This window comes from Empidonax traillii, unplaced genomic scaffold, assembly GCF_003031625.1.
Source record: "Empidonax traillii isolate 1590-97213 ecotype Southwest subspecies unplaced genomic scaffold, ASM303162v1 scaffold401:size1000279, whole genome shotgun sequence".
Lineage (NCBI taxonomy): Eukaryota > Metazoa > Chordata > Aves > Passeriformes > Tyrannidae > Empidonax > Empidonax traillii.
Genome location: NW_020955594.1, coordinates 640,386 through 712,474, shown reverse-complemented (window position 1 = coordinate 712,474; position 72,089 = coordinate 640,386). Strand labels below are relative to the sequence as shown.

At 38.8% G+C, this 72,089-nt stretch overlaps 2 protein-coding genes across 6 annotated transcripts in view; both read left to right on the top strand.

Annotated features, from left to right (window-relative positions):
• MET (MET proto-oncogene, receptor tyrosine kinase) overlaps positions 1 to 6,468 on the top strand; it is a 93,680-nt gene extending 87,212 nt beyond the window's left edge. For all 4 annotated transcript variants that reach the window (XM_027893678.1, XM_027893679.1, XM_027893677.1 and 1 more), the window contains exons 18-21: positions 268 to 377; positions 2,906 to 3,071; positions 3,965 to 4,101; positions 4,246 to 6,468. In XM_027893678.1, coding sequence (XP_027749479.1) covers positions 268 to 377; positions 2,906 to 3,071; positions 3,965 to 4,101; positions 4,246 to 4,456 — 624 coding nt within the window. In that variant the 3' untranslated portion in view covers positions 4,457 to 6,468. The remainder of the gene's footprint in view (positions 1 to 267; positions 378 to 2,905; positions 3,072 to 3,964; positions 4,102 to 4,245) is intronic.
• A 24,441-nt stretch (positions 6,469 to 30,909) lies between these two features.
• Positions 30,910 to 63,549, top strand: CAPZA2 (capping actin protein of muscle Z-line subunit alpha 2). Of its 2 annotated transcripts, XM_027893671.1 has the most exons (10): positions 30,910 to 31,015; positions 45,907 to 45,970; positions 47,940 to 47,991; positions 48,664 to 48,727; positions 49,272 to 49,478; positions 50,698 to 50,777; positions 53,337 to 53,415; positions 56,920 to 56,991; positions 59,885 to 59,947; positions 60,845 to 63,549. In XM_027893671.1, exons 1-10 carry the CDS (start codon positions 30,977 to 30,979, stop codon positions 60,983 to 60,985), a joined length of 861 nt encoding a protein of 286 aa, XP_027749472.1. In that variant the 5' UTR covers positions 30,910 to 30,976; the 3' UTR covers positions 60,986 to 63,549. The 2 variants fall into 2 exon arrangements, with proteins under 2 accessions (XP_027749472.1, XP_027749471.1); XM_027893670.1 differs by lacking the exon at positions 30,910 to 31,015 and having other exon boundaries at positions 45,862 to 45,970.
• Positions 63,550 to 72,089: the final 8,540 nt, after the last annotated feature.

The window sequence follows — 72,089 nt, the reverse complement described above, 5'->3', positions numbered from 1 at the left end:
GACTGTTCCACTTCCCAGTTATGCTGCTTATGCTGCAAACTCCACTCTTCTGGAGACTGTCAGCTTTTTTGTTGTCTTATAGTGTGTCTTCTCACTGGAGGTAAGAACCTGACCTAAACTTAAACCAGTTTCATTACAAGCACCAACCTGTCTTGATCATTCTGGTGGCAGGACAGGTGGGGTGTAAAACCTGAAGAGTCACAGCAAAAAGCAGTTTGCTCCTTAAGTTTATGCAATCATTGTATCACGAATGTTTGTATTTTACAGAATCCAACAGTAAAAGATTTAATTGGATTTGGCCTTCAGGTCGCAAAAGGAATGAAATACCTTGCAAGCAAAAAGTTCGTCCATAGAGATTTGGCAGCAAGAAACTGTATGTAAGTACAAACATCTTCTTCCAGTCACGTTATCACACTCTTCTGTGTAAGACAGTGAGATGAGATAAATAAAAGTTTCCAAGATTCTGCTTTTTTTCAGTCAAAATAGGGTGTTTTTTTTCATTGCTCTGTAATTATACTGATGTTTGTCTTGCATACTGATGAGCTACTCATCTTGCTACCGGCTCATTTCTTACACATAAGCTTTTTTTGAGTGTGAGAAATAAGAAAGCTGAGGTGAAAGTATAGCATCTCAAAATCATTGGTTAGAGAGTTTAAAAGGCATTTCCTAAGGGGAGTTAAACTGCTGTTGCCTCAACTTGCTGTGCTTCCACCCAACTTCTTCAGAAGCAGCATGTCTCTGCTGCCACACCTAACAGGAGGGAGAGGAACACACAAAACTTTGTGAGAAAAACAGGAACACAAAGAAACACCAGTGAGACCTCTTGACAGTAGTCTTTCATTACTGAGTATGAGCTTACTTTGACTCAACTACGCACACAAATTAACATTCAAAGAATCTTACTAGTGTCTGGGTAGCCAGACAGTTAAGTTCACGCAAAGACTAACTGATACAGGAGCTGCCGATACGATTATGCTGATTTATCACCAATGTTGTGAATTAATAAGGTACAAGATTAAACATTAGAGTTTATTTTTAGTGTGTCATAAACTGGAACTCTGGCTGCAAAAAGGTCATTAACCTGTGACATCAGATTTTTTTATTCTTTTTCGAAAGGATGCACACTTGTGCAGCTGAACAGCCTCTGAAACAGAACATTTTCATACAAGTGCTGCTTTTTTAAGGGAGGAAAAAAGCCACAAGCAACATAATTTGTATGTTTCCTAAGAACAGATTATTTGAATTACTGGACAAAAGTCCTACTTCATCTAATCAAAGTCCAAAGAGGGGCAACAGGACATTCCCTCTGGCCTGTGTCTCTTCCTTGGGTGAGGAGGGAACAGCTTCAGGGTGTCTCACATGACCACTGAATGGCTGCTTTTTTACTTCTGTGTGGCTTGGCACTTCAGAGCCTGGAAAGCTGCTGCCACAAGAGAACACCCCTTTCCCCGGTGACCATCCATCACTCAGAAGCACAGGACCTGCCACAGTAGTGATGTCTATCAGAAAGGAAGCCAGGATGCAAATATAGTCCCTGGGGACTATTAACTCTATTCCACTGCCCTGGAAGAAGTGCAGGAACCTGCTATGGCATAAACTGTGTCCTGTTAACCCATCAAAGTTCTGTCCCACTCCCTTTTCTGGATTTAGTTATAACATCAATAAATGCAGCAGACGGTTTTGTCCCATTCAGAGGGACTTCAACAGACCAGAGTTGTCCAGACAGAAACCTCATAAATTTAAGACAGGAGAATGCCTCGTGTAGACACTGAGAGATGGGAACATTTAGCATAGAGAAAATTCAGAGGGATCTTATCCATATGTATAAATACCTGATATGGTAGGCCGAAGAAGATCTAAGTGGTGCCCAGGGATAGACCAAGAGGCAGCAGGCACAAATCAAAACAGAGAAAATTGCATTTAAACATAGGAAGAAATGCTTTTATTGCAAGGATGACTGAACACTGGCACAGGTTGCCCAGAGAGGTTGTGGAGTCTTAATCTGAGCAGATATTCAAAATCCAACTGGTCGTGGTCTTGAGCAACCTGCAGTCCCTGATCCTGTTTTGAGCAGGGAAGGTCATGGTGAAGTAGATGATCTTCAGAGACCCGTTCCAACCTCACCCATTCTCTGATTGTGTGATTCTGTAAAGAAGCCCAAAAGCAAGTGTTTGCTGTGGCTAGGTCTGCACATGTAATAAAGGATAGCACATGCAATAAAGGATAGAGCATGCCAACACCCATGCTCTGTCCGGTTTTTGACAGTGATACTACTTACCAGGACAAACACCAACCGTAGGAGAAGAAAAACTAAGGATATCTTCTGGTAGGGCTGAGGTGTAACCCCAGCTGAACTTTTGTTATGCCATCACTTTCTCCCAGAACAGACACCAAACACATTTTTAGTTACAGGACTACATTATTGTATAGAGGCAGTTACTGAGATAATGATGGACCCCTCCTTATCAAAACTGAGAGTAAGCAGGAAAGGACATGCCTTGGCTTGGAAATAAAAATTAGCCAGTTTTAAGGATACAGAAGAAGAAACGGCTGTGGAAGAAATTATGTAGCACTCAATTAGGATATATAGGCTATTAGCCAAAATCTTTTTATACACAGCAATTGTTTTAAAATAATTGTAATTCAAATTGTATTATGAAAACAATATCAGTAATTTCCCAGGTTCATTCACTGTGTTAAATGGATGTTAAATATACTTTGCTGCACTTTTTTTTTCACTGTTACATTGGTTAATAGATCCAAAATAAAGTACTGCCTTTTAAAGTCAATGCAAGTCACTCAGTATAATCCACCATTTCAAAAACGCAAGTCACTCATTATAATCCACCATCTCTGTAAATCTTGCATGCTTAGTCCCAAATAATACCTTTTGTCATTTCTCTAGGTTGGATGAAAAATTCACTGTCAAGGTTGCTGATTTTGGTCTTGCTAGAGATGTCTATGATAAAGAATACTACAGTGTGCACAATAAAACAGGAGCTAAACTGCCAGTGAAATGGATGGCTTTAGAAAGTTTACAAACTCAAAAGTTCACAACAAAGTCAGATGTGGTAATGTACAAACATATTTGTATCACCTATTTGTTTCTTTTATATTGCCTGAGACATCTTTCTAGTGGAATGGACTAATTCCAAATCAAAACTTATATTTGAATCTAACTTTAATTCACATAATAATAAAAGACTGTGTACGTCCAGAAAGTGTATTTGTCCCAATCACAAAACAACAAGTTGCTGACCTGATTTTGTCTTACTGCTCAAGAAAGAATTAGTTTAACCTCGTTCCAAGGGAAACTAAGGACTTTCCAGGAAGCCAAGTTGGAACTGAACCCTGCTATAGGAGGGGCTCTGGAAAGCTTGACAAAACAGGTTAACTTTGAGACTCATAAAATTTACTAGTTCTCAAAAATACTTTATTTGCTTTATAAATATTTACTGACTGCTTTGAGCAATCTCAAGTATTACCTGGACATTTATGAAGAAAAAATTGTTAAGATGAAGTCATTAGTTGGGAGGATCACTTTTTATTTTAGCTCTCCTTTCAATCCAGATTCAGATTAGCCTGTGATGCACAGAATTTTTACCACATACACCGTCTTCAGTATGTGTTTACACAGAGTTAGTCAGATCATCAGCTCATGTAAACTGCCAGAGTTCCATTAACCTCAAAAGAGGCCTGCCAATTTATATCAGTAAAGTAGCAGGCCTATGGGCTTTTATTTTTTTTTCATTTACTTAGTTGAGATTCTCTAGTTCTTATTTAAGTGGCTCCTCAAGTCCTTACAGCATTTATTAGTGCACTTAAAGAAAGCCGAATGCAGTAAAATAACTTTTCAAATGGAAAATCCATGCATTTGAATGCTTAAATCTGTCAAACCATCTTAAAACTGGAAAGTAAAGCCCTCAAACCCTATAACTTACTATTTATTTCTTTGTTTTCTTAGTGGTCCTTTGGTGTGTTGTTATGGGAACTTATGACACGAGGGGCACCGCCTTATCCTGATGTAAATTCTTTTGATATAACTGTTTACTTATTACAAGGCAGAAGGCTGCTACAACCTGAATACTGCCCTGATCCACTGTAAGTAAATAGCTTGCAAAGTCTTCTGCAAATGCTGCTGATTCTGATATTGTAGTAATTGAGGCTGTGGGAGGAAAGAGAAGGTTGGGCTTTTTCCTTTTTACATGATTTCTTAATTGAACACTTCTTTTATTTGAATGGCAGGTACGAAGTCATGCTGAAGTGCTGGCATCCAAAACCTGAGATGCGTCCAGCATTTTCTGAACTTGTGTCAAATATATCAACAATCTTCTCCACTTTTGTTGGGGAACACTACGTCCATGTCAATGCTACTTATGTCAACGTGAAGTGCGTTGCTCCCTATCCTTCTCTTTTATCATCACAAGACAACACAGATATGGATGTTGACACATGACGGGAATGTCTGACATAGAGGAAAATCCATTCTTAGTTGTATGAACAAAAAGCAAAACATTTTGTCCACTAGTTTTTACTGCCCGGTCTTTGTGAGAACACTGTTGCACATGTTTATGTTGTTGCCCAAGTTGCACTAGTACAAGGACACAATATCATATTGTTTAAGGCTATGGGATTCTGTAAACCATCACAGTAATTCCCAAGTATTTGGACAACTGCATCAATTTACCAAATGGAAATGTGGTGTGCTACCACACAGAGCTAGTCCCCACAAACTGTCATTAATGTGCTCAGACCCAAGAAAAAAAATTCGTCATTAATGCCATGAAGGAGAAAGTAGAATATCAATCATTATGGCTGGAAGGACTATTACTGTGCATGTACTTTAGAATAATGAGAAGTGCAGAAATGGTTTTCACACAAAAGGCTAAGGCAAACAATGAGAGTTACAAGAGTTTAAAATGTATTTTCCTCCTACATGGTGCAAACTTTGGATTTTTGCACTACATCAACAAGGTTTTTAAGAACCTAGGCAGCCGAGAGAGCCAGCCTCGTGGTAAGTGTCTTAACAGAAATCAAAATCAAGAAATGGTGTGCAGTAAAATAAGTATAGAAAAGTACAACTGTGTAGGGAGTGGGTGAGGAAGGCCAAGGCAAAACTGGAACTAAACCTGGCAAGGGAGGCAAAGAATAACAGGAAGGGCTTCTACAGGTATGTTAATCAGAAACAGAAGGTCAAAGAAGGTGCAACCCTCCTGATAAACAACACTGGAGAGCAGGTGACAATGGGTGAGGAGAAGGCTGAGGTACTTAACTTTTCTGCCTCAGTCTTCAATGGCAACCTCTCTTTCCACACCTCTTGAGCAGATGGAAGACAGAATGAGGACAGGGAGGGCAAAGCCACCCCACTGTAACTGAAGATCAGGTTCATGACCACCTGGGGAACCTAAATGTGCACAAGTCTATGGGGATGCATCCCAAAGTACTGAAGGAATTGGCTGATGCAGTTGCCAAGCCACTCTCCACGATAATCAGAAAATCATGGCAGTCAGGTGAAGTCCCAGGTGCCTGCGAAAAGAGAAACACTCTACCTATCTTTGAAAAGGAAAGAAAGGACAACCCTGGGAACCACCAACCTATCAGCTTCCCCTCTGTGCCTGGGAAGATCATGGAACAGATCCTCCTAGAAGCTATGTTAAGGCACATGAAGGACAGGGAGGTGATTTGAGACAGCCAGCATGGCTTCATCAAGGGAAAATCCTGCCTGACAAACTGAGTGGCCTTCTAAGATGGAACAACTGCATCAGCGGACAAGGACTACAGATGTCATTTATCTGGAATTCTGCAAAGCCTTTGACACAGTCCCCCACAACTTCCTTCTCTCTCAAGGGGAGAGAGGCGGATTCGATGCGTGGTCTGTTAGATGGAGACGAAGTTGGGTGAACAGTCACATCCAGAGGCAACGATCAGTGGCTCAGAGTCCTGAGGGACATCAGTGCTGAGTGCTGTCCCTCAGGGGTGTGTGCTGGGACCAGTGCTATTTCTTATCTTCACTAATGATACAGACGAAGGGATCGAGTGCACCCTCAGCAAATTTGCAGCTGACACCAAGCTGAGGGGGGTGGTTGACACACCTGATGCCATCCAGAGGGACCTGGTCAAGCTCCAGTAGTGGGCCCACGGCAACCTCAGGAGGTTTAACAAGAGCAAGTGCAAGATGCTGCACGTGGCTCAGGGCAGCCCCCTGTATCAATACAGGCTGGGGGATGAACAGAGGGAGAGCAGCCCTGCCCAGAAGCACTCGGGGTGGAGCAGAGGCTGGACGTGACCCGGCAAGGTGTGCTCGCAGCCCAGAAAGCCAATTGGACCCTGGGCTGCATCAAAGGCCGTGTGGCCAGCAGGTCAAGGGAGGGCATTCTGCCTCTCTACTCTGCCCTTGTGAAATCCCACTTGGAATGCTGCATCCAGCTCTGGGGTCCTCAGCACAGCAAAGACATTGACCAAATGTAGAGAAGAACCACCTCTTCTGTGAAGAAGGCTGAGAGAATTTGGATTGTCCGGAAAAGAGAAGAGTGACCTAATTGTAGTGTTCCACTTCCTAAAGGGAACTTACAGGAAAGATGGAGCAAGACTATTTACCAGGGCATGTACCGACAGGACAAGGGGGAATGGGTTTAAATTGAAAGAGACTAGGTTTAGATTTGATATTAGGAAAAAATCCTTTACTGTGAGGGTGGTGAGGCACTGGAACAGGTTGTCCAGGGAATTTGTGAATGCCCCATCATGTTCCATGCCAGGTTGAAGGCATGAGGCGCTGAGGAATTTGGTCTAGTTGAAGGTGCCCACAGCAGGGGGTTTGGAACTAGGTGATCTTCAACGGCCCATTCCAACACAAACCATTCTATTATTTTTTTATCAGTCTCACCAGCCCTCTGGTGTAGTCAGACGGTACATAAAACAAAGGGACCATCATGTAGCTTAAAGCATTCCTAGTGTCATTGTATCCCAACGTTCAACTATTTCATTGAGTCAAACAGCCTGTATCAGCAGATCTCTTTCTGAAAAATGCAATGCCTCCATTTCTTTCAATAAAGAATGAATCACTCTGAGACTAAAAACTTGAAGGCTGCTGTCTGGTGAGTCATTTGGCAAGCAGATGAAGCTCTGCCACCTAACCTTGGGTGGAGCCACAGGTAAGTAAAGAGTGGAGGTGTTGCCACAACCGTGACCTAAAAAGACACTGCCATAGTAGGTGTATTGATAACTTCTTCATGCCATCCCTGAAGAGCGGAGATGACTGATCAAAAGAAATTACTTTAGGCCCCATTTACCCTCTTCTTGAATCACACAACCCAGTGAATTATGATACCTACTTTTAATTCTAAATTTTGACCAGAGAAACAGTTTTTAAAAGAGAGAGTAAATAAAACCTTCATTCATTAGGGAAGAATATTATAGCTTTAGGGCAAGCATCACATGTCATTTCTGTTCCTGTGGAATTCTGTGCATACTACTGTATAGCTTGTTTAGAATAGGATAGAACTGGGTTTGTTGGTGTAAACACATAAAGTATTCTATTTTTATATTAAAAAAAAAGTTTATTTTTAATGACATTTACAAAGTTTGGTTAGGCCACAAAATACTGCACTGTGAACATTTCAGAAAATGTAAGTCAATGTACATGATTCATAAATTGTAGCAACCTTAAAAAAATACTATGTAAATATTAAAAAGGAAAAGAACTGACTGTAAACACACTCCACCCTAAGTACAATATCTCCGTTGCTGCAAGCCAACCATTTTAAGACTTTCAAAGAGAGGTAGTTCAGATAAAAAACCGATATAAGGGAGATATATTGTTCTTGGGAGACAGTGTTATAACTGAAAGATTTATAATGAGGGCAGAGTGTGTAGGCAACCTATGAGCAGATAATATTGTATTGTGTTTCATCACCACTTTCATTCCAGAAATGAACTTTCATGTCTGCTGAGAGAGATACTAATTGTAGATTGCTCAAGGACAAAAGGCTTTGCTGCAGGCAAAAAAAATCATCTCTATGGTTGTTGAAACAGCTAAGGAAGTTTATGACACATAGATTTGGAGAAGTTACTCCAGACTTGTATGTACATGCTTGAGGAACGCTGCAATGTGAAACAGAGGACATTTTTACTATTTATGAATTTTTGATTAATAAAGTTAATGTTGTGTCTGGGACACCTGTAAGAATACGTGATTCTGGTAAAGATTTGATGTTAGTAAGTTCATATATCTGCAAAGAGCTGAATGGTACTTATGTTTATAGTTGTTGTTACAACCTAATAAACGTTATTAAAATGAATTATTGTAATACTTTATGCTCTGAGTGCTGTAATTACTGTTCATGTTGACTGTTAAGCTTACATGTCTGTATGCTTTTTCGGACTAACATGAGAAGAGTAACCTGTGGAACTGTGGGGGAGAGGAGAAACATAAAAATACAGATGCACCAATAAATCAAACACACAGTTCATGAGCCTCCTACCCATTGATAGGTCAGAGAAAGATGCAGAATATTTGTCATCAACAGCTATGGCATAGTCTGAATAGGAAGCCTCTTGCCTAACCACAGGCTGCACCCATGCAGAGGCTTAAAATTCTTGATGCACTTAAGAGTTGGGGTGACATTTGAAGCTCAGAATTTAGGTATCATAAGGAGTATGTGTGTGGCCCAGCAAAGATGCCAGCACTTGTGTTTAGCATCCCAGTCCCTAATCAGTCATGATCCACAAGAAGTTTCAGGGACCTGAACTTATGTCCCTCATGGTCATCCATCTCGTGTTTCATCTCTGCAAGGTGCTTTGTATCTGTGACACCTGGAAAGAGAAGGCATTGCAGTCCCCAGAGACCTTGGTTCTTTTAGAGTAAGAGGAGCTAGCCCCACCTTTCTCCCATGCATTTCCTCCCACTTAGGTGTCTCCTGCTGAATTCACAAGTTAACTTCTGTGAAGAGTATTTAAAGTGGGTACCCCACAAACACTGCAACACACGCTGTCCTGTGCCACTTTTAACTTAGATGATACTACAAGCTTGTTTCTCCAGTGTCTTATCTCAGTGGAACTTTCGTACTTAACTGACTCAGAAATATTTCATTGCACAGTGTCTCAGCTGATTAAAAATTGCATTTATATGCTGCTGTCATTTCAAAATATCATGCAAACCCAACATCAAAACACATTTTCTCCATGCATGTTTACTTCTTAGCAAAAAAAAAAATGTATATGCTCAGTTTCAACTCAAAGTATATTTTTTGGGGAAAAAGTTTGGACTGGATGATTTCCAGAGGTCCCTTCCAAGTCTAACTATTCTGTGATTCTGTGAAAAAAGGCACTGAAAATAGCAGTTAAGGATGAAAACATTCTGCTGTGTCACAAGCCTAATCCATTTTTTATTGTAATTATTTACATCTAATTTACTTTCCAATACATTTTCAGGATTTCCCTGACAAGTCAGTAAAAAAATCTCCAAGGTTTTACCACAGTCCGCTAATCATACCAGGGTCTTCAGTCTAAACCAGCATAACACTCAGTCAAATGATGGCCTGAACTTAAATACCAGATTTGTAACACATTCCTCTGATTACTTCTCATGATTTCTCAGGGACAGTATATATTGCATTTTTTAAAGGGTCAACAGAATCACAAGCTTCCCATGCTCAATTTTTCATCCTAGTAATTTTGTTTATATCAGGTACACACTGCAGCAGATCTGCAGCTGACTTAAACTGGTATCCTTCCCCTCACAGGAGTATTAACAGTGGATGTGGCCAGTGCTCAAAACATTGCATAACAGATACTCTACACGAAAGCCAAGAGATTAAAAAATAGGGAGGGATATCCTCATCCCACAGAAATTTTCCTACTGAATTCACACCTACTTTTTTAATGCGCTATTACCCACTGAGAATAATTTTTAAAGAAGATTTTTAATATATCCAACAACATTAAAAGTTTCCAAAATCAAGGAAAATGGTACACTGTGCCTCTGGATTGCTAAGTCTTTGCACATTGCTAATTTTCTGTCTCTGGTGTTAAATTCAGTCATGAAGAAGAGACCTACACGCTTTATGTAAATAAGTGATGAGGCTGCAATGTGGGTTACAGTGGCAGAAGCAGTACAGGTGAGCAACTGCCAAAGGACTTAAAAATAATTTTAATCCTAAACATGAAACTCTTCCTTCAGAAATTTCATTTCTGGGATTCAGTTATAACGTTATATCACAGAAAAAGGTCACAATAGATAAATGAAATAGAGATCCTAATGGGTTTTTTATTCACTAAGTCAAACATCTATTCCTGAAAATTCCAATTCCCATTATTTTTAACAAACAGGTCATGAACTGAGTATTCCGAGCATTGAAGAAAGACACAGGAAATCTTAGGATTATGCCAGACCGATTAGGGAAAACATTTACAAGAAATTGTGATCTCATAGACAGCAGGGAGAGTTCAGAACAACTTTATTGACTCAACGGACAGCAACCAGTGGAAATCAGCCTCTCACCCTGAAACTGTGTGCTCTGACACTGAACCTCAATTTGCCTTTTTCAGTCCCCATCCTGCTAACCCTCCAGGTGTAATCACTTCCAATGAGGATGCCAAAAGACTCTTTTGACTTTTAATCTTAAGCACTTGCAGCCATTCCACAACCTCTGCGGGACAGAAGAAAACAGATTTCTGTTTTGTAAGGAATGCTGCTTCCCTGGCTGCTGTTACTAATTTTGGTGCTTTTCTTTCCAGAGTCAGCAGCCTCCTCACAACATACCATGCCCAGGGAGAGACCTTCAGCAGAAGGTAAATCCTTGCCATAGCTAGCCCGGGGAGACCTCTGGTTTCCATGTGCTTTTCTGGTTCTGTAGTAAGTACTTTGCCACAGGCCAGTGCCATCAGGAGGTTCATTAGTATCTGCCGATGTTTTGTCACGTTCACCGTGACAATTTAGCAGGGAAATCATCCTTGCTCGGGCCTCCGAGGCTCTCTGCATTTCTACAAATGCTATGAATTAACACTTGCCAGAGTTCTAATTATCAAGCACACATGGAGACCCTCTCTGGCACAAATGACAGCTGAATATCCTCCTTTAGGATGTGAAAAGTTATTGCCAAAAACTTCAGGGTGCATGACCAAACATGGACACCTCAGCTGCCATGAGGTTGGAGCTCACTGGGGCAGTTGGCATGCTTTGCAAGTGTGACAAAACTGAAAACAAATGCTAAAAATAGAGTTTGAAATTTAATTAAGAAGGAAAAAAGGCCCTCAGATGACAGTGGTATATTCTCTATCATTTGTGTGGCTCAATAAAAAATAAAGGGAATTTAAGAAAAACAGTGGAGCTGCAGCCTGTTGGAGCTCATGGTACAGAATTGATGGCAAACACATATGACAATACACACACCCTCATAAGCAAGTAGGACATAACAAGGAGTGAGTCACATCCAACTCCAATTGCATGTTATTGGTTTACTTAAGCAAACCTTAGAACCTTAGTTACTGCTACAAGAAGGACAACCATCATCAGAAGTTAAAAACACTCTCACCATGTAAATTCTGCATTTTGTAGAGAAATGTAATTATCTGAATAGCTTCTTCATTCACTGTCAGTTGGAAATGGAAAATGTATCTATTGAAATTACCCAGTCTATTAAATCACTATATGTGATACATCTGCCACTTGGCCACAAGAACAGTAGCAATATTGAAGTATTTCCTTCAAAGATCAACAACTCAATAATTGTAAAAGTGCTCCAGCACTGCTTGTGTCCTCTATACACCCCTGAGCATAAAATTGTTGCTGCTATTGGCAGAACTTTTGAACAGAAGATCTGAATCAGATGGAAAGAGGGTAAAAGTTTGTCAGACCCAGGCAGTTCCCATGAATCATGTCACTGAAGTGATGAAAACACCTCACTGACAAGTGTAACATGGGCTGCTGCATGAAATGCAAGTAAATAAAGAGCATCTATGTCAGGACTATTTCTACTTCTTTTTGTGAATATTAAGTTTACTCAAAAATACCCTGAAAAAATATCTGTGCATCTGCAACAACAATAATAAAATATATTTGCTAGGCATCTTGATTTATTTATAGCAGCAGGGTTTTCTTGAGACCATCACAAAAATACAAAGTAAATTATTTTAAAATGTGTTTATATCTATGTCTAGGAGAGTGAGTTGCTTCAAAATGTATCTGCCAGCCCATTTGGATAAATAAAGAGAATTTTCTATTAAGCATTCTGGGCATCTTAAAATGAGTTTTGTTTCTTCTGAAAGCTGAGTTTGAGTCCAGGGAAACTGATTTTGGATTATTTGGCTGAAACTAGATTTCTCTGCAGTACTTGAGGGTTCTTTTGTCTGCCAAGGCTGGTTTACCAAGTACTTCATTCTTTTTCTTGTCTTTAGTATCTTCACATTACCAGAAGGCATCACGATATGGAGGTTCTGTGTGCAAGTATCTACCCAATATTAGTTTCTGCAGACAATCCTTAAGAGGAGATAAAGTCTGGGTGGTGATGAACAATATAAACAAATATTATTACTGTGCTGAATAAATCATTAACACAGCACTTTTCTCATGACACTCTTCCACAGCCCTTATAGTACTTACCATGACCGTATTAAAATTTATATAGTTGTATATTTTACTGCATAAAACCTTGAATGGTGTTAAAACAGTAACTTCGTTACAGAGAAAGTGGTGTTCATGAAGGTTAATGGTCCATACTGAAAGCCAATAACAAATGTCTTTCCTTAATGAAATGCTTGGTTTAGATCATATTTGTCATACTGTGCTTATGCACTAGTCTGCCAAGCAGATTGCATAAAACAGACTCACGACCCATTCATAAAATAAAACATAGAGGAGCAAATACACTCTGATATTTTCAACCTGAATTTAAACTAATAAGGTCTCATTTCAGTCAAAAAACCCAACCCAACCTCCCCCCCCCAAAAAAAAACCCAAACAAAAAACCACCAAAAATCTTAAAACCCCCAACCCATCAATCTTCTTTTCCCACCTGAATGAGAATATAGAAACTTTGTCTACCATTTATACATTCAGCCTCAATCAGGAAATTAGAGACTGCACATAGATCAAAAGATTTTACTGTTCAAGGTACCCAACACTGTTTTCTACAAGTTTCATGTCATCCCTCTTACTGAGTTATATACTACCCCTAACGGCTAGGTCTAATTTTATGAGGAGCATTTCCGAAAGCTGGAAGAGCTTTCTCTGGAAAGAAGCCATCTGTTTGAAGTGCTCAACTCCAAGATCTGAAATGCTTCCCAGTGTTTTTTCGCTTCCCAGATGTAGTGCAAGCTCCAAATATCTAAAGCAGAAAGTGACAGACTTGCACAGTTGCAAGGGAACTTCTGTTCAGTAGTAAAGCAGAAACTGGGCAGGAAGCTGTGTCAGTCAGATACAGGGGATCTGAATGAGGAGGGCTGCTGCGTCGACCTATCTATGTTTTGTAATGCCAGTGTTGTATTCTTCATGTATGTGAAAGTTATCCTCAACTTCAGACACTTATGCTAGGGAGTGGGTTTTCTTTAGATACAAATTGTGGATATAATACATCTTCCCACACAGCCAAATTACACTTACAGAGTATAATATATGTCCCTCAGCCTACAATTACTCATGCTTCAAGGCAAGGAAAAAGTGATAAAAGGCTGTTGAAAGAGTGGCAAATCCATCCTACCTCTGTAATAGCTGAGGTAACACCAGCCCATGGTCCAATATGAAGGTATTATCCAGTAGCCCAGACCACAGAATACAGCTCAAAAATCAATCTCTCTGAGGAAGACTGGCTAAGAAAATTAATACCAAAATTACTTGTGATTAAGAAGTACTGAAACATTGTAGAAATGTCATTGTACAAGCCTCCTTGTTTCCTTTTTTGATGTTTCTAATCATACACTCTGTTTAAACATCTAGTGACAATTTCAGCCTGCTATGATAATGCCCAGTGCCAAGGCTTGAGAAGGAAAGCTGACCAGAGAACTAGCAGAAAGAACCAATTTTGGAGTTATGACTTTTCCTTTATAATTATGCCAAGAAGTACTATAATGAATACTACTACCCATTTTGGAGAGTTTTTTACCCAGAAATATAGGGCCGGAAGACATATCAAGAGATTGTTTGGTCCGTCCCATGTCACTAAGATAGGGTGAGCACACCTAAGCTGCCTTGGTAAACATTTGTCTATGTTTTCTTAAAAAAACCAAACCAAACCAAAACAAAACAAAAAACCAAACCACAACCTCTAAAAGCTACAAGAATTTCAGGGTTTCATTATTTGTATAGTGCAAAAATTCTCCTGAATTTCTTTTGTAAATCCTTCTTGCTCAGCATGAGACCCACCACTTTCTTTTTGCCCCACCACGGATTATAAATGACAGTCAGGTTATCTATGGAAAAATTTTAAGCAAAGATGTCCCATCTTAATCTCATCTTTTCTAAGATAAAAAGTTTTTTTCAACCTTTAGTCATGGCCTTTATTTTCTAAACTTCTTAACTTTCTTCTTGCTCGTTCTTCCTAGTCTATCTTTATTTCTGTAGTGTGCTGCCAAGGATGAACTTGGTAGTCTCCAAATGTACCACTTTGTAGAGTGATTAGGTCAGCGTCTCTGTTGCTCATGGCTAAATAAAGACATCAATAATAAAACTTGTCTGGAAAAACAAGGTGCTACAGCACATTATGTGCTTAGAGGTTTTGTCCACAAACAGATTGAGAACTGTGGCTCTAGGTGCTAACAAGGCAAATTAATAACTTGCTTGAGGATCCTTCTGGTCGTACAAGTTAGATGGGTCTGCAGTTCTCTGAGTCCTCTTTTTTTTTTTCATAAGTATATATCCTACATTTGTCTAGCGACAATGTCCCCTCCCTAACTCATTCTTTTGTGATTACCTTAGCTGAACCACTGCAGTCAGGAAAACTGCCTCACGAGGAGGACAACTTTCAACAAAAGAGCTACAGCAAAGCCACAAGCATGAACTCAAGTTGATTGGAACCCTAATCCTTCAATCTCTTAGCAAGCATTATTCAAAGAAATTAACTTTAAATAATATTACATGAATTTTACATAATATATTTTAAAAAAAATGTATATGTATTCAGTGGTTTCACACTTCCTTTGTCCCTATTTTAACTAACCTTGATTCATTAACTTTTAATAACTTGCATAATCCAGCCAGGCAGTGCCAGAGAAGGAGAGATCTCTGGCTTCTAAAAAGAGTGATGCAAATCAAAGAATTTCTTGAGCACATATTCATGAGATGGGGCAGGCAAAAAACAAGCCAAAACCAGGGATCAGAGCAAAGTTAAGAGCTAAGAGCACAAAAGAGATATTGTTTGCAGTGTAATAGGAAGTTATGATAATTGCAAAGATGGAAACATCAGATTTGGGCAGGTAAGGGCTGAGGCTGTTTGCAATGTTATACATCACTACTGCCAGTCTCTGCCTCATGTTAAACCAGATGCCCAGGGGCTCCAGGCCTTCTTCTAACAAGTCCTCTCTGAGGCCACATACCCTCCTAGAGAGCTCCATCAGACTGCAGCCAGTGGGCAAGGGATGCAGAGGTATCCCACTCAAAGCCCCGAGAGAAGATGGTATTTCTTTAGCAGTGGTCACACTCGGGTAAATGGCACGAACTGTACAAAGACTGGCACAGCAGTAAAAGCTGACAGGCGCATGCACTGAACATCAGCTCCCTCTGCTGTAAATACATCGGGATATGTTACTCTGCCTCCCCACTGCCTCCCAAAACGGTCTGATTAGATAAAAGTACTACTCTGAAGCACTGTGACTAAGATCACTGAAAAGATGTACCCTGTAGAACTGACAGACAGGAAGACAGTGTGGATTTTTCTTTCCAGTTCTTGTGGTTTTGATAATTGGGTTTTCAATCTTCTTGTATGCTGCAAATATCCATCTCTAGTTTGTCTCAAAACTGGAATAAATTTCATGATCTTAATCTAATATCTTACAAACAACTGTAGACTACAGTCTACAGAACAGTCTGCTGCAGTAACTGCAGTCTTGCCTTTATTAGTCACAACATTAATTTCTGACAGAATACATAATGGCATGTACCTTAACCTCTGCTGATCATTATCCTACTGATGATGTTTTGTCTTCCTGAAAAGGTTAAAAATCTGACAAGTCTCAATAGCTGATGGCTGTGCCAATCTATACTGAGGGCTATTCTTGGTTCCAACAGAAATCAGAGACTTTTGCGGCACAGCTCAGTAACATAGTCCCATTAATTGATAAGATTTACTCAAAAGTATGACTCACAAGGACAGAAATTTTTGCTCAGGCCAGACTGAATTCAATTAATAGTTTAAATATAATAATGGTTTAAATATAAAAATACAACAGACTTTCTTCAGAGAAAGGAAATATTTTTTGTTTTGAAATTGACCTTATTTTTTTTATGTTAGACTAAAAAAAAGGTTAATTTCAAATTAAGCCAGTGCTCCTTGTTCTACTCAGCACGAAATCCAATTAAATGATCAAAGTATCAAAAGTTGGCCAAGAGATCAACGAAGATGAGGACAGCAGAGAGGCTCTGCAACTTGCCCAAGAATGGATAGTCAGAGCCTGTAGTGAAATTTTTATGTAATGGAAAGCAAAGACACAGCAAAGAAACCAGACCCCTGGAGAAGTGATCAATAGCCTATCCATGAAAATGGCCCATTTATTGATTGTAAAAAAGAAGCAGGAGGAAGATCTTAAAGTTGTAAGACAGGGATGGAGAGCTGAGCACTGAAATTCTACTTTGCTTGAATGTGGAAGTACAGAGGCAAGGAAGAAGATGAAAGAGAGAGAATGGATGAAAATGTGATCAAGAAAGGTTAACTCAGACGACAAGGAAGCATCAAGGGGATGGGCTGAAAGCACTGGAAGTATTGAGCTAGAAAATGTCTCAGAGTAAGGAACCTGAGAGATAGGCAGAGCTGCCCTGGACAGCAGGAGAAAGGGACAGGAGGCCAGGACACCACAAGCAGGGGTTAGATAGATTTCAAAATCCTCTAGCTTCTTACACTATCCTTCCTTTTGTGCTGCTGTATGGAGGGTCATATCTCATCTTTATCCATGGGCCTCTAGAGTCCCCAAAGGCAGATAATGAGAGAAAAGGGATAAAAAGCAGAAAGTTAGTTTGATCAACTTAATACTGACTTTGTACCATTCCTTTGATAGGAAGGGAATAGTCAAAGCAAATAAAGCTGCTTTGAAAGATGAATTTACAGGACAAAATGTAGCAAGTAAATGAGAGGAACTTCATCAGAATTATGCCACAACTCATTAATCTGTATCACAGGAATTGTGGTTCTTTAAAGTTTACACCAGTATTTCAAAGTGAAAGGTCTTCTGAATCTCTAGCAACTCACTGCAAACCCTTTACAGCTAATCAGTATCATTGCTTCAAAGGAAATTAAACTGTCTCCACCCAGTAACTCTACTGGCATTTGATCTACAATTGGCTTGAAGTTAAAAATTAATTACCCTTCCAACATATTGATTACATGACTATAAACATAAAAGCAGCAGCCCAGAACAATGTACACTGACCCTTTGTTGAAACAGCATGTTTGTTTTCAAAAGGAAGCTAATTAAGACAAGTTCCCCAGAAGAGGAAGGCAGCAGTAAAACTAAAACCAACAGTGCCATCTAGTGCACCGCTGTGGTCAAGGAGCATCACACGGGATCACACAGTTCTTTATTTCAGCTATTTCCTAATGCTAAACGGAAAAGGTCAGAAAAACTAGTGTCACGCTCCATATGCCTGAAGTCCTGAGTCTTTCCATCGAGGAGTACATGACTTCTAGGCAAAGAAAGTTTTACATGATATTTACATTTGTATTATCAATAGCACCTTCAAGTTAAATCTACTCAAATAGTAAACACTGACTGTAAATTGTACTGACTGAAATAAATGAAGTCTTAAATTGACAGTAATTCTCTGGTTTCTAAATTGGTTTTGTCTTTCAAAACAACTATATTGAAACATCTCTGTTGTCTTTAGATGGTATCTAGGCTGAGAGAGTGGAGACTGTTCAGGCTGGAGAAGAGAAGGCTTTGGGGAGACCTCATTGTGACCTTCCAGTATCTAAAGGTCCTACCAGAAAGCTGGAGAGGAACTTTTTACAAGGGCGTGAAGTTACAGGACAAGGGGTAATGCCTTCCAGCTGAAAGAAGAAAGGTTTAGACTAAATATTAGGAATAAATTCTTTACCATGAAGGTAGTGAGACACTGGAACAGTTTGCCCAGAGAAGTGGTGGATGCCCCATCCTGGAAGAGTTCAAGGGCTCTGAGCAACCTGGTCTGATGGAAGGTATCCCTGCCCATGGCAGAGGGATTGGAACTAGATGATATTTAAGGTCTTTTCCAACCCAAACCATTCTATGATTCTATATTCTTTATAACAGAAACTAAAATAGATAAAAATCTCTACATATCTCTCACGGTTTTTTATTAGAATTGTGAAATATCCTGAGATGGGAAGGCACCCACAAGGATCATGGAAGTCCAACTCCTGGCCCTGTACAGGTTTCTGTGGTTGGCTTCCTACTGCTGGCCAAGGCCGAGTCAATCAGTAGTGATAGTAATGCCTCTGTGATAACATATTTAAGAACAGAAGGTTGTTGTGCAGAAAGAATTCCAGCCAGGGAAGAGCAGAGTGAGAACACAGGAACAACAATGCAGACACCAAGGTCAGTGCAAAAGGAGGGGGAGGAGGTTCTCAGGCACCGGAGCTGAGGACCTGCAGTTCGTGGTGCAGACCATGGTGGGGCAGCTGTGCCCCTGTAGCCCATGGAGGGACATTGGGGTGCAGAGACCCCCCTGCAGCTCATGGAGGGGCCCATGCTGGAGCAGGTGGGTATCTAAAGGAGGCTGTGACCCCATGGGAGGCCCAAGATAGAGCAGGGTCCTGTCAGAGACCTGCAGCCTGTGGAGAGGGAAGCCCATGCTGGAGTAGGTTTTTCCCAGGTAGGACTTGTGGCCTCTGAGGGAGACCCATGTTGGTACAGCTCATTTGTGAAGGACTGCAACTCATGGAGAAGTGACCCATGGGACAGCAGTTTGGGAAGAACTGTTGCCTGTGGGATGGACTCACGCTGGAGAGATCCATCAAGGACTGTCTCCTGTGGGAGGGACCCCATGGGAGCAGGGGAAGGACTCCTCTCCCTGAGCAGCAGAAACAACTGACCATAACACCCATTCCCCATCCCCCTGCACTGCTGGGGGAGAGGAGGGAGAACATGGAAGGAAGGAGGGATGGGGGCAAGGTGGTTTCAAGATTATTTTTTTTCTGTCTTTTGCTCTTATCCTGTTAGTAATAAATTTAAGTAAAATCCCCACTTTGAGTCTGTTTTGCCTATGAAGGTAATCAGTAAGTGACCTTTCACAGCTCTTATCTAAACTCATGAACCCTTAACTGTTGGTGTTTTTTTTCTCTCCTCTGTCCAGCTGCAAAAGGGGAGTGAGAGAGTGGCTTTAGGGGGTACCTGACATCTGGCTAGGGTCAACCCACTACAACAGGACAACCCCAAGAATGACACCATGTAGCTGGAAGTATTGTCCAAACACATCTTGAACTGTGGCAGCCTTGATGCTCTGACTGCTTCCCAAGGAAACCTGTTCCAGTGCCCAACCACCCTCTGGGTAAAGAACATTTTCCTCATATCTAACCTAAGCCTCCCCTGACTCAGCTTTGTGACATTCCTTTGAGTCTTCTCACTGGTCACCACAGAGAAGAGATTGGCACCTGCTCCTCATCAAGTCTCCCCTTCAATCTCCTCTTCTCCAGGCTAAACAAGCCAGATTACCTCAGTCGCTCCTCATATGGCTTCCCCTCAAGGCCCTTTGCCATCTTTGTATCTCCTTTGGATGCTAATAGCTTTAAACCTTTCTTACATTGTGGTGCCCAAAACTGCACACAGCACTTAAGGTGAGGCCGTCCCAGTGCAGAGCAGAGCGGGACAGTCCCCTCCCTTGACCAGCTGGTGATGCTTTGCCCGATGCCCCCCAGGACACAGTTGGCCCTCCCGGCTGCCAGGGCACTGCTGATTCATATTCAACTTGCCCTCAACCAGGATCCCTCAGTCCCTTTCCATGGCACTGCTCTCCAGCATCTTGTTCCCCTGTTTGTACAAACATCCAGGGTTGTCCCATCCCAGGTGCAGAATCCAGCACTTGTCTTTGTTAAACTTATTACAGTTGGTGATTGCCCAGTCCTCTAATTTGCCAAGGTTTCTCTTTAGGCCCCTCTGCCTTCCAGGGAGCCAACAGCTCCTCCCAGTTTAGCATCACTGGAAAACTTACTTAGTATCCCTTTCAGTCCTGCGTTCACGTCGTTAATGAAGATGTTGAAGAGCACAGGGCCTAAGATGTAATCCTGTGAACCCCACTAGTGACAGGTTGTCAGTCTAGCGTTACCCCATTCACTATTACCCTCTGTGCTCAACTCATGACCCAATTGCCCACCCGTCAAAGGATGTGTTTATCCAGCTGTGTGCTGGACAATTTGTCCAGAAGGGTACTGTGAGAGACAGTATCAAAAGCTTTACTTAAATCCAAAAAGATTACATCAACTGGCTCCTCTGATCAACTGGGTGAGTTCCCTTGTCATAAAAGGAAATTAGATTTGAAAGCAGGACTTTTCCCTCATGAAGCTATGCTGCCTCTGATCTAAATGTATACATAACAGTAAGCAATTACAGAGAGCAAAAAGAGGTAGTACCATTTTATTTTTTGTAGTGTAGTATCTGCATAGGATCTGCTAAATGTAACCCTTGCCAATGGACACCAATTATTTTTACTAGAAAGATGTAAGCCATTAACTTTTTTTTCCCATACACCACTAACAAAGCAGGGAGACTTGCTTCTAAACCCTCTTCCCTAGAAGAGTTAGTCCAACCCATATGAGGAGCCCTCACAGAGGTCATAATTCCACAGAATTCCTCTCCTATTTTGTTGCCATAGAATTTTATGCTTCTGTCTGTCTGCTTTAATGTTCCCAATTATTAAGTGTTCCCTTTCAGGTGCACTGAATATTGGCTTTCTTTTCCCAAGACCCTATAGAGCCCTCCCCCCATATCTAGCATTATACTTGGCCCTCTACACTAGATAAACGTACATTCATTGTCAGCTTTTAACACTGATAGCCTTAAACTACAAAAGAGAGCCTAAAATTAAAGCTGTATATCCTGCAGAAGGAAAAGAAAGATTACAATCAATTGCCTCAGATTCCCTCCTACCACAAGGACTCGTACTTCATGGAGTTTTTTTGCCCCATAGCCTGGTATTAGTAATCTTTAATCCATACAGTATAGTGTCAGGCACATCTCAGATGACATTGGGCACACAGATGTGTGCAGCATGAAGAGAAGTCAAGCATACATCCTTCAGATTTTGCAGCTTTCTTCATCAGCTGACATCAGGGGAACTAGTCCATCAACACCCACTGAAACCACTGTTTGTTTTGGTTTCCCTTTTGTTTTGTTTTGCTTGGCTAACAGAAATTCCTGTAAATATTAAAACATAATACCCTTGGTGCGACATAGGCCTGGCCTGTTTTAGTCCATTCCCCTCCACCTCCTGCCATGGGCAGGAACAGCCCTTTGCCACTGTCCCTCCTGGCCTCAGCCACGTGCAGGGCTGGTTGCCAGCAGGTCCTCCACTGTACATGTGACAAAACCCCAACTTTGGCAGGTTTAAAGAGCTGCAACAGACTTTCATGAGTCAATGAAGGGTTGATTAACAGACCAAGTGAAAAATCCTTCCCTGGAATACAATCCACAAGAGGCAGGCTGTATTGCACAGAAACTGTGAAGGGCAGTATGCTGTAAGGAAAAAACATGACATGAGATGTGTTTCCCCTTCCTCCCTGTCCTCCCGTTTTCCCACTACTTTCCTAGGTCTTCTCTTTCTTTCCTGGCTCACAGAAGTCCCAGCATATGAGGCAAGAAGCAGTGATGGCAGCAACAACCTGATACAACTCAGAGCAAAGAAAAGATTGTGACTAAAAGAAATGTCAAGCCAAACCCAGAAACAAGTAACTAGCAATGAAGAGCTAAAAACTAGCAGAAATCAACACACAGAGGTCCAATCATCATGTGTTACACAAGAGAAAAGCCAGAAAACAATGTGTGAGGACACAGGTTGCATGAGGAAGGTGGACTCGTTACAGCAGGTCTGTAAATAAGCTCAACTAGGTTTCAAAACAGCTTTTCATTCATCATGCCAGAAAGCAGCAGACAAAAACAGTGGTTCACCTGAGTCTCACCACCTCCTGCTTAGTATCGTTCTTTCTAGTTATTTCATAGGTTATCAAAGTCTAACCTTCTGCCACCATTAAATTCTAAAAAAAACTCTGTCCTCACCTGAAACATCTGTAAAGGCTCCCTGTTGCTCTTTACCTCTTTCCCTGACTTTTGACTCGAAGGCCACAAAAATTTGGAAAAAAAAAAAAAAAACAAACAAAAAGGAATAAGGAGAAAAGACAGACCTCTCCATCACACTAGATGGTGTTACTTTACATATCTGGATATCCCACTTCTATTTGTACCTCTTTGTCACCTCATCCTACACAGCACAACAGAGATGTGAGACTCCTTTTTTTTGCTGCATATCCTGATCTGACATGAGAGACTAAAACCAGAACTTCAGAATTTTCTGGTGAGAAAAGAAGTGGGGTACAGTATTTGCACTTACCTTCCACAGATAGCAAAAGCCTGAGCTTATCATCTGGAAAGAATGCACACAAGGATTTCCATCAGACTAATAATGTTCCATATCAGGCAGAGATATCATTATAACACAGCAACAGGAGTTAAAACACGCACAGGTATGCAGGAAAAGCAATTCTCTAAAAATCAGAAAACTGGTTAAATCACATGTGAAATAAAACTTTGTTCCCTTTCAGGATCAAAAGAATTTTCTTTGATTCAAAATAGTTCATCTAGATACTGAAATTATTTCGTGAGTTATTAAGTACTACCAAAATACAGTTCCAGTTTTAATATTTTCCACCTTCAGTTAGTTCAAACAAAATGCTTGCTAAAGGGCCACAAAGTGGAAAATTACAGCATTTTTTCAGAGTAAGCATAATGATTTATTCCTCTGTGCATTTCTTGAACATGGAGAAATGAAACTAGTAAAACTGGACCTTTAATCTTTGTGTTACTTTTGTTCTGAGTTGTTCTTCTTCTTAACCAAAAGACTACTTTGGGGGTGGGGGGTTTGGGGGTGTCGAGGACATTATGGTGAGATGTAATTTTGCTGGGTTTGCATTAGACCTTTGTCAGTTGTCTTTCATGCCAGTTGAGGGAGAACTATCCCTTCATCCCAATTTACTGCACCACCACCAACAAAAAAAAATTTTTCCCGGTTTACAATCTTCTCAGGAATAGACAGAATTATTAACCTACTCAAAATCCCATTCTTATAGAGATGATCCATAGTGGAAATGCTTGGGGGAGGGTGTAGGAATTCTACCTTGTAAACCATTGAATAAAGGGTTGTAAATATGAAGCCTATGAAGCTGGTCACAGTAGCAAGTACACTCAAATACTAATTTTGTGCCTCATTCAGAGCCCACACGATTAAAAACAAAATTACATTGCTTTGTTTCAAAATCCTAATTCCTCTTCCTACTGTTTCCTCTACTATGTGACACAAGATCAAAAATTAGGACTCCATACTGCTGTTAAACATCATGAAGTAGCACTGACTCTGTGAGGCATTTTTTTACCACATAAGCACAGAAATTCCCAGCCTTTCAGTCACATCTGCTTGCATGGTTTATCTTTATTGAGATTTTATCTTCATAAGACATTTGGTTCTACAGAGAGTAAAAGAAAAACGAATTTGGACTCCTGCAGTGAAACTCAACTTCATTAAACAAATCAGCACATTTGCCATTTCCTGTTGAAAAATAAAATTGCCAAACAATGTCTCCTTTAGAATGAAAGTAAATAAATCCAGCTAGAAGACTACACTTTCTTTTTTCAAAAGGGAATAACTAAAATATAAGCAGGAATCAGGCTCAGTGATAAGGAAGGAAAGGAATTTTTGCATTTTCTCATAGAGCTTTCCAGAACCAGGTGGCTGCTCAATTCCTGTGAGCTAATGCTCTATTCCTGTAACAAGTTGATGGCTGGGGCAAGCAGTGCTCCAGCTCCTTTGCTTTTCTCAGCTTGCTTTCTCCTAGTATCAGGCTGTTTTCTCAATCTATCCTGGTACAGACAAAAGACAAACAAATTATGTACACCAAAAGAGAGCAAGACTGATTCAGGTTGGAGAAGTCTTAGAGTTACTGAAAGACACACTGCTATCTTAAGGGTACTCTTCAGCCATTATGGGGTGCAGAACCCTTATCCTTTGATTCTGATCGGTCCTCTTCCTTTCTTTATCCTAATCCTGCTCTCTTATCCATAGCTACTGATACAGAATTCCTGATGTCTGAGTAGGAGCTGCAATAAAGGCTATACAGAAATATAGCCCTCTTGGTACAAAGTCCTTTGTGGATCAATATGAGATTTATCTCCCTGAGTACAGGTTCCCTAAGGAGCACAGAGCAATGCTGAATGACAAGTGCAGTCCCATCTCCATTACCTTAGCCTTTTAAGTTCTTATAAGTTCCTCATGTTCTCACCTTAGCCCTTGTCCCCTTTCATTGGTCCATCACCATCTTTCATCTTCTAACACTGAAAAAGGATTTGGCTGTCATTACAGAGACGCCTAATATTTAGACAACTGGGTCTGAACTAGCCACCTCATTAGAGACAACAATCTTGTCCTACAGCAGGCATCTTAACTAACTCAGATGAATCTCATCCTTGGAGTGCTTATTTCTCCCCTGTTGGTTCTACGGAAGCTGAGAGTTCCCAGCTCAAACTCAGCTGTTTATCAGTTTTAACAATCAAAAATACTCCCCAATTATACAATTTTAAATACACAGCTAAACCTTTTTACAACCAGTTATTTGACCATGATATTCCCCATTTCAGTAATACCTACTCTATCCTCAGTAATTTCCCAGTTACCTTTTTTTTTTGTTCCCTTTTGAATTCCATTCTCACTGGATCCAGTTCATTATGCTCAAACTATTCTCTCTCTTCTTGGGCTCTTCCATGGAACCACTTGCATTCTCACTTGAGTTTCTCTCTGTCAGTTTCTGAACAGGAAAAGGGCTCAAAGAATCAAGCCATACAGTGTTAGAAGGATTGCTTCAGGATCTTCCTTGCTACCTTCTCCTGCAACACAGACCACAAGATTCCTTAAGTCCTTGCTGAGTTGCAGAATATATCTTCTAGAAAAATAGTCAATCTTTACTCTAAAATTGCTAGTGCCAATGTTGCCTTGGTTAAATTGTTTCAGTATTCAACTGCTCTGACAATTAATGATCAGTTTATTTTTAGCCTGAATTTGTCTTGTTTAAACCACTGGCCACAAATCCTGTAATATTATAATATACCAAAACATCCTATTAACAACTTTCTGATCTCCCAGAAAGTACTTAGAAACAATTAAGGTGTTTGTTGTTGTGGGTTTTTCTCTGATAAAACTAATAAGAGATTGTATTGGTTGCATTTTCCAGTCCCTAATTATTCTTTGAACTCTTTGCAATTCATAAATGTTCTCCTAGAAAACCTCTAGCTGTACCTGTCTATAGCAAATGTATTTATCTTTGAAAACCAGGCTGTAAAATAGACATGTTTATTCTCTTCTTTCAAAGCACTGGTCACAGTACATCGGTATATTTTATTAATAAAATATTTATCACTGTAATACAGATTGTTTAGGTTAGCAACTTTCCCTCAGATACTGTGAACAATGTTACAGAATACTTTTCTAGTTGTCTTATTTTTCCTTAAAACTCTGGTGTTTTAATTTAAATCCCTGAAATTGTTCGGTTCTGGCACTGCTTTGTTCAGTTCAGATCATGCACTGCTAACTTCAAGACCACTTTTAAAATGTCCTTTTACTATACAGTTGCTCCTTACACTGCATTAGAATTAAATAAATTAGCATTGAGAAAAGATTCTCTGTACTGAAAAATGTTTTATAAGAAGTCACTAGTCATCTTTGCTTGACAGTACTTCATTTTACATTTCAGAAGGAAATTGAGATTCTTTCCTCAGAGAATTCTGGATAAAGTGCCTTTGCAAGTCTGACAACTTTATCAGACAATACATTCAAGAAGTCAAAGGACACTTGAAGAAAAGAAGTTAGCAAGTAGAGACATTTTAATAGCTAACACTGTGGAGAACCCTACGAACACATAACCCATGTCTGAAGATGACAGGCTACAGGATCAGTAGAACATGACATTTTTAGCAGCTCTGAAAATCTATACGTAATTCGGAACATATAGGCTTTGCTCATTTGAAAAGATAGATTGAAACTGATGAAATTCAAAAGTAGATTGCTGAGTATGCAACACTTCACCCTTATTATCTTCTTGTTGACTTTAGCTCTTGGCAGATTCTGCTGCACTATTGCCCATTGCCTTCAAAAATGTGTAACTTCTTATCTCTGCTGGAACTAGAATATCAGCCAACGAGATATAGCTGTATTTCCTTCCTTTGGCTGTCCTCCTCTGAAATGCTCAACACTTGCTCTTTTCACCCTACTTTCACATATTCCCATTCCTGGATAAAAATTCTGTATTGCAAATTAATTTCATTCAGCTCCTGAAAGAGTACATCTGCTTCAAAGTACCTCAGTTTATGGGAGAGATAAATCTTCTTGTAACCAGTAAAGTCAACTACTGGCCTGCATTTCAAGACAAATCAAAGAAACAACATCTAATTTCTAGGCACATGTCAAAAAACAGGCAAATGCAAAACTCTGAATTTTAATTACTTAAGGCAAGCTATAGCTGACGATTCATGGAGGGGATGGGGTGGAGACAGAAGCTGAGAAAACTCCCAAAAATAGAAACAGAGTAGGAATTCACAAAGCAAGCCTGGATAAGATCTAATTCAATCCTATGAGGAAATTAAAAAGAGCTTTTAGGGTAAATGTGGTAATAAAGACCCCTAAAACTAACAAAAGAAATACACTCTAACCATCCAGTTTGTGATCTAAATAATTATGACATCCATAGTCTCCATGAAAACCATAAAATAGAATGTAAAATTAATAAAACTTGTAAAAATATTATGGTTGTAAAGCATAAATAATGTTGTAACAATCTTAAAAATGACACAGTAAGCAAGATGATGAGCTTGATAAGCAAGAAACCAAATGACAGTAAATTCTAAGGTATCAACAAAAATCTTAATATAGGAAAGACATTTTTTACTGTGGGAACAAACATTAACTGGAACAACCTCCAAGATGCAATTGGAAAGGGCACTAGACAAATCTCATCGATTCTTCCTTTTCCCATGAAAGGTTGGACCAGATGATCTTCCAAGGTCCCTTCCAAGTTGGGCTGTTCCACAACTCTAAAAGGCACCTCCACAGCAGGTAAAGGACTACTGAGTCATTCTTGTGAATGTCTGCTGGGGCCTGAAAGATCCTAAGCGTTATCTTAGAAGGAAGCTTGGTCTCAGGCTTGCCTTACAGTTACACTTGATTAATAGTTTTCTTCCTGTCATAGCTTTTCTTCCAATGCTATTTTAAGGATTTAACATTCAAATTATTTAGAACAAACCTATTTGGTTTCGCTGCTAAGGATCCAGAAGGTACAAAGAGCAAACTGGGAGGTTTGCAAACAACTACTCCCGAAAAATAAGGACACAAGCTGACAGGCAATTTCCAAGGCTCTAAGATCTGATAGGTATTTGGGAATCTCAGGAATTGGAGTATGCCTCCCGCCAACCCACAGGAATGTGAGGATTTATACCAACAGTTAGCAGGATGCAGGAAAACGCTTCCCATGGAAAGGAGCAGGCAGCAGGGACACAGCCTACCACACCTTTCTGGCCACTCCTCCTGTCCCACTGCCAGGAGCACCATCTGAGTAGGACTCAGAGCTTGACCAGAGTCCACCTTCGTCCTAGGAAACAGAGGGTAGTACATCTTCTAGATTAATGGAGTAATACACCTCCTGTACAAATGCACAAATACACCTCTCGTCAGTTTGTCCTCTAAGCAGATGCAATAAATAAAATGTCAATTTAGGGGTTTTTCTCTGCATTGTTTATCTCAGCATTTGGGGCCAGAGCAGAAGGAGAGAGGAGGTGCGCTGTGCTAACCGCTGTGCCCCACTGCCTCCCTGCCAATCTTCAGGATGGCTTCAGCACAGAAACTGGACTTCTCTCAAGCCATTTTAACAGCCCTGCAGGGAGACCTTGCAGGAAGAAGTGCTGTGCTCTCCCTCTCAGTAACACTCAAGGGCCAGGGGTCTGGCCCAATGAAGTCAATACAGAAAGAAATGACAGAAGCAGTACAGCAAAATAGCAGGGTACATGGTTGGTAGCTCTGTCATATCTGATCAGATCCAGTAGAACTCAATAGCTATTTTTTGGTTTGGGTTTTTTTTTAAATAATTTGTTTTTCTCTCACTACATCAGTAAACCACATGCTGCTCATCAGACAGATCTGCTAGTCCACACTGAGCTTCATGTAGTGGGACTAGGCATCTACTAAGACATGAACTACCTAGGGAGCAACAGGATGTTTTGTTGTTCTGTATGTGATTGTAGTGAAAACTAGCCTTTGATCAACGTGTAAATACACTGGCACATCAAAAAAGGTTAATTTTATAGCATGAGAAGATGTACTATTTGAAAATTGGCTGTATTCAATTTAAAAGAGCAAATAAAGATATGCAGATAAGATGCATATAAATTCTAAACTAACTTGTGTATCACTGCTGTTTCCAAGGTCACTTCTCAGTCTTCACATCCTTGAGCCTTACCTCCTGCATTTGCTCTGCATCTCCAGGATTATTTTTAGTCCTTCTTTAAAATCCCTCTGAAATTTTCATATTCTTCCTGAGAAGACACACAAGTTATCCAAAATACTGAGTCACAAGGCAAGAACGCTACTTATTTCTGCATGATTATTCATTTCCTTTTAAGTCCTAAGGTCACAGTAAATCACCTGTGAGGATACTATTCAGAAGATTCCCATCAGTTTCTACGATGACTACGCAATCCTCCTCTGAATCATTCATTTCATCATGCTAGTTTCAGCAAACTTCCAAGAAAAAAAAAATTGTGTAAATATGGTACATCCAATAGATAGATATATTAACTCATAAGAAAACTATTCACATTTATCTGGTAAGATCTACCTTTTTGAACTATCCTCCGAATAAACAGTAAACAAATAACAACCATGGCAAATCCCAAGGTGTGTTAATTTTTAACAGGAGCACTTCACAGACCTCCTCAGCTAATTACTCTTCAGACTCCTGAGTGGAAGTTAAAAAACTGAACATTACACAATGCCTTTCCACGCTACAGACCATTACCTTTTATTATTGAGTCCAAAAAATAAATTTGCAATGTTCCAAATCCAAATATCCCTTAGATGCACCTTTTCTGTTCTACATTTCACCACTCTACATCTAGCAATGGCCTAATCAAACAATAGCTTTGGTCACCCTTTATTTTGTTCCTGACATAAACTACTGTCCGTTACATGTATGCTCCATGGCTTCAGAACTTTTAAATCTCTCTTTCCCTTTCCTGAATCAGTCATGTTGTCCAACGTTATTTTGACTTATTTTCATTTACAGCCTTTGTTCATACATAGATTTTTGATGCTATTGTGATATCCATGTATCCATTCGACTGTAACAATTTTTTGTCCAATATCACTTTCCTTCATTTCCATGCAACAGATCTGTTACTGCATCTAGAGTGATAGCCCTGAAAAATTCTATAAATATTAGCAATAATTTGCTCTACTGTATGTGACAAGATTTGTGTACAAACACTCATGCAAGAAAGACAGAAGTGGATGAACTCCATAGCACAAGATCCTTTGGCTAGAAGCTGGTTACATTCACACCACTAACCATGACTGATTTAGATGTATTCCGTCACCTGATTTTCCAGTCAATGATCAGCTTTTCCTTGTCTGTCATAAATGGGGTGAAGTACACTGCGCTGGACATTAAAATGTTACAAAGACTTATCAGTGGACTGTGGGCAATCCTTGTGAATCATCATTTCAAATGCCCCTGTGCACCTGCAATGTCACACCACTGGATGACACACTTCACGTTTCCCGGTCTTGTGGCAAAAATTTCACAATCTATTTATTTTTCTGTTTTCTCCCAGTGACCATATTCCATGTCCAATCTTCTCCAGTATGAATCATTTCACACAGTCTGTTTCCTTAGTCACTGTCGGTTGCTCCAGACTGAGCTTCCTACAGCCTTCCCGAGCACCCTAAGGGATGCTTCGGACAACACTGCGGCCCTCGCCCTCAGAACCCACATCCACTGACCCACACTGAGCACCCTGCCAAGGCTCTGTGTGAAACCCGGACATTCTCCTTCTACCTGAAAGGAGGCTGTAACCAGGTGAGGGTCAGCCTCTTCTCCCAGGCAATTAGCGATGGGACTAGAGGACATAGTTTTAAGCTGTGCCGGGGAGGTTCAGATAGGATATTAGGAAGAATTTTTTCATAGAAAAGGTGATTACATATTGGAACGGGCTGTCCGGACAGGTGGTGGAACCTCTGTCCCTGGAGGTGTTTAAGAAGACTGGACTTCGTGCCATGGTCTAGTTGACATGGTGGTGTTGGGTCATAGGTTGGACTCGATGGTCTCCGAGGTCTTTTACAACCTAATCGACTCTGTGATTTTCAGTTCTGCCTGTCCAAACCTGTAATTGCTGCTGAAGCAAGGACAGTAATCCCACTTTCCGCTCCGTCCCCGCCCTTCCAGCCGGGGATCCTCACCCGCCCCGCGCGCGCACCCACGGTCCCGCAGCGAGCGCGCGCGGGTCCCGCCCTTCCTGCCGGGAGGAGGAGCCGGGAGGGGGCGGTGCAGCCGACGGGAAGATGGCGGACGTAGAGGAGCAGCTGTCCGACGAGGAGAAGGTAGGGATGGCTGGATAGGTGAGGGCACCGCCGCACCGCCCTCCTGTCCCCCGGCCCCCCGAGCGGGCGGGCCCAGCTAGGCTCTCGGCCCCGGTCCCTGTTGTCGCCGTGGTCCCGGGCCGGGCCCGGCGGGCGGAGGGGCGGGCGGGGGGTCGGGGGAGGCCGGGGCAGGGCTGGGCTGGGCTGGGTTGGCTCGGCCCGGCCGCATCTCCCACCGCTCCATGTACGGTGCGGGCCTGGCGGGGGCGGCGCCGGGCGCTGTGCCGGCCCGTGTGCGGGAGCGGGCACGGCAGGGAGAGGCAGGAGGGACGCGGAAGGGCTCTTCCCTCCCCTTCCCCCACCTCCACTTCCCGTTCCCGAAGCGCCGTGCCCGTGCCAGCCGAGCACCGGGCCTGCATACCCCTGCACCCTCGCAGGCTGCGGGAGGAGATGGGGAGCAGGTGATTGAGGAGGGGAGCTGGGTGTGGGCGTGAGGAACGCTGTTTTACTTCCTACTAGGAGGCATTAATTGGGGAAGTGTAAGGTCAAGGAGCAGACGGCCCGTGTTAGCGAGATGTGTGTATAATCTCTTTTTTTGGCAGTTGGAAACTTAGATTTAAGGCACATTTTTCCAGAAAAGTCTCACAAGGATCAGGATGTCATGAGAAACCTCAGTTATCACTCCTTCTTGTCATCCCCTGTTGGATCCATCTTCATGGCAGCTGCCTGTTTCCAAGCTAGGGTGTGGTGTTTTGTCTACATGATGCTGGTGCACTGCTCATGCCTTTATGTAAGGCGTGATCTTGCTCACTTTCGACTTTAAAAATTTAGATTTTCATGGCTGTGGAAGCTGTGAGAGGACACAAATGTGAGAGGCATCAATAAATGATATTTCAAACTTGTCTAAAGTTAGAAGGATGTCTAAACTGTTTAAGTGGTTACAATAAGGCATATTTTCTGTTTGATCACTTTTCACGACTAGAGATGCACCGATATGCCAAGGGATGCGAAGCACCAGGGTCTCATTGTCTGTTTCCCAAGAGACTTTAAGACTGTGCCCTCCTCTTTGTAATTCACATTCAAATGCCACCCTTGTGTTGGTGCAAGTAGTAATGTGATCAAGAAGTATAGGTGGTAATCCATGTTTCTTTTAGCCCCTTATAGAAAATACAAGTAACACTGATCAAGTACATTGTACCTAGAGGGTATGCAGAAAATAGTTAGACTACAAGTTATCTTGTCATCACTGAATGGGTGGAAGGGACCGTGGAGATCATTTTGTAGGGTCATGTACAGGATGCCCAGGACTACGTGCAGATGGCTTTTGGAAGTTTCTAAGGACGCAGGTTCCGCGGCCACCTTGGACAACCTGTGGCAGTGCTTGGTCGCGCTTGCAGTAAGAAGGTGTTTGCTGGTGCTCAGGTGGCACCTTCTGTGTTTCATTTTGTGCCTGTTGCTTGTTGTCCTGTCGAATAAGAGAAGACACAGTGACAGTTTTATCGTGTCTCTGAAGTGCAGTCTGTGCTTTTGTGAGTGATGGAGTTTTCTGAACTTTCTTCCAGCCACTAATTTCGGTTTTTCTTTTCTCTGAAAATGGGTGCAGACCTTCAGAGACTCTTCCTGCCTTGATATAAGTGAATAGAATGAGCACTCATCCATTGTAAATTTAAATTGATTACTTATCTGCTTCAGTCCCGTATATAATTGATTGTCCTATATGAGTGGAATTTTCCAAGTCTGAGAGTGTATTTTATTAGCTAAGAAAGCAAAGATGGGTAACCTGCAAACTTAAGGAAAAACAGGCAAATATCTATGTAGATTTTGTGAAGCCTTAAGATTTTTTTTCTGATGCATTAAGTTGTTGTACCATTGTAAAATAAAAATGTTATTTGAAACATTCAGTTTACTGAGCTAAAAAAAAAATCAGCTGGGTAGAATTTGACATGCACACCCTTCTCACTCATACAGTTGGGACTATAAATAAATGTAGGAGTAGATGCAAACAGGCAAACATTGATTTTTCATAAATAAATCCCATTACTCCTTGCTACTTTTCTCCCATGATACGGAACTGATAGTGTTGAAGGCTGATGCAGATGATGGTGATGATGTAGTTTTGTAGCTAATTTCAGTAGAGATATAACTGGAGCCCTGGCCAAAACTCCTGAAATTCAAGGAGGGAACCAAATAACAGAAGGTTTTTTTGTATCAGATTCGTAATAATTATGTACGAGCACAAGTAAATAGGAGATCGAGTGGTATAACAAGTTCTGGAAGGTCTTGGATCCATATCTTACTTCATGTGTAGTCAAAAGACTTAAGTGTTGCAAAGACAGTAAACAGTTGCATATACCTTATCCTTGCTAGATTTAAGGTAACTGTGTTTAGCTGTAGCATAATTGAGAATACAGAAAATAGTTACAGTTCCGGTAAAGAAGCTGTAAAACGAAGGAAGAAGAGTCAGTTGCCAGAAGGAGTATGATTTCAATATTCAAGATTGCGTAACTGGTTTTGAACTTGTTCCTTGATTCACATTTTAGTGTGAAGTTTTTGAAGCCTTGCTTTTCTTTCAATAATGATAGTAAGTGTGAGGATATATTTGAGCGAGCATTTTAAAAAAAGTCTGGGAACTGTTTGAAGTAAATAAGGTGTGTAAGATTTGTGTAGATCCAAAAATCTGAAGTTGGGCTATTGCCAGTGAAAGTTACTGGCTTTAGCATCCAGGACCAGCGATTTTTCAGTGCTGAAGACAGTTTTTGTGAACCGCAGTGTTTTATAGTTGCTTTATTCAGGTAGGTCACTGAAAGTTCAGAAGCTTTTGGACATGTGGATAATGTAAGTTTATGTTTGCTTCAATTTATAAATAAAAATTTGGTGTGGCAGTTCTAAATCTTGAAGCTCTGAACTCTCAAGCAATGGAAGATCATCGCTTCTGTGCCCTACCTATGGATAATGCATCCTCTCTTAACAAGTTTTGAATGCAAAACCTCTTTTTGTATCCAGGATATTTGAAGTAGTTTAGGCCTATTAAAAATTTTTTGCAGTTCAGTTTTATTCCAGTTTCTGTAGAAATTGTTTTCTTACTTGTGGCAAAATGTCCAACTAATAAATATATATAAAAACATTTTTAATGAGCATATTAGTGTGAAAATAAAAGTTACAATTTATCTTCGTGAATATAGGCAATGACTGATGGAACGTACTGATTTTACTGTAAATGTTGCATTTGCTAATGCAAATATTAACAAACAACAGCACAAATGAGAAACAACACTAAAACTATTTAAAACATAAAACTTATGTTCTGCAGTTTATTTTTGGTGATTTGAAGGGTCATGTTTACTGTAGGTTTGGTTGCACAAGAGTTAAATAGCTGTGTATATCTCAAGATAAAACCTGAGAAAATGAGGATACCTTCAGGGAGGAAAGGGGAGAATCCTCTTAGGAAAGGATAACACATGAATTTCTTTAATACAAAATTAGGCTTTGCATTCCTGAACATAATAAATATGGGAATTGTTAAACAGTATTTAAAAAAAAAAAAAAAAAAGGAACCACACCTCTTTCAGTAAGCTTCACTTGTTCAGAAAAGGGGTGTTCAACAATGGGTCAGCTTGCTGTGATTAGAAAAAAAACTTCTCTTATGATGAGGAAGTAGTCTTATTTTTGAAAGTGAGCCTTCATTGCTTCCTGGTACTTCTAGTGCATTGGTAATTTTGTAACTTCTTAGATTTGTAGGTTTTGACACTTAATAAGTTATAAAGGTTTAGGTGTTACAATAACTAAACTGTGTAGTGTAGTTTTGTCAGATAAAGGAAAAGTCAGTGCTTTGGAATGAGAAGGCTTTGACAGTAAAATGCATTTTCTCTCTTGTGGAACTTTGTCTTTAAAATGTAATACACTGACAGCTTGTTGCACTTGGACATACAAGCCCACCAGTGTGGGAGGCTCAGGTGTTTCCTTAACACCTTTCCTTTTCTCCTGTTTTGGAAACATTAGCAGAATTTTTAACAGAAAAAATGTTACTTTTCTAAAATCTTTACATGTGTTAAAGCAATTCCTGTGCTCTAAATCATTAATTTTGAAAGGATTTAGAATTCTGACTTTTAGAATTGTGCTGAGTGAGACTTGGAGACCGTAGATGAGTAGGATCCAGACTTGAATAAGCTTTTCTGGGTATAATTGTAATGTATAATTGCAATCTGTAACGTAAACTTAAGGTAAAGTCTTGCAAGTGTCCTAATGTTCTTTCTTTGTTGTTTATCAGTGTACGCTTTGTGCAAAAGGGCAGCTTTGCTAATGTGTGTCACAGAAGGACCTTATAAGTATCCTGGTTCTTGTTTGTATTTAAATTCTGAATGGAACTGGAAATGCTGTAGCAGGATCTGATGAAAGATTGAAAAATCTTTAATACTTAAATGGGTAGTAACTCAATTACTTTTTAAGCATATCTGGTGTTTAATTTACTACACTATCAAAGCTATGGAAGTTAATATTTTTTCCCTAAGTGAAATGTAACTATGTGTAATGGTGTGGAAGGAATTGTTTTTACAAAGATGAGGTTAAACTCCATGGTTACACTTTGATAACATTTTGAAGAAATTATTTAATAAGAATGAGGAAGTTGGGAGTGCTTCTCAGACTGACATGTAGTTCTGAATATAGCAGTCCTTCCAAGATTAAGATTTTCGCATACATATCAGAATGTCTGTGAAAATGTGTATGGAGATAGTGTGTTGTTTGAGTTAAGAATTATTTTTTTTAAAATGCACCAGTACCACTGAGATTGAAGGACAGTACAGAGATCTGAATCACTTTGTTGGGGAAGTACTAAATACTGTCTGAAGAAATGATCATGTACTGTGTGTGTAACTACAAATAATAACTTTGTTTATTTCTACAGTCTTACAGGCTGGAAGAAACTTCTGGTGGTAACTCAAATGTGGCTTGTTCAAAGTGGCCCAACTTAGATAAGGTTGCTTAGGGACTTGCAGTTTGAGTTTTGGGTATCTCCAGTGGTGGAGACGATACTGGCTCTCTGGGTGAGGTATTGCAATGTTTAAGTAAGCCCATGGTTAGAAACTTTTCCTAATATTTAATTGTTGCAACTTGGTTCCAGTGCTGCTTGGACTTGCTGCTGGGCTTTCACTGTGAACCTCCAGAGAAAGTTACTATGCAAAAAAAAATTTTGTGCCTTTTTGACAAGTTTAAAAGTAATTACTTGAAGCTTGAAGATGACCACAAATGAAATCTGTATTGTATTTGTAAGTGATTTTTAAAAATGCAGTTCACATAGTCTTTTCCTATTAGTAGTTTGAAAAATTAAGTACTTTTTGTGGACTTTTAATGTGTTATGGAGTATGTATAATGCAGTGGCAGCTCAGAATCATCTTGTCACCTTTGTGCTCACAAAACTTGTGCAGAAGCTTGCTACCCAGGAAACCTCATAGTTTAAGTAGATAAGAGAGACAAAGTGAACTAAAAATAGAGAAGAGCAATAGAACAAGTTATTGGCAAACCTGGTAATGAAACTGGAGACAATTTCAGATGTAATAGATATGATTCTGTTGCACACCTATACAATTATCAACCGTTCTGCTGTGAAAGTCCATCTTTGGTTGGTTTCAATTTTGACAGTCAAAGTAGAGCAGGACATAAGGGGTTTAGCCACACTATTTATCAAAACAGTGTATTTTTTTCAGGCAACACCTTATAATATTCACTTTGAGTTTCTGAAAGTAGGGTGTAAAGGGGTTTGAACTGCTCACTGAAAAATGAAAGCAGATTTTTCAGCATATGGCAATTACGTTTTTTATAATGCTTTAGTTGAAAGCTTCTGAAATATAAAATACTTCAGATACTTTCTTGACTTGACAGAAGGTGTTAAAATTTTTAATAGGTAACTTTGAGAGAGGATTCTAAGACACTGGAATTGGGAGGGGGAGGCCTACAGTTAAGGTGGCACGTTATTTTTCATAGAGCAAGCTCTAATACTGTTAGTTAGCCATTTCATACACATTTTACTTCTCAGGCAAAAGGTTAAGGCTTTTGCTTTTCCCTAAATGTAAAATTGTGCTATATTTTCAGTTTTCAATGAATGACTTCTGCAAGGAAATAGAGATAATTTTTTGTATGCTGTTTATCTGTTCCCTATCTGATCCATAAGCTAAGTATGCAATTGCTCAGCTGCTAAAGTTTTATAGGTAACATTTACTCATAATTTTGCATTAGATCAATGCCTGCACTAGATACTTGTCAAATTATATGAGATTTCTGTTTGGCAAAGGGAGTGCTAATCTCTAGCATGCTTCTCACACAGTATTTTGTTTCGGCTGATTACATATATTAGGGCTTGACTCTACAGTGAAATAAGTATCAAAAATTACGTAATTTCAAATACTGATATGCTGAAGCACCCAATGTATAGTCTCCGAAGACTGGAGTTTAATGCTGCTTGATTGGACACATCTCCTACTCATCTTTTTTTTTTTTTTTTTTTTTTTTTTTTTTTTTTTTTTTTTTTTTTTTTTTTTTTTTTTTTTTTTTTTTTTTTTTTTTTTTTTTTTTTTTTTTTTTTTGTTTGTTTGTTTGTTTGTTTGTTTCTTTTTTTTCTTTTTTTTCCCCAGCAAGTCCTTTGGAAGTTACTGAAAGCAACTTTTGTCAAAGTGGTAAACCTGAAATGTTACTATTTTTTTCCTTCTGATTGTGTTCGGAACTTTCATGTACATCACTGGAAAAAGGACTACCACATGAAAGATAAAAACTTGTAGTTAAGACACTTCGGGGAAGAATGTTCTATTCAACAAATTTGGGAAATGTGGCCCTACTAATAATTTTAGAATCACTTTTGCATATATGGAGTTTTCTTGGCGTATTTGTTGTCCAGCCAACTACTGAGAAGACATAAACTTTCAGAGTAATTAAGATGTAAGGAAAAGTATTGTATTTTACTGTCTGTATTATAATTACAAGCTTTTTTTTTTCTAGTTCAAAGATTTTATTAATTGATACTGATAGCTTTAGCTAAAGTCTCAGGTTGATCTTGATCCCTTCACATCTACAAACAAAACGTACTCGTTTCACTAATTTGAGACCAGTATAGTACTTTTGTTTTCCAAGTTAAAATCTGCGAAAGCATGTGACATTAAAATTAGATATAATCAGGAGTTACAAAGGTAACTGCAAAATTACATGAAGGAGATTTATCTTCTCTAATATTTTTTTTATGGTTAGACTTGTGTATTACCCAATTAACATACATTGCTTTCATTTTCCCCTTTGATTTTTGTGACTGATACAGTGACTTTTGTGAGTCTTGTTTTAAGTTTGGGTTTCATTAATCCTTCATCTTAATATTACACAATATTTACATTTCACTGTGTAAAGTGAATTTAGGATGGAGACTGTTATGATATTTAGATACTCTGCTGCTGAAAGGCCCTACAGTGAAGTATTTGGCACCTTTCAAAGTGGTTATTTTTGTCAAAATAAATCTCATTATCCAAGTCAGGTAGAAAGAAGACAGCTACAATACCTCATGTTGTGTAAGATTTTCTTTTTGTGCCACTATTAATTGCTGTTACTGTTACATAGTCTTAAATACATGTGTATTAAAAATAATTGGGGAAAACACACATTCTACAGATGCAATGCAGCTCTAGGTATTACTAATAAGGAAATGTCTGTTCAGTCAAAGCCATAGACATGGAATGTGCCCCTCCTTTCCTGTGCCACAGAACTACATTTTTGCAGTGTTTTCTTCCTCAACTCTTCCAGAAGCAGAAGTGAATTGAATACTACAGTGCATTTTTAGGTTGAGCTTGGTAGGAAGGCAGTTGCAACACTACTTGTATATTCATTCCCTGTCTACCAGTGCCTTGGTTCCGTGTTTGTGTGAGATGATGCGTGTTTTGGGATGCTGCTTCACTATTTGAAATTATGCCTGTGGGTATGGTGAGGTTTCATGAGAGGCTAAGAAGGCAATTTGCTGCTGACCTGGGCTAATCCCTTCCTCACATGTATATTCCCAGTGCTTGTCTAGCTGTCTGAAGGCTTTTTCACCTCACTAAACTGTCAGCACTAAACTGTCTTCTTGCCACCTTCTAAAGCCCTTCTTTAGCTATATGAATTTGCTTCTCTGAATATTCGCATAAATAGATGAGCACTGGTGATACATGGCAGTTTGTAAAAATGCATCACAGGGCTTACTTGGGAAGAGGCAGGGAGATTAGTCATTTTGGTGGCAGCAGCAACATGGTGTTAGGTCAGTTTATGCCACCTAGGAAACACCCCCAGGTGTTTTATTATTTAAAAAAATGTGTGGTCGTTGCTGGTGTAACATCTTGGTAACATCTAATCTAAGGATATTAGGAGCAGTTGGAGACAGTGATACCAAGTGTCTAGCTATCCAAAGGAGAAGCCAGTTACATTTTTTTTAAACACTGAAGGGTTTACAAACTCAAAAACTATGTTATGTTTTCAGTGCTGACTAAGCATCAGGCATTGTATCTTGCAAATGTTTGAACCTTAGGCTGTGTTCCTTGAGGTGTTGTTACATGTGTCAATGCAAAATTCATTTTAACTGGTAGATGTCATAGTGGCATATTGAAAAATAATGGCACAGCTCAAGCTGAACCCAAACCACAAGTTTGAATCAAACTAAGAACTCAATAAGTCTTTTGTTTAGTATTTAGGATCCCTGAATGGCTGGTATGTTATTGTGAGTATGAGTTACAGGGTCTTGAGAGAATTGGAACTTACCTAGTTTAAATCAGTTTAACTGTTAATATTTCTGTAACTATGGGTTAATTGTGAGAAACCTCTGTAGTTACCTGTAAATAGAGTGGGTCAGGACAAAGCCATTTGTTTAATTGCCTGCGGACAAGTTTTCAACAAGAACTACAGCAGAAGGCATGTGTGAGAATAGAGCTCTCTGGACTCTACTGTTCCTGGAGCTCCCTTCTCCCTGATGTGATATCTCATCTTTTTTTGCCAAGCATAGGTTCCTGTGAATGGGATATTTATTGTGTTTTATAAGATAGCTAGAGTGCCCTCAGGAATCCAGAATATAAATGCATGATATACAATGCTTTGACGTTGTACGCTGTAACACTAAGAAAAGTAACTTCTGGAAGATATATATTTTTTTATTTTTTTTTTCCCTGTGATTAGCAACAAAGTTGTCTTTGAGTAAAGTGTATTATGGGGATCTTTTACACCCTCCCCCAAAATTTTTGTGCAGTTTTTTAGGTAAAAAAGGCTTTTAATATCTGCTTCTCTATTTCATTTTTATTGCTGTGGAGCAGTGAACTTTAACCTGTTACAAGTGTAGAGGAAGGGTGGGGCCCTTCTGCAAGGAGTTCACAGCTGAATTTAAAATAAGTGATGTGTAGGAAAGAGTAAGGGTAAGTATATGGTTTCACAGCATCTTGCTTATCGGCATGTTTTTTCTGTGCAGCACGGGTGTTGATTGAAGGAGTGAGCTGTAAGGGTGCCTGGCATATACAGGCATGTTTTGGTGAAGTTAAGAAGGGGAAAGAGAAAGGAAAGGGGGGGCGTTCTAATGCCCCTGTTACTCTTAGGTGTACCTTAGCAGATCGAGAGGAATGAGCATGCCTTGGCGGAGCTGACAGTGGCGTGGCACTGTGGAGCCCCTGCGCTGCTGCGAGCACGTATTCCTGACCATATATAGGCACAGACAGCACAGAAGGTCGGGCTTCTTCAGCCAGTGTCACTTCTGATGTGCCACGAACAGGAAGAGTTGTTTAGGGGCATTTGAACTCACTACATATAACTTCTTTAAAAGAAAATAAACTTGAGAATCTCTTAGGCTGGAAAAGGGGGAGGAGTAGGATTTCTCAATGTATCTGATGGGTGTCACACATTGAGAGAAATTAGATTGTGAAATAAAGGCAGAAGGATGAAAAGAAAGGTGGATTTAACCTTACTGTCACCATTCTGTACATTACTACATTTCTCTGTACTTGTGCAATCTGAAAACTGCAAATACTGTTGTAACTAAGTGTAGGCATTTGTCAATGGACCAATTGTTTTAATTTTTAGCAGAATAAAGAATTAGTCATTATGCCTAATAACCGTGCTCATCACATACAATAAACATGTCCTTTTCTCTTTTGCTAAACTTCTCTTTTTGAATTTTTACCTTAACTGAAATAATTTACTTTATAAGATCAAAAAGCTTGTAACTGATGTGATGAGTAGCATTTGGCTTCACTTGCACTGAGAAAGTAAATGTTGCTAGTTCTTACCTACTGATACCAGGCTTCCATTTAAGCAAGACCGAGAGTGGTGTATATGTGAAAATTGGATAAAGAGAATGCCTGCAGTGCGGAATGCTTCCCTTCTCAATGTTTCCAGTCTCTTTTTTATATTTTTTTTTAGTATAACTTATTCTCAGCTTCTGTCTGATTTGCCTAAATTAATGCTCAAACCTCACAAAGTCACATTTCATAAAAACATATTTAGATTGGGTGTTTTTGCATTAAAGAAATTTAATATAATAAATGCACAGTTCCTTATATAGGCTTGTGGTAAAAGCTGCCTTTTTGTGAACCACTGATGATTGGATGTTCTTGATTAGTGAACTCTGAATTTCATAGGTTTTTGCCACTCTGAAGACTTTAAATTGGAAACAGTGTCCATAAACCAAATCTTGGAAAGCTACATCAATAGAACACTGTCTTCAACTTTAGGCGGTGTTTCAGGAGTAACTAGAATAATAAATGGAGAAACTTCAGGTGTTTTCTGTCTTTGCTTTTGAATTTTCTCAAGAAATACTCAACTGTAACCTAATTTTTTTTTACTTGCTGGTAGCTGTGTAAGGTTCTTGTACTGTGTGTGAAGGTGCAGTTCTCTTGGATGAAAAAGGGTTTGTCATTTAGACTTTTAAAATATTAAGTTGTTTCTGTTTTGGCCTGTTCAAGTCAATTTTTAAAAGTCTCAGTGTATTGAATAATCAGCATTGGTTACAGCTGTAATGCATCTGATTGACATGTTTTCTTAAAACAGTTTTCAGCAGAAAAGCTTCCTGTCTCAGCTGGACTGAAGTGCAGTCGAGTTTTTTTGCCTGTCACTTTGTATTACAAGTTATGTGCTTCTTGCTATATGTGCATTTTTAATTTATGGTTTTTTAATTGCCCAGAAACACCATGTTTTATATGGACTGTCCCTTTGTTTTAATTGTGCTTCCCCAAGTGTTAACCGAGCCAGAGGCTCTTTTCTGGCAAAAGGGAGAGATTTTCATCTTGTTGGTGCTTATGGAAGTGCATTCATTTATCCTTCAGCATAGTCTGGTTTTGGAAAACAGAAGCTTCTTTTAGAGCATCTATTTCTGGAAAAATTCAGTGGCAATAAAGCTGTAAGGGATTTTCCGTTGTAATGTGCTAAGTAAGAGTACTGGATTTAATTCTTTTATATGGGCTCCCTGTATGTATGAGTTGGGGAAACACAGCTTTTTCAGATAGTCATCACAGATAAGTTAATTTGGCTTAACCGCTGAAGCAAAGTTCATTACTTTTAAATTGACTTTACAAAGGCAGGTTAAAATGCAGAGTCTTAGTTGACAGATGCAACTTCTGAAGACACCTCAGGTTTTTTGCTTCTGTAAGTATGAATATATTTTATACTTGATGAGATGTTCATTGCAAATTTGCATGTTTTTGTTCTGTGAAAAGTGTCATCTATGATGAATTATCATACTGAAAAAACTCTTAGCGAAGCATGTTCATTAAAAGTAATGTTTAGTTTGGTCAGTCCTGAAGAAACATCAGTTACTCTTGAATGTTTTTGAATGAATATTACTTATACCATAGCTAGTCTGACTGATAAGAATAGTTTTTACTGATAGTGAAAAAAAGAAGCAAAACCAGTTTTATGTTACCAAAACAGCTGAAAATGAGGTAGTGTTCCAGTTTTAGTGCAGACCTAATATCTCACCTTAGAGATGTTACCAGTTTAAAGCATGCAGTCATTCAGAGCAGTTTGGGCACCCAAGTTTTGCTTATATAGCTCAGTTTTGCTTATATAGCTTCTGCCAGCCCAAAAGTGATGGACCTGTTATTTCAGGGCTCCAAATGCCTCTGTTTCTCTGCTTGCCTGGGCAACCTGGCCTTGGCAGGGGAGAGCAATCCTGTTCACCTGAAGTGTTCCTTCATCTAACTTTGAGCCAGGAGTCTGCTGCACTGTAGTCCAGTTGAGACAGGAAGTTATTTTTGCTGATAGTCATGCTGAAGACACACAACTAAATACTTGCTCTTAAGTCTGAGGCCCAATCCCTGACTGTTATTGGTGTCAGCCACACTGTCCCATCAGTGGGATCAGGGAGAGAATCAGAAGGGTGAAAGTGAGAACACTCATGGGTTGAGATAAAGAGAGTTTATTAGGGAAAGCAAAATCCATGCACAAAAGCAAAGCAAACCAAGGAATTAATTCAGCATATACCATAGACAGGCCATGTCCAGGAGAGCAGGGCCCCATCACATGTCACGGTGACTTTAGTAAGATAAACACCATCACTCCAAACATTTCCCCCTTCCTCCTCCTTCCCCCCACTTTATATACCAAGCATGATGTCATACAGTGTGGAATATCCTTTTGGTCAGTTTGGGTCACCTGTCCTGACTTTGTCTTCTCCCTGCCTCCCATGAACCCCAACTTCCTTGCCAGCTTGGCAGTACAAGAAGCAGAAAAGGCCTTGGCTCTGTGCAAACCCTACTCAGCAATAACAAAAACATCTCTGTTATCAACCCTGTGTTCAGCACAAATCCAAAACACGGCCCCATAGCAGCCACTGAGAAGAAAACCCCAGCCGAAACCACCCCAATTGGTCATTTGGTAAAATGTCCTAATGGTAGAATCTTGGAGCCAGTCTTGCCCTTCTTCTTCTTGAGTGTTTTAATAGTACCATACGTTAGCTGTATTTCACATCCTTTATTTTTCTTTGGATTGAACTTTGAGCTGAGTACAGTGCCCTGACTTCAGCAGGAGAGGTATGGAGTGTGCAGATTGGTGGTTGGGATAATCTTGCTCATGCAGATGAGTTGCTTTAGTTCAAAGGAGACAATCCAAGTCTCCTTTCTTCTTACCTGGGCAAGTGCTTTAAAAAGTTGCCATAGAAGAAGATGCTCTTGTCTCTGTCTCTTTTGGGAAGAGTAAAGCCTGTTACGTTTATCTCAGTATAATGCAAGTTCATGTTTACATGGAAAAGAAGAGTTCTGATGTGGATATTTGAGGCAGCAGATAAAGGCTGTCTGCAATCCAAAATGTAGCATTCAGGTTAGAAAGTTGGGAGCTGACAGCTTTTCAGTTTCCATTAGCCAACTCTGAGTGGTGGCATGCTGTTTGTGAGCTGAAAGCTGCCTAGGCTAGTCACCTGAGATTTGAACACTGCTAATGACGCAGCTAAGCACTCTGTCGGGGTACTCCAAGCCTGAGTCACCTCTTCTGGAGACTGTTGTCTGAAACTTGGGCCATGTCAAGAACCAGGGGCCTGAGCACTGGCTGCATTGCTGCTAGTAAAAGCTGTTTACAAGTCGGTTCAAGAGCTCTAGCATGCTCAGCCAGTTCTTTTGTAGTTTCAAATACATATAAATGTGTAAATGCAAAGCATTCTTTGGTTATTTTTAGATATTTGTTAATGGAGTATGGTGGTTCTTGAACACCTTAATTTCATTTAGTGCTCTCAGAGAGTGCAGACACTGAATCTCCCAGCACTTTGTTCCATAGAAATGTAATTGAAGGTGTTAAGAATGGGAACTATGGTTCAAGTGGTATCCTGTGTTTGAATAGCAATATCGTATCAAGGATGCAAGAGAGCTTAGAGTGTCTGCTGAACTCAGATGACTGTAAAGTATGAAAGGTAGGAACTTTGTCAGGTGAAATTAGGGAACCAACATTTGTTTAATTAGTTTCCATAATGGGTGCCTATAAAAGTTTAAGGGGGAAAGAAGAATAAATGGAAACAAGTCTTCTGAGTGACATTCTGCAAGTAAGGTAATAGTTGAGAAGTTTTAAGGTTCTTTCACAGTAAAAAAGTATTTTTGTGTTCCTTTTGCAAGCACGTGTGTTTGTAGCTGTGCAGTGAACCAGTTCAGGGAACTGGTCTGGGGAAAAGAAAGAACAATAAACTTTCTGGTTTTATTCACTGTGCTATTGTAGAAGGGCTTATGCAAGGAGGCGGGAGAAAGCCAGGACAGGTGCACATACTTTTAGTGGAAATACTGGCTTATGCTGTTTTTTTTTCTCTGCAAGAAGCTGTGGCTGAAGGCAATTGTTGGACTTGCATTAATTAAGATCTCAAGGTGGTTTTTTTTTTTTAACTTTATCTGTTGATACTGCGGCACTAAGGTCATAGGTGGATGCAAGTGAAATTACATGTTTTGGTGTCTATGCAGTGGTTTTAAACTGATGTAGTCTATAAGTTATTGTTTAACTGTGGACGTTTTGGAAAATATAGAACCATAGGATGTGTAGTAAAATTAGAAGAGAGGCTTTGAAGATCAAGTGTATCTTCATCATGGTTTCTGGCTCTCTTGGGTTGTGTATTGATTCCCAGGCATCCATGGACTGAAAGTTAAAATAGATTGTGAATATATTATTGAACTTGTATATCATATTCATCTTTTTCTTTTTTGCCAATAATTACAAAACATGAATGATTCAATTTCTCCATCTACTTCCATCACATATTATCTCTTTTATTCTGTCTGAAGAGATGGAACTTCATATTCTGTGTTTTTAACGAAGACAGGAAGTTAAAATAATCTGAACAAATATGTGAAACAGTGGGAGTTGTACAATTTCATGTCTGGCTATTAAAATTACTAAATGCATGACTGGCTTGAATAGGAATGAATACAAGTATATACAACTACATGATTGTTTTTGTATTTAAGGTGCGTATAGCGGCAAAATTCATAATTCATGCTCCTCCTGGGGAATTCAATGAGGTGTTCAATGGTGAGTATCTATCTGTCTGCTCTGTCCTTTCACTTAAGGCATCTGTGTCTAAAATTGTATTGCTGATCACTCTCTTAAATTTCATGTAGTTTATATAGTAGCAGCTCCCATGCTGTAAGGGCTGGTTTTGTAGCTTGCCATAATAAGCTGTTCAGTCACAAGACAGCTTGAAGTTTAAATGGAAAAGGAGGGAAGTGCTACTTTTCTTTGTGATGTAAGAACGAGCTTTCTCTCCATTTTTAATCAGTCATGAATTAACAGATGCTGGAGTTTTCATTTAGAAACCACCTGTACTCTTTTCAGTCTTTGATAAACAACTATATTGTTCAACAGCTAAATTAAACTAGCTGAAATTAAAATGGTCTTTTTTCTGTTTTAAGAAGGAATATCATTACAAATACTTAACCTTGAATACACAGAGGACTACTGCCTAATGCCACTTGTTTAATTTTGTGAATTAATCTTCTCCAAACATTTCTGACCCTTAAATTCTGGGCACACTTCATTTTACTGAGTGTATTAGTAAACTGAAAGAGGACTTAAAATTACCTTGTCTCAACTCTTGTTGCCTGAACTTTACCTAAGATGTTAGTTTTCTTTAAAAATTGTTGTGTTTGTGTGGCATCAAGATACGTGGGCATACGTAATGTATAAAAAGCCATATGTTTTATAGCTGTGGTTTACAAATATCTCTGAAGCTATTTAAATAAAGAAGTAAGTTTAGTATACTAAACCTGTAGTTCAGTGTCAGACAGGAGAGAACTTAAATTTGTTAAAGAATGCAATTCTTTTACAAGTACCTTGTTTTTGAGTTGAACTGTGACCCACTGATTATTATTTAAACCTAACTAGTACTGCATTTGTGAAGTGAGTTGGTGAGCAGTTGGTGAGCAGCCTAAGGTTATTAAAATTTCTTACAGTAGTACTGCTATAAACTTTGTTGTTAAACAAAGTTATACTTTCAAATAGTTGCAACTACCTGCTCAAAAATAGTATGTTTGAAAATACATAGCAAACATTTGATCATAAATGTGCAACCAGTGTTCAATGAGATTCAGACTGCCTTCTTAGAAAAAAAACTTTCAGTTCCAGTTCTATAATTTGTGCTTGTGTTTGGTTTGCGGGGTGGGGGGTGACTGTGGAGCATTTGGTTTAGGTGGGGGGATTTTTTTTAGTTCATTTGAGGAGGGTTTTTTGTTTGTTTGTTTGTTTGTTTTTAAAGAAAAAAATACTTCAAATACAGTCCAAGGTGGGTTTTTTTCACTTGAATGATACCTTGGGAATCTTTAGAAGAGTCTAATATGGTGTGGCAAGACTAATGATTGGTTAGTTTATGAGCAGTGCATTAAAATGTTACTAAAACAGTGCCTAGTAAATAATAAGGAAGTAAGTCAAGTACATTAATAATGAATTTGCTCCATAGTAAATAGGAAGTTATTCTGAGGAGAGTATTTACTTTATATGTTTCTTGTGTGATAGTAGAAGAAAAGCTGTTGTCATATATTTTCATTTGACTAGTAGAGTGTCATTATGGAACAAGGCCATAATTTGTAAGGCTTAAAAAACAGTAAGTGCAACACGTACCATATCAGTGTCATCAGGGTACAGTAACAACAATATAGTGTGAGGGATTTGGTATTATACATCTTTAAAGTGAACTTGTTAAAATTCTGTGCTGTTCTCATTCAGAACTACTCTAAAAACTAGTTTGACAGATTCCTAGAGCTGTCACACAGCTTGTTGAATATGGCTTATATCTGATTACCAGATTGTGTTGGAAGAGATCCATTTCTATACCATTCTTTTCATTTTGTTCAGTCAAAATTACGAAATATGAAGCAAAATACTTAGTGGGTATGGGGTGGTTTGGTTTTTTTGCTTTGTAGAGTCTGTTGACATTTGCTATGTGACTGAAACAAGTTTCTATACAGCATAACTGTACTTTTATGTTGTAAATATCTCCTTTCAGATGTTCGGTTGCTGCTTAATAATGATAATCTTCTCAGGGAAGGAGCAGCCCAGTAAGTACCAGATGCCACATACTCAGAAAGATGTTTTGTCAGTTAGACTTTCATAATCAGTAAGTGATTTGTTTAGATGTGTTCTTGGCAAGTAAAACTCTATTGTATGTGTTGGGCATCTTTGGTCAAGATTAAATTCTTGGCAGAGGAGAGATCTGTATTGTATCCTAATGATTAGAGCAGCTGTTTTGGAAAGGGATGACCTCCATTTTGGAATTAGTCTCTACCTTTTCGGATTTTGTTTTCTTAGTAGATGTTACTAAACATCTTAGACCCTACTTTTATGTCAAAACATTATGCCTACTGTATTTTATGCCAAAATTAGTTTCATCTGTAAGAACAGAGATATTTGGTTTAGTAAGTTGGATCCCTGTTGAATTTATACTTTATCTAGTCCTTCAGTTTCTATGGGATACTGTAAAGCTTATGTGTTTGTCTATATCAGGTTAGTTTTGAATGTTAATCTTTGTGTAATAGTGTTTAGAATCTGTAATATGAGCACTGAGTGAACCAAGATGATTCCAAGAATCTGGGGCTGCGAGATAATAAAGAATTCCTATTTTTTTATGCATCATTGCTCAGATTATTAGCTATTACTTAAATCTCTTACAGCTACTAAGGAAAAAGACTGTGTTTGATGCAGGCTTTTGTTGTTGTTTTCTTCTCTTGTAGTGCATTTGCACAGTACAACTTGGACCAGTTTACTCCAGTAAAAATTGACGGTTATGATGAACAGGTATGAATACAACTAAATACTTGCAATCTTCCTTAAACTGTTAAAGGTGTTCTGGTATTGGAACATTTCTTGGCAAGAAAATTAGAAGAAATGTATCTTCCCTACCAAAGCATAGAGATTGTGCCCCTCCAGTTAATCACACAGGGGCAACTAAAAAGGTTGACATTTCAGTCTGCGATGTTGGCTCAATTCAGTCAGATGTGTTTTGGAACTGTAAAAACAATTTGCTCCATCTTCAGTACTAGAAGACATGAATTTATATCTTGCGTTGTTTGTTGCAATAAGATGGTAAGATTCAAATTTGTTTTCTGAGGCAATGTATCATATTAGCCTTCTCTCTGCATATTTTATATGCATATAAAGTGTGAGTCCTTGGATGTGAGTAGGCTTCAGTTAAATGTCGGATATAATCAGATTTGATATGGCATTTTTTCCTCTTTATTAAATTGCAAATGTTAGTACCTAATATTATAATTTAGTGAATGTTATATATATATATATATATGTAAATGTAAAATTTTTAACTAAAATTTTAATAACACAGGTTTTGATAACAGAACATGGTGATTTGGGAAATGGAAAATTTTTGGATCCCAAGAACAAGATTTCTTTTAAATTTGATCACTTAAGAAAGGAGGCTACTGATCCTAGACCCCATGAAGTTGAAAATGCCATAGAGTCCTGGAGAAATTCCGTTGAAACAGCAATGAAAGCATATGTGAAGGAACACTATCCAAATGGTGTTTGCACGGTAAGTGCTAAATTACATAACCACTGTACCCCAATAGATAGAAATAAATTTTTAAAAAGTAGCCATTTGTAAACTGGGAAGATAGGCAGTTTTGACTGTAAAGAACTTAGTCCTGCCAGGAATTCATACAGGGAAATAAGGGAAGGCTTCAGAAGTTTAATATGTCAGCTACTGGATTATTAGTGGGTGGTTACTGCAGGTCATAGTGAAGACTTACCTCTCAGTTTGAAGCATTTTTATTTAAATTTTGTAAAGCATTAAGATCTTCTGTGGACTACTGCAGGTTGATCCCACTGATCCTGGCTACCTGGCTGGTTGCTTGGGTGGGAAGGCGGGGGACGAAGGGATTTGGGAAAGCGAGAGGAAATCCATGAAACAAATGTCTGCCTTAGCTTGGTTTACTGAAAACTGTCTTAGAAGAGCAAATGGTTTTCTCTCCATCATATCTCCTATATGTCAAATTGCGGTATTCTTACCACCAGAATTGGAGGTTCTTATGACTTCTTAAAGTAAAACCTCTCAGTCTGGATTAAAATAGTGTTCATTTGCTGTTACAAGCCCTCTGACTATTTAAACCTCAGCAAACTGATCAATCCATAGCTGTCCTGTCCTTTATGTTGATGTGACAGAAAAATTAACAAGGGGAAAAAAAGTAAATCAGCTGCTGAATTAACAAGTGGGATTTGATTCCCAGGCAGTCAGATGAGTTCCAGCTCCCCTAAAGGAAATGAGATTGGATGTTCATTGAGATAACATTTTGTAGTAGGTGATTTTTAGGGGATAAAGCAGAACAGAGGATAAAACCTGCCCATTTAGTCACCTTTCTGCTACTCTTGACAGGCTTAAATCATCATTTAAGTGTAGAATAACTGGTGTTTAAAACCCTGCTGGTAATATATATATATATGTATATATAGTCTCAGTAGTCACTGCTATAGGCTTAAAATTCTTATAGTTGCAGACAAATGAGTTCACAGTATATAAAATTCAGTTAAGATGATTGACACTCAGGTTTTCTAATCTTAGATTTTTCTGCTTTGTAATAAACACTTTATGTTTAATGTATGAAATATGTAAAAACCATAATGGTTATAAAATGAAATTTTACAGTTTACCTAACTGTAGTAGAACCAGATATCTCTAAGCAGTTTGAGTAAGATATAGTGAAACCTGGACTCTCTTCTTTTTTTTTACTCTTCTCTTTTTTTTCTTAATGCAGGTGTACGGTAAAACAATTGATGGACAGCAAACCATTATTGCATGTATAGAGAGCCATCAGTTCCAAGCAAAAAATTTTTGGTAAGTTTCTGTATGGATACACACACAGAGTAAAATAAAGCAAACTAAGTAAATGCCATTACACTGATAATCCATAGTTCAGAGAACAAGTACACATCTTGCATGTGACTTTTTTCTCCCTCCATCTCACTCAACAAAACTGTAGAAATCTCTTCCTTTGTGGTAAGTAAAATGTCAGACTAGGGGCCTGCATCTGCTTTGCAGAACTTTGTAAAATTCTGTATGACACAGTTGATCACACTGGCACCAGTATCATGGCTGTATTCCCTAATACAGTTGCTTTTGCATGTTTTGCTTCCTTTGTGATTGACAGAATAAAACCAACTCTTCCTGTTTTGAATGTCTTAGAGAAGTGACCAGAAATTATTTACAGTGGGACTTGCATGATCTATTTTTGTGAGAGGTAGATAAAGATAATTTTGGATGAACTGAACTCTTACAAAATGCACGTTTTTATTTTTTCTGGACTTGGCCGATAGATGTTTTCCACAGTCTGGAGTGAACTTTGGATAGCACCTTGCAGGAAACTGGCCAGAGTTTAGATAAGTATCACAGTATCAGGAGTGGGTTAAGGAGGTTGTACCCTAAAGATAACTAATATATGCAGCTGTCTGAAAAAATGTATTTATTATTTTATTTGCTATTTTGCATCTGCTTGAAATTTATATTTACTAATCCCAAGGGTAATGACTGGAAGTGCAGAAATCTTTGTTTTCTAATACTGAAGGTGGATATTACATATGCATAGTAATTTCACCATGTGTATGCATCAGTTAAATTATCTGCCCAGTACAGCAATTTTTATTGAATTGGTACAGCTAGTAATTTAATTTTCCTACTGACTTAAACTTGACTAGTTAAGTCTGCATGTTTTACATCAGTACTATAAGTAACTTGAAATAATAATAATGATTTTCTTTTTAGTTTGGAAGTGTGAATGAATTTTGATATTCCAAACAGTTACTTTAATATTATAGTCTTTAAATACGAGAGACAGATATGTAGCAACCTTTTATAAATTGAGAAGATGTTTCTTGGAAGTTTTCTTTAATAAAGTTATGGGTAAATATTTACCATGTTTCTAAGAGTTTTTCAGGGGGATAGTCAGAGTCTAATTCTCATTCTTAGCAAGTTGTAATAACGCATATTGGTTTGGGGGGATATGGGGATGGAGAAATGGATTCAAAGTTAACGAGGCTCCGCAGTGATCCAGCTGTATGTCTGGACATGCAGCCCAAGCTACAGGCAGTACTTATCCTCAAGGTGTCCCAACTTCTTAGGCATTTGGAAGGCTGTCAACCTACCATGAGAGCAAGTTTGTTGGATGATAGAAAGCCAATACATACCAAAGAAAAATACTCTATGATTATCTAAAATACTATCAGTGTAGCAGGATAGATGGCTTATTAAAGAATGTGGAAGAAAAGGAGGATAGTTAATCTCTTGCAAAACATCTGAAGTCAGTAGAGCTAAATAAAGTAATAACATTGTTTTTACCTCAGAGCATTTCCTACAGAAGGGTCCTTCTGAACTTTAACCTTTTTTTTTTTTTTTTTTGAAAGCATCTTAAGGGCAAAAAAGATATCCCAGACTGGAAACACTGTGGTCATCTTAACTTCAAGGGACCATAAAGTGGCTAAGAAGCAAACAAATTTGTTAGCTAGCTATTGAAGGATAACCAAATGCTTTATAGTTAAGTTCTTGTTGTTTGTATCTAAGATGTGTCATGATATAGATTAATTAGCAGCTGTTAATGTTAGTATTTTATCTCTTTCTCTCCCCTTGTTGAACACACTGGAACTTACACCTAACATTAGCAGGACTGGAACTCCTAGTATCAACTTTCTTTCCTTCTTTAAGTGCAAACACAGGAGGAATCAAGGACAGCTGCAGTGCATTCTTAATACAGCTTCAATGTACTAACCTTCTAATCCACTAACCTCATAACTGAATAAGAAAATGTCTAGTCTACAGGAAAGAAATCAGGTGAAACTGCACTCTCCTCATACTGTTTTCCAGATGTTTGAAACTCCCTTTAAGCATTTTGACACGGATATTGAATTTGAAGGAAATAGTTGTCCTGGAAGGGAAATGCTAGAAGAGCTGAAAGGCTTAGTTACAGCTCAGATAGCAGAAGGTCTTGCTACTTCAATGTTCCTTCCATTCACGTTTTTGATAGCCTGAGGTGAAACATGACTTTGACTGATCCAGCAAGTCATCTAGGTCCAGGAAACAAAATATTGACTGTAGATGCCTAATTAATGCTGAAAGACAGAAAGAACACTGTAGGCTTTAGGTATTTTCAGAAGTTAAGTCCTATTCTTAAAATATCCTTACTAATAAATCTCTTTGGTCCACATTGAAAACAGGTTAAATATTTTGAAAAACTATTCTTTTCTTTACTGATAGAGGCTAAGTCTTTAGAGTAAGATTTTGTGCATGTGTAGTTGCACTGCAGATTTCATTCTCTGATTTCCTTTGACTTAGTTGTATGTTGGGATTTTTTTTTTTCTTAACCAGTGGGGTGACATCCAATTTCTCTTTTATTGTTTTTTAAAGGAATGGCCGTTGGAGGTCAGAATGGAAGTTTACAATCACCCCTTCAACCACTCAAGTGGCTGGCATCTTGAAAATTCAGGTATGCTTATCTCAAACTGTGTCCTGGTCAGTAAAGTCTCCAGTTATTACAGAAGGAGACTCAGGCCAGTGTATTAAATATGTTAAGAGAATTTGGGTTCCCAGTAAGCAAAGCAGCAATTCAGTTATGTGCGAGTGACTTAATTGCATATTTACCTAATCCTTACAAACACAAAATATGTGTTTAAGATAATGATTCAAAAGACTTCAGAAGGTTTATTCACCTCAGCTAGGCATATACTTCTTTGGTTTCCTGTTTCTTTAACTCACAGTGGGACAAGTCTTTCCTGAGGGTAGGCCCTTTCTGAAGTAGAACCTTTTTTTTCATTTTAACTAATAATGGGGTTTTTTTCACGTTACCCTGTTGTTCAGAACCTGTGGTTTCAGCAGTTGTACCATCAGAAATTTTTTAATTTGCATCTTCTTCATTCAGAATTTGCCCTTCCTGTTGGCTTTAGGGCATTCAGAAAGGAGGAATTTGAAGCAGGCAGAAGTCTTCACACCAAAGGAAGTCTGACTGTCATGTGGTAGGCAGGGAGACTTGACTTCCTGGATTAGTTCTCTGGAATGTGTATGCATACTTTGCAAGAGTTTATTAAAACAGTTCTGGGATCAAGGACTAGAATCTTAGTGCAGTTTGACTATCAGCAAAGTATTTTATGTTTCTTACAAGATATAGATCAAGTTCCCTTCTCCTGCTTTTTTGTGCCCCCGTGCGTTTTGCTCATCCCTACTGCTCAGTGATGAATTCAAAAGGAAGATTCAAAGTGATGTTTTTCTAGCCATAGCCATGAGGCTAGGATGTTATTTTAGGATATGGTAGCTGTGTTCAGATCCACCCAAGGAAGGGAACCTGCATCTGATTTCCCATTCTGGGGCAAATTCCATAATATTTGTAATGACAGTCAAAATGTGGACACCTATTATTATGCTGTCAGATCACAACACTCATAGTAAGCAGCACCTTAAGTAACTTCTAGGCTTTTCAAGACTTTGTCACTTCACTTCAACTTGCAGCAAAACAGGCATTTTCTGCACAGCACACACTTTTGATAATTGTCTTCAGAGGTTTTCCAGAACAAGGAAGCAGGTGTCTACCTAATTCTATAAAAGATTAGCCCAGTAGCCTAGAAAACAGTTCAACCAAGGAACTTACTCAAGTTTTAATCAGCTTTTAAATTTGGGCACCAGCTGATTTTGTCTTTTCTTACTATTTCACATAATAAATCAAGTAATTATTTACATTCATTTAAAGTCTGTGCTCCGGAGAGTGATGAGAAGTTCTACTTTTTTTGCTTGTATAGTTGTTTCGCCAAGAAATTTTGAACTCACTTTCAAATTTTTGCAAATTGTGTACAATTTCTTCAGTGTATGTGGGAGTGCTCCCTTTTCATCTCTCGAAACAAAAAAAAAATGGTGATCTAATTTTTTTTTAAGGAGCAAAACAATCATCTGGAATATCAACTCCTTAAAACATGAGTGAAATTTAAGTAATTTCAGTGTTTGCAAAATCTTTGACAGCAATATGCCATTGCCCTGTTTCTGATAAGGCCTTTTATGAATAAGTTAGGGGAAATTGCAGCATCACAGGTGTCTTCAGCATTTTTAAGATCACTTGCACAATTTTTTCTTTTTTTTTTAGTTCTCTTAATAAAATCTAATACAGGAGATTGTCAACTGTCAGTCCCTTCCATTGTTTCATTTTCTTTTTGTTCTGTATGTAAGGGGAAAGGTAACAGCAGAACTCTTTACTAAAACTAAGTCCCTCAGTGTTTAACATGTTCCAACTGTGCATGGAAAACTAAGTGTACTGGTTACTAATTTTATCTCTTAGATAATTTGTTATTCACATCCCTCCTAACTTAACCTTTCTAAGAGGTTCTGTTCATAAACATCCTCCTTCTTTAGTCTTCTGAACCCAGACCTGGCATTCTAGAAGGATGTCAGTAGTGAGGTGTAATACAGAACACTTATATCTGGTATTTAGTTTAAGATATAACACATCCCAGAATTAGATTTGCCTCTTCATCCCTGTTAAGATTTTAGGACTGTTTGACAAGAATGTATTTCAGTGACAGATAGGATGTTTGTGCTGGTGTTGGCCTGAGAGCACAGAGGACGTTTGGGCCTCTGCAGTGGATTGTCATGGACAAGAGGGGAGATTTATATTCCTTTGGGTTCTGCCATTTCACTGGGATTTCTTAGCGTTTTGCACTGATTAAGCACTTCTCATCTTTAGGAATTGAATTGAAAAAGGTTGGCAGAAGTTTCACCCAGCAATGTTTGATTTGAAAAGAAACTTATATTTTGTGGTTAGGTTGATACTTTTTCTTGCAAAACAAGTATTTGAGGATAAGCAAAATAATCATGTAAGATGAATCGTAGAAAATAACTTTTTCCCATATAGGAAGCATTTCTTTTGCAGTGGTATTATAGCGCTCTTACTATGTGTCATGTTTTTTCTATTGTTATTTAAAAAGCTGAGAGTCTTTTGCATGCATGATCACAATGCGTATGAAATTACACTATTGTGCATTAACCTCAAAATTAAAATCTTTTCTTGTCTAATAGGGTGAGACACAAATGTTTCATTTTCTCATTATGTCAGCTATATTAACTATCGTGACTATCAAAATTATGTAAAAACAATATTTAAAGATACTTGTTTAAATGTCAATGACCTGCATAACTCTTCTATATTAATTATTGTGAATGATTACATGTCATTTTATATATGTTTCCTAGTTTTTAAGTTCTCCAGCAATTGTATTAGGAACTAAATGTGTTCAAATCCTTCCCAGCTGAATTTAAAAGTACTGAAGTTAGCTTGGGGTAGAGTTTTACTAGTCTCCTCCTGCAAAATAATCAAGGAAGCTGTTCTGTAGATAGAACATTTCAAGAGTAAATAGCTTTTATCCTGCTTTGCAATCTAACCTTGGCAAACTTTGTTCCAAAGAACTCCTTTGTCTAGATAAATACCAGCTTTTGTTATGAGCCATATCTAAGAGAGGAAAATACCAAACCCAGGCAGATCTAGAAAGGGAAGGCTAATGTTGCACTGTCCCTAGGAAACAGTTTGGGGAAAGCAGAACAACTTCACGGTGTCCTGAAACCTTGCCAAAACTATTCTAATTTTAAATATATCTTCACCATTTACAGTAGTCTAGTCTATTCATTTCAGATGTTTCTAGTAAGGTCACATAAATTGTATGTTTTCATCTTCATGACGTTAATCAAAACCTAAACTTCGTTGTATGAAATACTGCATAAGGCACATCAACACAAAAATGTTTCCAGAGTATCCTCTGTAGAATTCCCCCTCAAAAATAGTAAATTCTACAATATTTTGGTTTTCTTGTTTGCTTTTGTTCTGTAACATTTTATATGCTGTTTTGGTTGATTTGTATAGGTTTGTTACTATGATAAATAACACAATACTTTGATTTTACTGTATGTTGTTGATCTGTAACATTTAATAGGAGTTCTTTTGTTTAATTGTCTGTAGGTTCACTATTATGAAGATGGTAATGTTCAGCTTGTGAGCCATAAAGACATACAAGATTCTCTAACAGTGTCTGTAAGTGAACTTTAAGGACCTTAAAGGGTATATTGAAGTTACTTCTTAATTTAGAAATTAAAGCAAGCTTAAAAAAAGCTCAGAAGTTTGGAGGCAAGTTTTTTCTTCTGCATGCATGGGAATGAATGTTTTAATTTACAAATATTTTGCATGTGATATTTACTACTTTTACCTAATATGTAGTTAGTGTTTTAAAAAAATTTAAAAAAAAAAGGATAACGTATGCTTACATGTGGCTTATGTAAGTTAAAATAACTGTGATATTAAAGCTTTAACTAGCTTGCTGTCAGTCTTTCTGCACTTTTGTTGTATTTAAACTTTTGTCTGCTGAGTGACCTATAGAATTAATTGTGGAATATGAGGGAGGTTTGAGTTATAATAACTGACTTTAGTAGGAGATTGCCTCCTTTGCTTGCTAGGAGAAGACCCGTATGCTAAAAATAGTGTAAACAAATGCTACCAGAATGCTATCACAAGTAGTAGTAGGTATTCTCTTCATTTTCTCCCTGTCTGTAGCTGGTGCTGTCAACCTCCTGCTTTTCTGTACAAAAAGCCTTTTCACAGATGCTTCAGCTTGAGAAGTATAACATGCTTTATATTTAAAGCATCATCTTTTTCAACTTCTTTGCAAATGGATTGTTACAGTAATGAGGAGCAAACAGTAGAAATTAAATTGTTTGGAAATAATACCAGATGTATCTTCTAAGGGCTGATAATGTTGCAGCAAGAACAACTACTGCTTCTGAAATAATGTGTTTATAATTGTGTTTATAAACAGTAAGATTTTCTGTGGGAGTGTTTTTTAATAAAACTTAAGCCAGTGAGGTTAAACTGGCAAAGAGAAATTGTAAAAGTGAACAGTAGAAGTATTTAAATGATAACGACTAGCAGTAACCGATTCGGCTCAAAAGCTCGATTCGTCAATAAAGAACATTGTTTATTAATACAAAGTGAGGCTTGTTGGCTTTTCAGTTGCAATAGCACCATAAAGAATGGGGGAGTGTGGTGCCAACTGATAACACTTCTGGAGCTGTAGATATAAAATTACTTTTGACCCCCTGAGCAAAGCGATCTATTTAGTGTTCCATTCAAATAAGAATTATTTCAGGGAAGATTATGTGGATGCAGTTTTCCTTTCAGTAGCTTTTGCTTTACTTTCTATTGGGAAGAAACTTACTTCTGTTTCACAGTTCAGTAAAGCAGCAGAAGACTGAGCAGAAAAATGTCTTTTACATAACTTTGCTAGAACAAAAGCAAGTATGCTGCTGGTTACGAATTTTTAACATTGGCTTTGAGCTTCACAGAGGGCAGAGGCTGTTCAAGTTCTTATTTTACACAGAAGAAATGGTAGGTAGACTGACCTACCAGGTACGTAGGAGTCTCAATGTCTCCTCTTTTTTGTTGTTTGGCAGAGAAGCCATTTTATGCCATCAACAGGCACAACTGAAATAAATGACTGAAGAGTTCTCTTGTTGCTAGAGGTGTGAATAATTTTGCTGAAGGTTATTTTCTTATCCCTTATTTTTCTCTGAGACAAATAAGAACCTCGCATCTCTGAATTTTTCCTTTCATTAGCAGAGCCTTTGAAAGCATTGCCCCAGTTCACTGAAAAGTCAAAACCCTTTCCTTTGTTCTTCTCGGTCTCTGCTGCCTCCTTCATCTCCCTTTCAATGTCCAGGAGCACTTTCACAGCTGTTAGATGCAGTCTCACTGAAACTTTGAACCAGTTATAGTTGAAGCTGTCAATTTCCTCCCGGCCTTTGCCTTTGTAGGAATGAGGGATCACATGGGACAAGAACACTCCTACTTTTAACAGCTTCTACAAAAGCACCTTTAAGAATGTCTCCAATGCTAAGTTGGAATTTTGGAAATTCATGAACCATCTCTTCCTTCTTGAGACTTCTTTCAGGCACTTCAGCTAATTTGCCTCCAGATTGACTGATGGAAAATGTTTTATTTTAAAAACAAACATCCTTAAACAGTTTCTTGGCTTCCAGCCTCATCCTTTTCAGTCTTCATGAAATTTGGGCCTAGTGTTTGCACCCTCATTTTTAAAAGATGTATTTGGGGATGTTTCTAGAAGACCAGATATATAAAGTCTAGTGTTTTCCTCAGCTTAGTCTCCAGATTCAGAATCACAGAATCTGTTGAGTTGGAAGGGACCCACAAGGCTCATCTAGTCCAGCCTTAGCCCTGCACAGGACCATCCCCAAGAGTCATACTGTGTGCCTGAGAGTGTTATCCAAACGCCTCTTGAACTCTGTCAGGCTTGGTGCTGTGTGGGGAGCCTGTTTCAGTGCCCAGCCACCCTCTGGGTAAAGAACCTCTTTCTAATATCCAACCGAAACCTCCCCTGACACAACTTCAGGCCATTCCCTCGGGTCCTGTCACTGGTCACTACAGAGAAGAGATCAGTGCCTGTCCCTCCTCTTCCCCTTGTGAGGAAGTTGTAGACTGCAATGAATGTTTAGAGGTGAACATATCTGTTTTGGTTTTGTGGTTGCTTTCTGCTATAACTTTTGGGTTAGCTGGTGCTTCTTGGATTTGTACTGGAAATGTAGCATTGATAATGTTGTTATCAGTATTTGGCATGCTTTTAGAGACTTGTGTGTGCATTGTCGTATTTCTAAATGCTGTTCTGTTCTGTATGTGTTTTTATCATATGATAGAATTTTTAATAAAAATATTTTAATAAGCTCCATGGTAATCTTTATGCTTGTTGCAGTTTGGCTGAATATGCCTTTTGGATTAATGTTTTGTTCAATTTTGGTTTAGCCACTGAATGTGGTCAGGTGTTCTCATTGAGCCTAGCTGATAACTATAGGAAAAACATAATCCAACTGGTCCTAGAATTATGCTGTATATCAGACTAATTCAAATGCTTTTTTCCTAGAATGAAGCCCAGACAGCAAAGGAATTCATAAAAATTGTAGAGGCTGCAGAAAATGAATATCAGGTATGTTGGAAACAAATGCTGTATCCTTACTCACAGTTGTAGCATTACCATATACTTAACCAAAGCTAGTATTCTATAACTAGCAAGCTTATGATATTAAGATAATGCAGTTCCATATAAATAGATTACATGCTGCTGTTAACTCTCTCGTCTTTCCATACCTTATAGTGATTGTGCTCACCTACTTCACATTACAGTAGAAGGAATTTTTTGAGAGCAGAAAAGCTATTAGCAGGATCAAATATCAGCAACTCTGATCTCTTTAAGCATTAGTGCATTCCCTAAGTGGAATTTTTGTACAGATTCTGTTAATAGCCTACTCTGTTGGACAATATTGCTAAATATGGCTATAGGCATTACCTATTTCAGTTAGTCATTTCAAAGTTAGAAAAGTGTAACTGTTCTGGATACCCTCAGCAGAAGTGGATACATGTGCATTCAGGTCTTGAACATAAGGTAAATTTCAGACACAGTGTTTTGTCAGTTTGAAAAAAAAATGCTATTTAATAAAAAATTTTAAAATATTTATAGTATGCATTATATTGAAGTTCATACAGTGTTGTGGACCAACTCACAGGAAAAACAGTGGAAGACTTTGGCGTCTGTAATTACTGATGTATGAGCTAACTCTGATCAGCACTTCATTCATGCTGCTGATTAACCACAGTGGCTTGCTGAAACACTTTGGCTATGGCCGGGTTTATTATGTCTCAATAATTTTCTTCACATAGTTTGAATCTATATCTAACAGCTTTCCTTCATAAAATATCATTTAAATTTAAAATGTTTTTATCAAGCCTGTTTAAGAGGTAGCAGGCTTCTCAGTCATGTAATGTTTACACAGCATCCCAGTCCTGTTCTTCACGTCTTTGCTTTGTATGACTTTGTGTTTCACAGACTGCTATCAGTGAGAATTATCAGACTATGTCCGACACTACTTTCAAGGCCTTACGTCGACAGTTGCCAGTTACCCGCACCAAGATTGACTGGAACAAGATCCTTAGCTATAAGATTGGAAAAGAGATGCAGAATGCTTAAAGTGAACGTTGCATGACTGGATCGTTTTAGTGTCCTTGTATACAAATAAAAATTATTACAAAAAGTATTTGGAACTGTCAGATCACCCAGTCAGCATGGGCTTTTGCCATTGAAAATCACTGTAAGTAGTTTGGTTAGAGCACAAAGCTTAGCTAATTGACTTTTTTCCTTTTTTCTTCCTTTCAGAGGGTTGCAACTTCAGTATAGCTGAGTATCTTCCTTTAGAGTCTCTGTTGTACCTTTATTTTTTTATAATGAAGAGACCATGCCTTTAGTTTTCAATTACATGTTAAGAACAGTTTGGAAAAATATTTTTGCATACGATAACCCTTTCTCTTGCTTTCACGTGAAATGGACAACTTCCAAAATTTGCTGGGTGTTCCTTGTGGAGATCAGTAACGTGCATTTCTAGGTCAACATGGAGTTCCCCATAGGTGCTGTTTTAGAAATCATCTATCCTTTCATTTTATGTAAAATTGGGAAAAGCATTTTCTGTATCATTTAAACCTGTCAGAAGACTTACCTAGCTAGCTCCATGGTAGCTAAATTTTTTTTTAAAGAACAGGCCAAGGTCTAATGCTGTTTTAAGATTTTGAAATCAAATAAAAAGTACTTACTCCAGAAATGCATTTAATGCTTTGTTCTGACAGTTACTTAAATGAGCTCAAACTCCATCTGCCCTCGAGCTTTTTTATCATAAAGCTAAAAATGTATTATAACAAGGCATATTGTAATATATATAATCCTGTACTCATTACTATGTCTGTTTATTTTTTCTTGGATTGAAATGTACTAAAATTCAATGTGACATTAAAACGCAAATTTTCTATTTATTTGAGTATCATATTCCTTCCTGATATAGCCTGGTTTTGGTGTTTCTAAATATTTTTAAAATTCTGCTTAAAACGGCCACAAAGTTGTGTATTTGGAGGTTGTAATATCATTATCAGTTGTTTCCATCTGCATTTAAGAAACATCTACATATGGAAGTCTACTTAAAACAGGTATCTTTTAGCTTCATGTTGGCTACAGAGAGTGGAATAAATTACAAGACAAAAAATTGATACATGTATCTGGAGAATACCTTCCCTGATGCATCTCATATTGAAAATGGATGTCAGGTATCCAAAAACACAGAGTCCATTACAAATGCTGTGTAGCACTTCTATGAAATGCATAACTTTCATTTTTAATTGGATAAAAATTTGTTCTACAATGTGCTAAATACTTATGATGGAAAATTAAAAAGCTTTTTTATTTTTGAGAAGGCACATATTCATGCTTACTCCTAAACAGTAAAGCTCACACAAAGGTTTTATGTCTTTGTTTACAGCATGATTTAATTAACTACCTTAAACTGTCAAGTTACAGCATAACAAGAGAAAGAGTCTAGACTTGAACTGAGTATAAAAAAAAAGTACACACAAAGTAGTTTGCTGTTTGAATTGTAATAGCAATACTCCGGTATTCCATTCTTCAGTGCTCTCTTATACAGGGGTATAGAAGGTCTTGAAACTGCTGCTACTTTACAGTACTAAACTGTATAGTAGAAGAATGGGATTTGTTCTACCGCAGTCTTCCTGGAGAGTTGGCCTCTCAATTGTCTTTGTATATAAGCTACTGAACTGTGGTGTTCTTTTAAAATCAGCTTATAAAAGTTGTATGTGAGCCAATAACAAATGCTGAGTCACTGTCAAGTCAGTCTGTCAGTCTTACCAAGATCTAAATACAAACTTTATTCGAAGAATTTCTTCCAACGTATTTAAGAACAAGCTAAGCAGCAGTTTATGGACAGTTGGGAGAACTGTTAATGGGCAACAATGGTGCAAATAACTTTTCTAGCTGTTTAGAATATTGTGTATGACCAGAATCAGCACTGACTAAAAGTCAGAATGCTATTTTTCTTACCTGAAATAAAAAGCTGCTTTTAAATATATTCCTAATAAAGAGGTATTTTACTGTGAAGTACTCCATTACTGTATTTCCCTGTTTATTCAGTCCTGTGATAGTCTTAATTCCTTATCTTGAAAGAATAGCATCCTGCAGGTTCAATTCTACCAGTTGGATTGACAAAGTAGATTTGTATTACTTATGTTTTTTCTTGTTGTGGTAATTCTTAGTCTGTGGGATAACTTTACAGCTGGAGCATCAAATTTATTAAGTTATAGCTTCAATAAAGCCATGTCTAAGTAAATCAACTATTCTGTCACTTTTTCCAAATGGTGGTGTATCATATTTAGGGCATAATGACTCCCCAGATGAAGCTGACCTGACTCTGAGTTGAGGCACATGGCATATTTGGAGTTCTTGATTTTTATCAAGATTTTGGATGCCACTTGCACTTTTTTGTTTTTATCCCTACCCCTTTTAAATTGGAGAACTTTAGAGCTTGCTTATTAGTCTTTAGGGTATTTTGTATAGGTAAAGCACTTTCTCTTAGAAATTTTGCTGTGGCAATTGACTTAATGTGAATTACTACTTGTTTATATTCTATATTTAAATATAAATACAAGCTTTGTATTGTTGAATGTTCATGTAATAGACATTATGGCTTGTAAAATGGACTTGTACAATGCTTGCATTTTTCAAGTGTATTACATCTTGTGCATCTTAGTGCCCCTTTATATGAAGGAATTTTTAACTTCTGCAAGTAAGCAACTTTTCTTTATGAACATCTGCAACAGGAGTGGCAATTCTGCTTTCAGTTTCTCCTGAGCAGCCTCTTCTTGTATGACTGTCTTCAAATTCATACTGTGGGTAGAATGAAACTTTAAAATCATTGTCATTTTGATTACATTGTTACTACTACTTATGCTCTACATGCTGATAACAGCTCTGCCATCTGCCATTGGGAACACTGCAGTGCAGTCCATTGGGAAGTGGTCGTTCAGCCCCGAGTTAAAAGCATTGCGTGAGACCCAACATCCCAGTAGATGTGTTCTCTTTAGGGGATGGCTCCAGCTGCATCTATAGCAGCAATGTTGTTTGTGCAGTTTGGGAGCAAATCCCTCTCTCATCCCCACTTGCCCCAGACTGGTTTGGCTGCCAAAGTCATTTTGGCATGCGTGAGTTCACTTCCTTTTGGAGAACTTGGAACTGGGCTCTGGGTGTGCACCAGATGCCCTCCAGTTCTGAATGGTGACCCTAATCAGTAGCAGTGGTTTCTTTCAGGCAGCTTGAAACCACCTATATGTTGAGGATGTCTGAAGCATCAGACTAAACCTGGCCTTCAAATTTCTGGACCGTATATACCATGAGTATAGAAGTTTACATCAACTGTTTGATTCTGTGGACTCACTCCTATCGTATTGAATTACCTGCTGACATAGACATAGCTTCTGCTGCATTTGTTGACTGGAGAGACTGAAATTGTTCTTCATCTGATGCAATTGTGAACTAGGTTTAGATTAAACTTAGCTCATTCATAACTTTGAAGTGTCAATTTTTGTGTGACAGTTCCAACTCTATTTTTTTTTTTTTTTTAAAGGGGAAAATTTGCATCTGATTTTACCAAAAAAAGTCAGTTTTTCTCTCACATCTAAAAGAAAGGAACTGTGGATATGCACTTTATTCCTTCTATGGAAATGAATGCTTAGTACTTGGTAGGTTCTCTTATTAGCGATATTTCCACTGCTACTGTGATTGACCAACCTGTAACAGGTATTGCTCAGCATGATGTTAGCCATGTGCTCATCATAAGAAAGAGTGGTAATCACTGCCTTAAAGGATGTATTCTGTAAACTCATTCAGACTTCACTGTGCATCTTTTCTTTGCAAATCAATAAAGTTGTGCAGGGGCAAATCTGTCAGGTTGGTTCCTCTTAAGACAACAGGAGTACGAAGAGACTTTTGCCGGGCTAGCTGTAGTTTGACGTAACGTCAGATCAGAAACAACTTCCAGCTTACAGGGTTGTAACTATTCCTACTAAAGTAGTAGTTGGTTGGTTTGTAAGGACAACACCACGTGCCTGTAATTACTTGAAGTAAATACTCATTTCAGTTTTGTATTTAAATGTGCATATTAATTTTCCATGTCAAGTCTATACTGAGCACAGTTGCTTTAGGCATCAGGGAAAGAACTGAGAGTACTTCCTTTAATAAGTAGCTTCCCATTGTGCAACTCAGTTTGAGTTATGCTTCGAGATTATTTCAGAAACTACTTAGGAATGTTAATATAGGAGGCTGAGCTGCAACTTTGCCACACCATTGTGAATGCAAGACAAGCATTGGTGTGAAGCAGGGTACAGAAAAACATGCTCAAAATCTCTTTCCTAGCAAGTAAAAAATGCCCCTGCAGCCTTGCCAATTACAGTGCAACAGCCTGCTTCTGATATATCTGGAACCCAGACTACTTTCCTTCAAACATAGAGAAAAGACTTTTAGTCCCTGAGGTAAAGAAGGGACTTGGCCTCCCTGGAGCAAATCTTCTTATAACTGGCTAAAAGAAAATGAGTCTCTCTCCTCTTTTGCAGATGAAGTGTTTATGAACCGAACTGAAAATCACAGCTGCAAGCTCTTGAGTGCAGGAAAAATACCTAACGTTCCTTCTCTTGGGATGTGGATGCAGTGGATGTATTTTCCTTGTGCTGCTTGAGCAGCCTCCCTGCCTAGGGTGCAGGCTTTCTTGGGTACTGGGTGGTAGTATGTGTTGTCATAGACTGGGCATCTGTTGCAGAGGCAAAAGTTATGTGCCCGAAGGCAGAAATGTTCAAATTCTTCTGTGCTGTGAGGTGCCAGAAGGGCCAGTTGTGCAGCACGGGGCCCAAAGATTAGCCCTGGGATCTGAGAAACTGTCATGATGCCTTTTCCCAGATAAGGCAGCACATACAGTTGTTAACACTAGACATGTCAGTAAGATGATAAGAGGTACAAGATTGTGATCAGTTATGATTTTCTTTAAGGAAGAAATATGCCATGTGTTTCCACTCAACCAAGCCTGCCGTTCAGCCTGGTAACAGGGAGCCTGACGCTGCAGCTCTGAGGAGTAAAAGTTGCACTCCAGGAGCGCAGGTCTGATGGAGACTGGCACAGCGCTCAGTCTTCAGTTCACAGTGCCTGTGAGCTTCAGTGTCTGCTGCCCACCTGTTGGGCACACGTGCTTCTCCTGAACCTGAGCCTTGCAAATGGCACCTGTGTGCTTCAGGTGTTGCTCAGGCTGTTCTCCCTCGCAGACTCTCTCCCAGCAGAGTCTGTCTGAACCCAGGCAAAACTCCTGAGGCTGCTGCCCCAAATGCCTCATTGGCCTTCTATTAATAACCTGCTATTTGTACAGTAACCTGGCACCTCTTTCTCCTGTCTGGAGGTCTAACCATGCAGTAATAACTTCCACATAATTTGGAAATTAGGGAAACAGACTTGGAAAAGGAGCAAGTTCGTTAATAAATAAATTAATATTCAAAATAAGAACAGATTTTTTTTTATACATTCTCGACTTTGCTGTGACACTTAAGGTTAATATCTGCACATGCAACTAGACTAGAAATCTGAGCTTTCAGCAGTCATTAGCAGTTTTAAACTAAGTAGCAGGAAGAAAAATCTGTTTCGTTCTTTCCTTTTACATGATGCCTGATTGTCAAATTAGCTTTCAGATGCTGTAAAATTGGTAAGGTTTGCAAGTCTTTCACTTCATTGTAATAGGTAGCAAAAACATGATTAGCCAAAAAGCAGTTTTGGTTAAAGATTCTAAATTTCAATAGTCAGTTGTAAGATTTCTGGACAATAGTGGTGCTAGAATTTAAATCCTTGAATGGAATGCAAAAGTTCATCTTGGTTTTTATTCCACAGCATGGCACAATCAGCTGCATCTTCACCATATGTGGCAGGACAGACTTATCTGCTCTGAAATAAATTATTAAAGATCATCCTTCCTCTCCAAGTTCTTTGTAAGTCTTTGGTATTATTAGTATTAAGGTAGATAGTAGGAAAAGATAAATCTGCCATGCTGGATCCTGATCTCTTTTTGTCTTAGCTGTGGGCATACAGAAGGGCTTGTTCCTATTCTCTTTGCAACATGTTTTAAGTATTTGAAGAGTGTCTCCACACTGTGTAGCTTTTAAAGACTGAATCCAGCAACTTTTAATTTCTACATGAAATCCACTACTGCTAAGTAATTTCTTTACATCTTACTTTTTTGTTTCTGGTCATTTTGAGGAACTTGTTTTTTCTCTGTATATTGTTCCTTTCAGCCCTGGTGATATTACGGGCTATAATGATGTTAACCTAGTACTTGTATTTCCTTTTGTTATAATCTGGCCTTGATTGCTATAATGTTCTCTAGCATTGTCTTCATGAGCAATTAGAAAATTTCTGTTCCAGTGTTAAAGCCCATGCTAAATTAAGGAAGTAAAAGAATTGACCAGCCACTACTAGGTATGTGTGCCTGATGTTATCCTTCTTTATTGACAAAGCAGGCACTGGGAATGTACAAAAATGAGACTGTCTGTATCCTAACAATGTGGACCAGCCAGCAAATGCATCCTGGCATGAAGAGACAAAGGCTGCTGTGAACTTGAGTGATGAGCTGTATCCTTGTTACTTGGGGTATTTATGCCAGCAATAAGCAGTTTGACAGTACCTTGTAGGCACTGATGTCAGTTAAAAGTGAGAAGGTAAAATGCACCATCCCATCTTGAGCTAGGAAACACATAATAAGCTTTTTTTCCTACCTTTTTACTATGGAAAAGAAAAGGAACTGATGATCAGTCCGAGTTGACAAGCAGTGAAATGCATCTCAGGTGTCCTGCCGTGCAGTGGTGAAAACTGGATGGTAGCTATGCAACCATTTTCCATATGTCTCAACCACTCTGCGTGTAGGGACAGGTAGTATCCTCCACCAAGCTAGCCAGAACTACTTCCAGAGTACCTGAAACATGTGTGTCACTCAAGACCCTGTTTAAAGGTCCTATAGGCATGTAGTAAGTATGAAGAGTCCTTTAGCTGTCACAGGTGCCAGGAGCCAGCTCAATTGCAGAAGGCTAGACCTGAGAGATGTTGCTAAGAAAGTAAATGCCATATGCTCATGAAGAATTGAAGTGCTGCTCCTGTTTCAAGACTTTGCTGCAAGGCAAAGGTTTCTGCATGACTGATTCTCTGGGTGCAAAATGATGTGTTAAAGTCAGTAATGATTATGTGTCCCATCCCAGCTCATTACTAAACTTAGTGAGCCATCATCATTCATTTAAGAACTTGTCTACTTCTTAGCTCTTTTAGCTGGAAACTGTGTGCCTTGCAGACCTACCAGCAGTTGGTATGGCCAGAGTTACTCTACCTGAATGTAAATTAAGGTGGAGAGTGCCAATGCATAATTTCCCAAAGGATGAATCCAGTTACCTGATACTTCAACCTCCTGATAAGGTCCCTTCAGATGCAGTAAAGTTGCTGTCCAGATTGTAACTGCTGACAGAGGGTAACCCAGTGTCTGGTGTAAAAACATAGATGATGACAAAGCTGAGAAACAGGGCAGTAGCAGATGCAACCGGGGCAATCCCACAATCAAGAATTATTGTTCTAGGAATCATCAAAATTGCCACCAAAGTAACATAACCAAGTGAAAGAGGTTCCAAGGTCATCTATAACAGTGGGTTTTCAGTGCAGATGATGGTTTTGCTACAATCATGGCAGTTTTTGGTGGTGGAGATCACCACGGAACGTGAAAACATGGGAGCAGCAACCTTTAGTATGTCCTTTTCTCTGAATCTCTCATAGTTTTTTGATGAAATTGTAAGGAAAACCCCCTTCAATATGGGTATTTGTGCTGGCCAACAAGGTTAGGAAATACTGAGGGGAAAGAACAGAAGCTCCATCCAGAGTATAGGTGAAGTTCTCTGCTTACCCACCAGGGTTTTCATCTTGTTCTTCTTCCCTACTGCCGTTCAGAGCAACTGATTCAGTCAGCAGCTCGAAGACAAGCTGGCTTTTTTACCTGCACTGATTGTGTCTAAGGAGAAAGTGAAGTGAGCCAACAGTGGAGTCAAATATAAATGAGGATTCATCACATGTGTGTTTGTAATGAACTGAGATGGGACAGAAGAATTTCTGTTGGAGCAAGAAAGGAAGGTATGGCATTAAAACCAATTAGCCAGAGCAGACTTGGGGTAGCCTGTAGGAGTGGGGTTCTTAAAGCTTTTAAATCTCAAGCATAGAAAATAAAAGTGCAATATAGAAATGATAAAGGCTTTGGGAACAATCTATATCTCAGGATGGAAAAGACCTAACAGCTAATTTTCTAGGGTTTGAGAGAGGAAGAAAAATATACAAATATCTCTAGTAAAAGCAATGGGAAAAGCAGAAGAAAGTACTCTCTTCCTTTCTGAAAATGGCTGAATAGTGGAAGGAGGAATGAAAATGAGTCCTGTTTCTAAGGGACGATGTGTAGGAAGGCAGGATATACTGAGAAGGGAAGGAATTGAAAGCCACTGTGAACACTGTGAGAACTGTACGTCTCTCTTACTGGCACCCAGAGCACCCCTGATGCTGGGCAAGTGACCTCTATTGCAGTGATTGTGGGAGGGCAGCAGAAGCTGCCCATGCGTGATCACCTTTGGGCAAGGAGAATGAGACTGAGAGAAATAGTTTCATAAAGATAGTGACTTCTCATGAGTCTGTATCTGTATAAAGCTCTGGTGTAAGTACCACTATGCTTCATTTATATATTCAGAGCCATTGCAGAGCAAACTGAAGCTGCTGCCCTGACTTTGGCACCCTCTCCCAACCACTGCAACACTGTGCACCCTGCAGCTGCAGAGCCACCACTCTGTTCCACACACAGCAGCAGAATTTGAAGAATTTTGTCTCTATGTAATGCTTCTTAAAATCCTCTTTTGCTTGTTTCTCACCTTGGGGCATGCAAGCCCAGAGAAGCCCAAATCTGCAGAAGCACTTGCTGTTTCAAACTCATGTCAGGCTGGAGTTCAATAAATATGAAGTTGTGAGTATCCAGTGATGTCTAACGTCCCGTATTAATGACTATATGTAGTGCCATTCCTTCTCCATCACAGCTTTCTGTTTGCAAAGAGATTGTGGAAAAAGTCTATATGCAGTCTATGAAGTCCTTGTAGTGGCAAGTGTCATAAAAGAAACCATCAGGGAACCTCAGCCCTGTGTCTAGAACAGTCAGCTAGGGCTGTCAGGTCATACTGTGCTGTGCAGTAAATCCAGAGCTGTATGGTAAGAAATAATAAGTGGGATATAAGCTAGCAGTAACTTTTGACTGCTTGATTTCCTTCCTCTGAATTTCTGGAGATTGAGTAAAATGTCACTGTCGATGGATTTCTGTGCTTCTACCAATACATAGCTAGTAAAGATGCCCGTAGTTGTAAATGATAGAGGAAAAATAAACTATGCTCTTCTAATTGCAGACTTCAGAGGAGAGATCTTTTTCTCTCTTTAAAATGTTTGTTCATTAAATATGGTATCAGTGCTCAGCATATTGAAGACCATGCTCAACATCATTTTCCTTAAGAAAAAAAAGGTCAAGATACCAGTCAGTAAAAAAAATGCCATGTCTTCTCCATCTCCATCTTCCACAAATGCATCTCCTTTAAAAAAAAAAAAAAAATTTATTTACTTTTTGGCTTCAGTCCAAGGCATGGATGTGGGGAGCTGAGCCCTTGTCCTTTTCCTCAACCTAAATGGGGGAGGGAGAAACCAGTGCTGGTTGCCTCTGGGCTTTTCACCATCTCTCTCTGTCTCCCTATTTCTCCCACAGCCTTCCATGATGTACAGAACATGTGTGGGTGCAGATGCCAGACTTTTTGAGAGAGCTCTTTTTTGACCAAGGGCCAACCTCGCAGCTCACATGATTTCTATGAGCCCTAAGCATGCACCATCTTGCACAAATACTGATGTATCTTGCTCCACCACCTGATTTTTATAAAGAATCTTAACAAAATGCCTCTATGAATATTTGTGTCTACTTCCTTCACAAAAATACCTAATTGCTACAAGGAGATATTTCCATGGATTAAAAAAAGAAAAAAAATATCAATTTGCTTTAGCAAATGTGTGTGTTGGGGATGGGGCACTGTGCCATATTGATGTCTAAGTGTGCTGATGGTCAGGGTAGAATCCCCGTCTCATTTTTAGGGCAAAAAGAAATTTACTAGGCAAAAAAAGCAAAAGAAGGAAACAGGTTTGGATTTTTTTGATGTTTCTTTTTAGGATTTGGTTGGTGTTTTTTCCTTTTTAAGAATTATTTTGAATACTACACAAAAATACTGAAACTCTGCTCCAAATTGCACCAGCCATTTAGCAACACCTTCCTTTGCCCTGTCTTTGCACTGACATATGATTCTTAACTGAGCCAGTTCTAAGTTGGGTTTTGTGACTTGTCTTGCAATTAGGGCAGTTTGTTGGTTGATTTTTTTTTTTTTTTTTTTGTCAGTAAAGATCCTAAAACAACTTTCAGGAAGTCTTTCCTCCCTCCCATGCACCTACCCAATTTTCTGGCAGAGTCCCCATGGCCATGGACAACACCGTGGTAATACTGGAGACAATTTTTTTAAGCTTTCTGAAAAGTGGTGCTCAAGGCATATTTGACTTTTTCTCATTAGGAATGGTGGCATATTTTTAAATATTACTCTCTTCTTTTAAGCTGAAGAATATTCTTGCAATACCATAATATCTCACTTTTAGAATGGGGAACAGAAACTTCAGCCTGGGCACACTGTTTAGAAGTCTGTAGTTGCATACTTTTGAAATGTCTTTGTTTTAATGAAAACACATAGATTAAATTGTAAATTAAGCATGAATTTTTATTTCAGTGTTTTTTAGCATATTTTCAGTTCTCTGGATTGTGACTAAGGATTGTGTGGACTTTGAAAACAGATTTCTGCTATGTGATTAAGCCATTTTATGCAGACTTTGGTATGTCTGAAAAGTGCTGGCTGCAGGATCCCATGAACTCTCCTCCAGTGCTTTCACTCACATTGGCATGCTACCACTCACCATTGCTGATTCCAGTTTAGACTGCCATCTCCAGTTCAATGCTGATATTGTTCAATATGCAGCTGATATGTTTAATAGGTGCACTATATGCATATGTATTTATATGAATGTAGATACACGTGTGGATATAGGGATGCATACATATGTATATTGTTGTTTA

Bases quoted from the DNA above. Each gene is read 5' to 3' on its own strand.
- CAPZA2 (XM_027893670.1), top strand. From the start codon at position 45,862: ATGAATACAAGTATATACAACTACATGATTGTTTTTGTATTTAAGGTG. The intron at 45,971-47,939 runs GTGAGTATCTAT...ATCTCCTTTCAG, and splicing joins ATTCAATGAGGTGTTCAATG to ATGTTCGGTTGCTGCTTAAT. The intron at 47,992-48,663 runs GTAAGTACCAGA...CTTCTCTTGTAG, and splicing joins CTCAGGGAAGGAGCAGCCCA to TGCATTTGCACAGTACAACT.